Source organism: Rhinoraja longicauda, chromosome 34, assembly GCF_053455715.1.
Source record: "Rhinoraja longicauda isolate Sanriku21f chromosome 34, sRhiLon1.1, whole genome shotgun sequence".
NCBI classification, from domain to species: Eukaryota; Metazoa; Chordata; class Chondrichthyes; order Rajiformes; family Arhynchobatidae; genus Rhinoraja; species Rhinoraja longicauda.
Genome location: NC_135986.1, coordinates 19,276,848 through 19,329,383, shown reverse-complemented (window position 1 = coordinate 19,329,383; position 52,536 = coordinate 19,276,848). Strand labels below are relative to the sequence as shown.

At 49.1% G+C, this 52,536-nt stretch overlaps 1 protein-coding gene, 1 long non-coding RNA gene and 6 other non-coding genes across 10 annotated transcripts; 7 read left to right on the top strand and 1 right to left on the bottom strand.

Annotated features, from left to right (window-relative positions):
• Positions 1–20,034: 20,034 nt before the first annotated feature.
• On the top strand, positions 20,035–38,259 carry LOC144609554 (uncharacterized). 3 transcript variants are annotated; one of them, XR_013549341.1, is made up of 14 exons: positions 20,035–20,171; positions 21,016–21,042; positions 23,095–23,124; positions 24,268–24,312; positions 24,803–24,846; positions 26,722–26,765; positions 27,868–27,906; positions 29,080–29,136; positions 31,091–31,123; positions 31,647–31,819; positions 32,946–33,010; positions 34,995–35,059; positions 36,362–36,394; positions 38,153–38,259. It is a non-coding gene; the product is annotated as an uncharacterized LOC144609554 (long non-coding RNA). The 3 variants fall into 3 exon arrangements; XR_013549339.1 differs by lacking the exon at positions 31,647–31,819 and having other exon boundaries at positions 20,088–20,171; XR_013549340.1 differs by lacking the exons at positions 21,016–21,042; positions 31,647–31,819 and having other exon boundaries at positions 20,124–20,171.
• On the top strand, positions 27,724–27,795 carry LOC144609767 (small nucleolar RNA SNORD30). Its single transcript, XR_013549362.1, has one exon. It is a non-coding gene; the product is annotated as a small nucleolar RNA SNORD30 (small nucleolar RNA).
• LOC144609779 (small nucleolar RNA SNORD22) lies at positions 30,892–31,012 on the top strand. Its single transcript, XR_013549373.1, has one exon. It is a non-coding gene; the product is annotated as a small nucleolar RNA SNORD22 (small nucleolar RNA).
• Positions 31,710–31,775, top strand: LOC144609770 (small nucleolar RNA SNORD31). The gene has a single exon (XR_013549365.1). It is a non-coding gene; the product is annotated as a small nucleolar RNA SNORD31 (small nucleolar RNA).
• LOC144609769 (small nucleolar RNA SNORD31) lies at positions 33,751–33,816 on the top strand. The gene has a single exon (XR_013549364.1). It is a non-coding gene; the product is annotated as a small nucleolar RNA SNORD31 (small nucleolar RNA).
• Positions 36,164–36,285, top strand: LOC144609776 (small nucleolar RNA SNORD22). Its single transcript, XR_013549370.1, has one exon. It is a non-coding gene; the product is annotated as a small nucleolar RNA SNORD22 (small nucleolar RNA).
• LOC144609773 (small nucleolar RNA SNORD31) lies at positions 36,981–37,050 on the top strand. The gene has a single exon (XR_013549368.1). It is a non-coding gene; the product is annotated as a small nucleolar RNA SNORD31 (small nucleolar RNA).
• Positions 38,260–44,113: 5,854 nt separating the features above from the next.
• Positions 44,114–51,157, bottom strand: LOC144609257 (beta-1,4-glucuronyltransferase 1-like). The gene is given in 4 exon segments (XM_078427685.1): positions 44,114–46,986; positions 49,946–50,467; positions 50,509–50,939; positions 50,942–51,157. Coding segments are annotated over 4 exon segments (1,335 nt in total). The 5' UTR covers positions 51,132–51,157; the 3' UTR covers positions 44,114–46,794.
• Between the last annotated feature and the right edge of the window lie 1,379 nt (positions 51,158–52,536).

The following is a 52,536-nucleotide window of genomic DNA, read 5'->3' as shown; positions in this document are numbered from 1 at the left end:
CTTTTTTCTCCCCCTTCCCTTTCTCTACCCCCCCCCCCCCTTTCCCCCTCTATTCCTTTCTGTCTGCTGCAGTTGTACAGGGCATTGGTGAGACCGCACCTGGAGTATTGCGTACAGTTTTGGTCTCCTAATCTGAGGAAAGACATTCTTGCCATAGAGGGAGTACAGAGAAGGTTCACCAGATTGATTCCTGGGATGGCAGGACTTTCATATGAAGAAAGACTGGATAGACTCGGCTTGTACTCGCTGGAATTTAGAAGATTGAGGGGGGATCTTATAGAAACTTACAAAATTCTTAAGGGGTTGAACAGGCTAGATGCGGGAAGATTGTTCCCGATGTTGGGGAAGTCCAGAACAAGAGGTCACAGTTTAAGGATAAGGGGGAAGTCTTTTAGGACCGAGATGAGAAAGTTATTTTTCACACAGAGAGTGGTGAATCTGTGGAATTCTCTGCCACAGAAGGTAGTTGAGGCCAGTCCATTGGCTATATTTAAGAGGGAGTTAGATGTGGCCCTTGTGGCTAAAGGATCAGGAGGTATGGAGAGAAGGCAGGAACGGGATACTGAGTTGGATGATCAGCCATGATCATATTGAATGGCGGTGCAGGCTCGAAGGGCCGAATGGCCTACTCCTGCACCTATTTTCTATGTCTCTATCCCCTCCTCTCTCCCTCCATCCTTTCTCCCTCTTCCCCCTCTCTCTCCCACCTTCTCCCTTTCCTCTAACCCCTCCCTTTCCCTCTCTCTTGCTCTACCCCCCTCCATCCTCTTTTCCCTCCTAATTCCTGCAGTTCCCCATCAAGACTGTGTCAATAGAACAGTATTGCCGCACAAGAACAGGTACTTGAGCCTGCAATGTCTGTGCCCAAACAAGGAATTGCAGATGGGTGGTTTACACAAAATAACACATTCCAGATGCTGTTAATACACAATAGGGCACAAAGTGCTGGAGTAACTCAGCGGGTCAGGCAGCATCACCGGAGAACATGTATTGAAGGGTCCCAACCCTAAAACGTTACCTGTCCTATGTTCACCAGAGATACTGCTATGTTCTATGTACACCAGAAATCCTATGTTTACCACCTCACCTGTATCCATCTATCACTCTCCAGGCTTTGTCCTGCCTACTCTCTTCAGCTTTCTTTCATCCCCCCCCCCCGCCTTACTAACAGTCTGAAGAAGAGTCCCAACCCGAAACGTCACCTATCCATGCTCTCCAGAGATGCTGCCTGTCCCGCTGAGTTACTCCAGCACTCTGTGAAACGTCACCTATCCATGTTCTCCACAGATGCTGCCTGACCCGCTGAGTTACTCCAGCACTCTGTCAAACGTCACCTATCCATGTTCTCCACAGATGCTGCCTGACCTGCTGAATTACTCCAGCACTTTGTGCCCTATTGTGTATTAACCAGCATCTGGAATTCTTTGTTTCTAAGAACATAGCAAGCTCCTGTAAAAGCATAATCGAGACAAGATGATCTGTTTTAGTTGGAAAAACAGAATACAGCGTGGAACCAGGCCCTTCGGCCCACTGAGTCCGTGCCGAACAGCGACGCCCGCACTTTAAAAATACCCTACACAAACCAGGGACAATTTACATTTATACCAAGCGAATTAACCAGCAAACTGTACGTTTTTGGAATGTGGGAGGAAACCGAAGATCTCGGGGGGAAAAACCCACACAGGTCACAGGGAGAACGTACAAACTCCGTACAGACAGCACCCGTAGTTGGGATCGATCACAGGTCAACCGTGCTGTTGTCAGATAATGATAGACTATTCTGAAGAAAATTCTTCACTGCCCTGTTATTCCCCCATGAAATAGCACAGGGGTCTCCTTGAGAATGCAGATGTGGCCTCAGTTTCATGTCAGTGCAGAGAATTGGACTTCCAGTGAAACATCTTTACCCAGAGGGTGAACAAATGACTGGAACAGGAAGTGGTTGAGGCCCATAACGGAGATGAAGGAACACACGGGGACAGAATTAGAAGAACGTAGTTTGGGTGTTTGTGTAGAGACTCAGAAAGGTCAGCATTTCCTCAACAACTCTCACCAACGTTTACAGATGTGCCGTGGAAAGCATTTCATCTGGGTGCATTGCCGCACGGTTTGGGACCAGCTCAATCCGAGACTGCAAGAAATCGCAGAGAGTTGTGGACGCAGCCGAGACCGTCACACAAACCAACCTCCCTTCCATTGACTCCATCTACAGCCCACACTGCCTCGGCAAGGTGACCAGTATAATCAAGGACGAGGAAGCATGCAGGTGCAGCAGGCAGTGAAGAAATCCAATGGAATGTTGGCCTTCATAACAAGAGGAGTTGAGTATAGGAGCAAAGAGGTCCTTCTGCAGTTGTACAGGGCCCTAGTGAGACTGCACCTGGAGTACTGTGTGCAGTTTTGGTCTCCAAATTTGAGGAAGGATGTTCTTGCTATTGAGGGAGTGCAGCGTAGGTTAATTCCCGGAATGGCGGGACTATCATATGTTGAAAGACTGGAGCGACTAGGCTTGTATACACTGGAATTTAGAAGGATGAGAGGAGATCTTATCGAAACGTATAAGATTATTAAGGGTTGGACACGTTAGGGGCAAGAAACATGTTCCAATGTTGGGGGAGTCCAGAACAAGGGGCCACAGTTTAAGAATAAAGGGTAGGCCATTTAGAACTGAGATGAGGAAAAAACTTTTTCAGTCAGAGAGTTGTGAATCTGTGGAATTCTCTGCCTCAGAAGGCAGTGGAGGCAAATTCTCTGAATGCATTCAAGAGAGAGCTAGATAGAGCTCTTAAGGATAGCGGAGTCAGAGGGTACGGGGAGAAGGCTGGAACGGGGTACTGATTGCCATGATCACATTGAATGGTGGTGCTGGCTCGAAGGGCCGAATGGCCTCCTCCTGCACCTATTGTAAAAAGTTTTAAAAAAGGAGGAGTCTCACTTCGGTCACTCCCTCTTCTCCCTCTCCCATTAGTACACAACTGTGAAGACACGCACCTTCAGATTCAGGGACAGTTTCTCCTCAGCTGTTATCAGGCAACTGAACCATCCCATCACCAACTAATGAGCGGTCCTGACCTATCATTGAGGAGACCCTCGGATTATCTTTAATCGGACTTTATCTTGCACTAAATGTTATTCCCTTTCTCCTGTATCTGTACATTGGATGAATTGATTGTAATCACGTACAGTCTTTTGGTTGCGATAGACACAAAGTCTGGAGTAACTCAGTGAGTCAAGCAGAATCTACGGAAAAAAAGGATAAGTGACATTTCAAGTTGGGACCCTTCAGACTGAAGGGTCCTGACCCGAAACTTCACCTGTCCCTTTTCATTTTGTGTCTATCTTTGGTTTTTATTTATAATGAATGATCTCTTGCTCTCTTGCTATCCACTTTGCTGCTGTAACACTGTAAATTTCCCTGGTGTGGGACGAATAAAGGGATATATTATTATTATTTTAGATTTTTTTAGATTTAGAGATACAGCGCGGAAACAGGCCCTTCAGCCCACCGGGTCCACGCCGCCCAGCGATCCCCGCACACTAACACTATCCTACACCCTAGGGACAATTTTTACATTTGCCCAGCCAATTAACCTACATACCTGTACGTCTTTTGGAGTGTGGGAGGAAACTGAAGATCTCAGAGAAAACCCACGCAGGTCACGGGGAGAACGTACAAACTCCGTACAGACGGCGCCCGTAGTCAGGATCGAACCCGAGTCTCCGGCGCTGCATTCGCTGTAAGGCAGCAACTCGACCACCGCGCCACTGTCTGGACAGCACACATACATAAACGGCTTTTTCACTGTGCCTCCTTGCACCTGACGACAATAAACGAAACTAAATTGCGATATGGAGCAGCCGAGACCCTTCTTCAGACTGAGTCCAGAGAGTCTTTTACCCAGAGTAGGGGAATCGAGGACCTGAGGACATAGGTTCAAAGTGATGGGGAAAAGATTTAATAGGAACTTTTTTCACACAGAGGGTGGTGGGTGTATGGAACAAGCTGCCAGAGGAGGTAGTTGAGGCTGGGACTATTCCCATCGTATAAGAAACAGTTGGACAGGTACATGGATAGGACAGGTTTGGAGGGTTAGAGACCAAGTGCATGCAAGTGGGACTAGGGTAGCTGGGACATTGTTAACTGTATGTTTGTGTTGTTATTTGTGAGCGGAGCACCAAGGCACATTCCTTGTATATGCACATACTTGGCCAATAAACTTATTCATTCATTATTCATTCATTATTCATTCATTCATTCATTCACATTGTTGGCCGGGGTGGGCGAGTTGGGCCAATGGAGCTGTTTCCACGCTGTATCAATCTATGACTCCCCTTATCCTATCATTCCTCTGTGTCTCTCTCTCTCCCCTGACTCTCTGTCTGAAGAAGGGTCTCGACCCAAAACGTCACCCATTCCTTCAGACGCTGCCTGTCTCACTGAGTTACTCCAACATTTTGTGTCTTTCTTCGGTTTAAACCAGCATCTGCGGTTCCTTCCCACACATGGAGCAGTTGAATGGAAAATCTGCGCCGAACTCTCTGTAATTATAAGAAAATAACTGCAGATGCTGGCACAAATCGAAGGTATTTATTTCACAAAATGCTGGAGTAACTCAGCAGGTCAGGCAGCATCTCAGGAGAGAAGGAATGGGTGACGTTTCAAGTCTGAAGAAGGGTCTCAACCGAAACGTCACCTATTCCTTCTCTCCTGAGATGCTGCCTGACCTGCTGAGTTACTCCAGCATTTTGTGAAATAAATATCTTCTCTGTAATTATAAACTGGTTCCAGTTTGAAAATGGACGCCATTTGTGCTTCTGGGAAACGATCGCTCGAAGCAACTCCCAAGAGCAAATATTCCAAAGTTCAATCAAAATCAAATCATTTGGTCCGCTTCTCCACCTTATTCGGCAAGCGTTTATCTTGCCACACCTCAAAATGCCGAGCGGTGCTGTATCTGACATTGCATGTTTGTGTTTGCACAATTGCTCAACTTTACATTCTCGCTCGATTAGGGAAGGAAGCTCACAGAAAAGTTTTTTTGACTGGATGATTGAAATAGGATATGGTGGTTGTGTGCAACCGAGAGAAAGGCACATTTTTAGTCCCACTTCCAGCAAACATTATAACTTGTACTTACAAGGGCTTTTAATATGAGGGTTGGGATTAGATAGAAGTGGAAAGGAAATGCCGGCGATGTTTCTTGGTTTCCTCCTCGCCCAGAGCAGAAAATAAAATAACCGACGTGCCTCATTTGCAGGCACAAAGAATCTCGACAGATTAGTGGACGTAAAGAGCTGGAGTCTCTCAGCTGATCAGGCAGCATCTCTGGGTAACAGGACCTTTAGGGGAGAGACCCTTCTTCCGACTGACACGGGGGGGGGGGGGGGGGGGGGCAGAGAAGAAATCTGGAAGAGGGGAGAGGCAGGACCAAACGTGGCAGGTAACAGGCAGACACAAGCGAGGGGGTTTGTTCAGGCAAATGGATCGAACAAGAGCCAGAGATAAAAACAGGTGTGAGACGGGATTGGGTCCATTGTGAAGCCAGGGGGAAGAAAGTAGTGGTGGGGGGATATAGTGTGGAGGGAAAGGGGGGGGTGGGGGTGATAGTGGTGATTAGTTACAAAATTGATTGAAAGATACAGCATGGAAACACGCCCTTTGGCCTACTGAAGACAGACTCAAAATGCTGGAGTAACTCAGCGGGACAGGCAGCATCTCTGGAGAGAAGGAATGGGTGACGTTTATGGGTCGAGACCCTTCTTACAGACTCAACCGAAATGGGTTTCTGGTCTCGATCCGAAACGTCTCCCATTCCTTCTCTCCAGAGATGCTGCCTGTCCCGCTGAGTTACTCCAGCATTTCAAGTCAAGTCAAGTCATGTTTATTTGTTACATACATATACAAGATGTGCAGTGAAATGAAAGTGGCAACGCCTGCGGATTGTGCTAAACTACAAAACAGAATTGGAAAAAAAATTATAACAAAAAATAAATTAATACAGTAAATTAAATGAGTCCCTGGTGATATGAGAGTTAACAGTCCTGATGGCCTGTGGAAGAAACTCCGTCTCATCCTCTCTGTTTTCACAGTGTGACAGCGGAGGCGTTTGCCTGACCGTAGCATCTGGAACAGTCCGTTGCTGGGGTGGTAGGGGTCCCCTATATGTTGCTTGGTCTGGATCTGCACCTCCTGATGTATAGGCCCTGCAGGGGGGCGAGTGTAGTTCCCATGGTGCGTTCAGCCGAACGCACTACTCTCCGCAGAGCCTTCCTGTCCCGGGCAGAGCTGTTCCCAAACCAGATTGTGATGTTCCCGGACAAGATGCTTTCTACAGCCCCAGAGTAGAAGCACTGAAGCATTGTATCCATCTTCGATTTAAACCAGCATCTGCAGTTCTTTCCTACACACCTTTAGCCTACCGAGTCCACGCCTACCATTCAAACTAGTTCCATGTTATCCCACTTTCCCATTCACTCCCTAAGCACCAGGGACTATTTACAGAGGGCCCATTAACCGACAAACCTCACATATCTCTGGGACGTTGAGGAAACCGGAGCACCCGGAGGAAACCCACGCGGTCACAGAGAGAACGTGTCAACTCCACACGGACAGAGTGCACCCGAGGTCAGGATGGAACCGGGGTCTCTGGCACCGTGAGGAAGTGGGTCAACCAGCTGCACCACTGCAGACGCTGCAATCCTGAGCAAAACGCACAAAAGTGCGGAGTAACTCAGCGGGTCAGGCAGCATCTGTGGAAGGGAATGGACAGAGGGTGTCTGGTATCGGGACCCTTCTTCAATCAGTCTGAACACTTTGTGCTTTGCTTAATTTATTGCTTCGCGAGCCCCTCGAGGGCTAGACAGTGAACAAGGACAGAAGGGAGAACAACTCTGAAAATCGAGGAGATGGAGATAGAGTCAAAGATTGATACAGCGTGGAAACGGCCTAACTCGCCCATACCGGCCAACAATGTCCCAGCTCCCACTTGCCTGCACTTGGTCCATAACCCTCCAAACCTGTCCTATCCATGTACCTGTCCAACTGTTTCTTAAACGATGGGTTAGTCCCAGCCTCGACTACCTCCTCCGGCAGCTTGTTCCATACACCCACCACCCTCTGTTTGAAAACGTTACCCCTCAGATTCCCATTAAATCTTTTCCCCTTCACCTTCAACCTATGTCCTCTGGTCCTCCGAAATCCGAAATAAAAACAGAGAAATGCTAGAGAAACTCAGCAGGTCAGGCAGCGTGTGTGGAAGGAAAAGCTGAGCACATTTCAAATTCAAACCCTTCATCACAACAGCCCCCCTGCTCTGATATAATACTGTACTAGACCAAGTGGACCCGTTGGGCCCAAACCTCCCCTGTATTGGTGCAGCACCCTCTCCTCTCCCCCTCCCCTCCCTCCCCTCCCACCTACCTCCCCCTTCGCCCCCTCCCTCCCCCTTCCCCCTCCCCTATTTCCCTCCCCCCTCTCCATCCCCCTTATCCTCTCCCCTCCCTCCCTCCCCCCTCCCTCCCAAGGAGATAGATTTAAACTTTAAAATGTGAAGAACTTTTAAAATATAACACCGATTTCAATGAAACTTCTTCCATTAGCACCAAAGGGATGACAATAGACAATAGGTGCAGGAGGAGGCCATTTGGCTCTTCGAGCCAGCACCGCCATTCAATGTGATCATGGCTGATCATTCTCAATCAGTACCCCGTTCCTGCCTTCTCCCCATACCCCCTGACTCCGCTATCCTTAAGAGCTCTATCCAGCTCTCTCTTGAATGCATTCAGAGAATTGGCCTCCACTGCCTTCTGAGGCAGAGAATTCCACAGATTCACAACTCTCTGACTGAAAACGTTTTTCCTCATCTCCGTTCTAAATGGCCGACCCCTTATTCTTAAACTGTGGCCCTTTGTTCTGGACTCCCCCAACATTGGGAACATGTTTCCTGCCTCTAACGTGTCCAACCCCTTAATAATCTTATACGTTTCGATAAGATCTCCTCTCATCCTTCTAAATTCCAGTGTATACAAGCCTAGTCGGTGAGTAAGGTGGGCCTAAAATTGTCACGCTATCGTGTACCGTTTTGGCAGTAGTGCAGGAACAAACAAACGAGAGTCTTAGTGTACAGACGGCATTTGCCACTCAACCCAAGGATGCGTAGCACCCGTAGCACAGAAATGAAGGACTTCCAAAACCCGATTGATAAAATATCACATAACAGCGTGTTAATGAAATCAAAGAGAAAGAGGCATTGTGTGCAAACTGCACCACTGAAGAGGAAGTGTGGTGTCGGTGAGCAGTTGTTTTTTGCAATATAGGGAAGTGTACACAGGATATTCCCCAGAGCAAGTGGTGGTATCACGACACTCATTGTTCCAGTGGCGCAGTTGGTAAGGTCATACGTGATAGGAGCAGAATTAGGCCATTCAGCCCATCAGGTCTACTCCCGCCATTCTGATCATAGAGAAGGAAGGGCGATACCCTTCTTCAGACTGGTTAGGGATAAGGGAAACTTCTGCTTTGATCTGTCGTTTTCACACCTCACCCTTCTGTGTCTCCAATCTCCCTCTCCCCTGACTCTCATTCCGAAGAAGGGTCTCTCGACACAAAGCCTCACCCATTCGTTACAATCGAGCTGGATGTTTCCACCCAGAGAGTTGTGAATTTGTGGAATTCTCTGTCGCAGAAGGCAGCGGAGGCCAATTCACTGGGTGAATTTGAAAGAGAGTTGGATAGAGCTCGAGGGGCTAGTGGAATGAAGGGATATGGGGAGAAGGCAGGCATGGGTTACTGATTGTGGACAATCAGCCATGATCACAATGAATGGCGGTGCTGGCTCAAAGGGCCAAATGGCCTCCTCCTGCACCTATTTTGTATGTTTCTAGTTTCTATGTAGAGATGCAGGATAAAGGGAGTAATGTGAACAATGTGCCTGACTTCAGAATGATGTGCTTTTTCCCTTCTGTTACCACACAGACAGCCCCACCCATTCTCCACTCGAACATACGAAGTAAATGAATGCCATTTATTCACAACTTCCTTCTAATAACTGCCTTCTAATGTTGCCCAACCCAGTCTGCATTTTTTGTGGAGGAGTTATGTAGCTGTAACCTAACGGTTTGAAAACAGAGGCTCTACTCCTGGGCCAGAACTGGCCACAATATTCTGAATGGAACGCAACCCTGTGTTTCAGAACCGACTCGCCGCAAAATGATAGATTTGTTGTTGTCTCTGGTTCTCTTGGGCTCCGTTCATAGTTGAAGCAACACCTCCACCAACTGGCCACATTATTTTCTTCGCTGTCAAACCACATTCGCAGTCTGAAGAAGGGTCTCGGCCCGAAACGCCACCTATTCCTTTTCTCCAGAGATCCTTTTATATCAAAAAATACTTTATTCAAGTAATAAATATTTACAAAACATCTTCCTTTTAATAACCCCATCCGACATTTCTGGAGGTTACACATTCAATACAGGTATTCACTTCCAAATTTACAGACATTTACACAGTATCCCTTATTTGGAGGGGCGTCTCCACTAGACCCTGCCCCCCCCCCCCCCCCCCCCCCGTGTCCAGCAGCAGAAGGACAGCTCTCTCCGCTGGGAGGTCAACAAGGATCGGGCAGACCAAAGAGCGTCTTTCACCGAGTTGATGACCTCCAGAGATCCTGCCTTTTTTTTTTTTTATATCAAAAAATACTTTATTCAAGTAATAAATATCATTTACAAAACATCTTTTTTTAACAAGCCCAACCGACATTTCCGGAGGTTACACATTCAACGGGCGGCACGGTAGCGCAGCGGTAGAGTTGCTGCTTTACAGCGAATGCAGCGCCGTCGACTCAGGTTCGATCCTGACTACGGGTGCTGCACTGTAAGGAGTTTGTACGTTCTCCCCGTGACCTGCGTGGGTTTTCTCCGAGATCTTCGGTTTCCTCCCACACTCCAAAGACGTACAGGTATGTAGGTTAATTGGCTGGGTAAATGTAAAAATTGTCCCTAGTGGGTGTAGGATAGTGTTAATGCACGGGGATCACTGGGCGGCACGGACTTGGAGGGCCGAAAAGGCCTGTTTCCGGCTGTATATATATGATATGATATGATAATACAGGCATTTACTTCCAAATTTACATACATTTCCTTACATTTCCAGACATTAACCCTTATTTGGAGGGGCGTCTCTCTCCACCACACCCTGCCCCCCCATGTCCAGCAGCTGTAGGACCCTAGACTGTGCTCCTCCCCCACAGGGCCTTGGCGTTGGCTGCACCAAGCTTCAGTGCGTCCCTCAGCACGTACTCCTGCAGTCTGCAGCGGGCCAGTCGGCAACATTCCTTGATGGACATCTCGCTCCGCTGGGAGGCCAACAAGGCTCGGGCAGACCAAAGAGCGTCTTTCACCGAGTTGATGACCTTCCAGCAGCACCCGATGTCAGTCTCCGAATGCGTCCCTGGGAACAGTCCGTAGATCACAGAGTCCTCTGCGACGGAGCTGCTCGGAATAAATCGTGACAGGGACCCCCGCAGACCTCTCCAGACTCTCTTGGCAAATCCACACTCTGTGAAGAGGTGGGCCACCGTCTCCTCTCCATAGCAGCCGTCCCGAAGGCAGCGTGCGCCGGTAGTGAGGTTCCGGCGGTACAGGAAGGATCTGACTGAGAGGGCTCCCCTCACCGCCAGCCAAGCCAGGTCTTGGTGCTTGTTGGTGAGTTCTGGCGATGAGGCATTTTGCCAGACAAGCTGGGCAGTCTGCTCTGGGAACCACGCCACAGGATCCATGGAGTCATTCCCCTGCAGTGCCTGCAGGACGTTCCGTGCTGACCACTGCCCGATGGACTTGTGGTCAAAGGTGTTGGTCCGGAAGAACCTTTCCACAAACGACAGATGGTTCGGCAATGTCCAGCTGACTGGCACATTGCGTGGCATCTGCGCCAGGCCCATCCTTCGCAACACCGGGGACAGGTAGAACCTCAGCAGGTAGTGGCACTTGGTGCCCACGTGCCTTGGCTCTATGCTCCGCCTGATGCAGCCACACACGAAGGTGGCCATCAGGATGAGGGCGACGTTGGGCACGCTTTTACCCCCGTTGTCTGCCGACTTGTGCATTGTGGCTCATCGCACCCGGTCCATCGCCGACCCCCAGATGAAGTGGAAGACGGCCCGGGTGATACCCCTGGCATAGGAGGGAGGGACGGGCCACACTTGCGCCAAGTACAGCAGCCCCGAGAGCACCTCACACCTGATGACCAGATTTTTCCCACAGCTCCAGCTTCTTCCCCACCTTGGCTATCCGCTCCAGCCAATTCTTGTTACACGCCTCAGCCCTCCCGAACCGAACCAGATCCCCAGCACCTTCAAGAAGTCAGGCTTGATGGTGAAGGGGATGGAAGATCGGTCGGGCCAGTTGCCAAAGAGCATGGCCTTGCTCTTCCTGCGGTTTACCCTGGCCCCCGTGGCCAACTCAAACTGGTCGCAGACGCTGATCAGTCTGCGGACCGACCCTGGATCCGAGCAGAAGACGGCGACATCGTCCATGTACAGGGAGGCCTTGACCTGAGTGCCCCCACTGCCTGGCAATGTCACTCCTCTTATGCTCGCATCCTTCCTGATGGATTCGGCAAAGGGCTCAATGCAACAGACGAACAAGACAGGGGAGAGAGGGCAACCCTGCCTGACTCCAGACCTGACGGGGAAGCTGTCTGATTCCCACCCATTAATTTGGACTGCACTATAGATATCGGTGTAGAGCAGTTGTATCCACTTCCTGATTTCCTCCCCAAAGCCCAGTTTGGAGAGCACGTCCCTCATGTACGTGTGCGATATCCTGTCGAAGGCCTTCTCCTGGTCCAAGCTGACCAGGCAGGCATCCACCCGTCTGTCCTGCACGTAGGCAATGGTGTCTCTCAGCAGCACCAGCCTGTCTGAGATTTTCCTGCCAGGTACAGCACAGGTTTGGTCCGGGTGGATCACCTGTCCCAGAGCAGACTTGACCCGGTTGGCGATGGCCTTAGACAGGATCTTGTAGTCTACATTTAACAATGTGATGGGTCTCCAATTCCTTATGTCATTCATCTCCCCCTTCTGCTTGTAGATCAGGGTGATGCTGCCCTTCCTCATAGAGTCTGACATGCTGCCGGCTAGAAGTATGTCGTTGTACACTTCCAGCAGGTCCGGGCCCACCCAGTCCCACAGAGCCGAGTACAACTCTGCCGGTAAGCCATCGCCTCCGGGAGTTTTACTCGAGTCAAAGGAACGGATGGAGTCAGTCAGCTCCTCCAGGGTCAGTGGTTGGTCCAGACTCTCCCGCTTGCTGTCGTCCAAGACTTCCGTGATGGAGGACAGGAAGTTCTGGGAGGCGGTGCTGTCTGTGGTCTTTTTATCGTACAGATCCTTATAAAAGGATCTGCAGATCTTGAGCATGTCTGTCTGCGAGGATGTTACCGAGCCGTCCTCCTCCCTAAGGCTTTTGATCACAGAGCTCCCCCTGTGAACCTTATGGAAGAAGAAACGTGAGCACGTCTCATCCTGCTCAACATGGCGGACCCTGGACCGGAAGATGATCTTGGAGGATTCAGAGGTAAAGAGCCGAGCTTCAACTCTCTCAGTTCCTCCCTCACATCCACCCCTCTCCTCTGCAGAAGGAGCAGTTGCTGCAAATCTGTCTGGAGTTGACACAATTCCCTCTTTCCCTGTCTTGCTCTCTGAACACCTTTGGAGACGAAGAACTTCTTGATGTTCTCCTTTGTTGCCTCCCACCAGAGTGTCGGGGAGTCAAAGAGGGGCCTCACAGTTCTCCAACATGCGTAGTCCCTCTTTAGCTCCTCGACGTTCTCCGGGGTCAACAGCTCCACGTTTAACTTCCACGTCCCTCTGCCCGCCTTCCGGTCCTCCTGTAGGTGACAGGTGGCCTGAAGGAGGCAGTGGTCAGAGAAGAACACCGGCGCGAGGTCGGTGTGTCTGACCGTGACGGCCCTCGATGTGAAGAGGAAGTCTATCCGGGACTGGGCTGAACCGTTCGGTCCTGACCAGATGAACCGCGGCTGGGCTCCGCCTGCAGGGTCACTGAAGGCGTCGCGCAGCTTTGCATCTTTGACCGTCTCCACCAGGAGTTTGGAGGTGCCGTCCAGTCTGTGGTTGGCACTGCCGGATCGTCCAGCCGCATCGATGATGCAGTTGAAGTCACCGGCCAGAACGAGCGGTCTAGACGTGGCCAGCAGCGGTGGGAGCTGCTGGAGGACGGCCAACCGCTCGCTCCGCACGGGTGAGGCATACACATTAATCAGCTGGAGCGGAGAACCACGGTACATAACATCCCCCACCACCTCCCTTACCTCAGTGATGGTGAAGCCCCCTCCCCGCAGCAAGATCCCCAGACCGGACGCACGACAATCATTGCTCCCCCACCATACCGACAGTCCGTGGGTCCACCATCGCGACCACCTCCGATAGCAATGGAGGTGTGGCAGCCCGCACTCCTGTAAAAAAGTCACATCCGCCTTTACCTTGGCCAGGTACTGCAAGGCGGTTACACATCGCACAGTGCTCTTCACACTGCGCACGTGACTCGCTGAGTTACTCCGGCTTTTTGTGTCTATCTCCCATTCCCATTCTTGTGCCCTCATGCTAATGGTAAAGACGCCCCACAATTAGGACGGCACAGTAGCGCAACGGTAGAGCTGCTGCCTTAGTGTATTTTATTGTCACTTGTTCTGAGGTACCAGACATTTCACTGCACATTTATGTGTATGTGACAAATAAAATTGACTATTGACAAAGGGGTTGGAAATCAAGGTAAAACGTAGAATAGACCATTGTTAGCCTGGAGAAGGTAATAACAAAGTAAACAGATGATCTATTCCACATTTTCATTGATCCACACCCCCTTTGATGTCTCGTTCTCACACCTTACTCTCTCCTTATCTCTGTTTCTCCCCCTCCCGACTCTCAGTCTGAAGAAGGGTCTCGACCCAAAACGTCGCCCATTCCTTCTCTCCAGAGATGCTGCCTGTCCTGCTGAGTTACTCCAGCACTCTGTGAAACGTCACCGATCCATGTTCTCCAGGGATGCTGCCTGACCCGCTGAGTTACACCAACACTCTGTGAAACGTCACCTATCTATGTTCTCCAGGGATGCTGCCTGTCCTGCTGAGTTACTCCAGCATTTTGTGTCTAGCATCTCCGTTTCGTTAGGTTTAGGTTTATTATTGTCACGTGTACCGAGGTTCAGTGAAAAGCTTTGTTTTGTATGCTACCTCTATTCCTGTCCTTCTCTCCAGAGATGCTGCCTGTCCCGCTGAGTTACTTCAGCATTTTGTGTCTATCTTCGGTTTAAACCAGCATCTGCAGTTCCTAACTACGCATTCCGAAACAGAGATGCTGCCTGATCTGCTAAGCTACTTAAGCATTTTGTGATCTTTTTGGTAAAGTAGCATCTATAGTCCCTTGTGTCTTCATTTCTTTTAATGATGTGAAATGACTGAAAATGAAAAAAATTATTGTCCATTGCAAATTTCCGGATGTGTTGGTAAACCTCCTTATTGAATATTAGGTAAAGGGAAAGTGCAACGAGACCTGGGTGTCCTTGTACACCAGTCACTTAAATTAAACACACAGGTACAACAGGCAGTGAAGAATGCTAATGGCATGTTGGCCTTCATAACGAGAGGATTTGAGTATCGGAGTAAAGAGGTCCTTCTGCAGTTGTATAGGGCCCTAGTGAGACCGCACCTGGAGTATTGTGCGCAGTTATGGTCTCCTAATTTGAGGAAGGACATCCTTGCTATTGAGGCAGTGCAGTGTGGGTTCACGAGGTTAATCCCTGGGATGGCGGGACTGTCATATGAGGTAAGGCTGGAAAGACTGGAAGAAGGGTCTCGACCCGAAACGTCACCCATTCCTTCTCTCCCGAGATGCTGCCTGACCTGCTGAGTTACTCCAGCATTTTGTGAATAAATCGATTTGTACCAGCATCTGCAGTTATTTTCTTATATTATAAGACTGGGCTAGTATTCACTGGAATTTAGAAGGATGAGAGGGAATCTTATAGAGACGTATAAAAGTATGAAAGGAGTAGGCAAGTTAGATGCAGGAAAAATGTTCCCAAAGTTGGGGCAGTCCAGAACCAGGGGCCACAGTGTAAGAATAAAGAGGAGGCCATTTAAAACTGAGATGAGAAAAAACTTTTTCACCCAGAGTTGTGAATTTGTGGAATTCTCTGCCACAGAAGGCAGTCCGATTCACTGGATGAATTTAAAAGCGAGTTAGATAGAGCTCTAGGGGGCTAGTGGAATAAAGGGATATGGGGAGGAGGCAGGCACGGGTTACTGATTGTGGATTATCAGGCCATGATCACAATGAATGGCGGTGCTGGCTCGAAGGCCCAAATTGCCTCCTCCTGCACCTATTTTCTGTTTTTGTTTAATAAATACGGTGCCTATGATGAAAACGCTTCCACTGTGTTATTGAGCAGGGAGTTCCAGCATTTACAAACAATGAAAATGAAGAGTATATTTGCAAGGTAATTTGGGTATCAAGCTAGCAGACCGGTTTTGATCCCGACTTCTGCCGCTATATGTGGCTTTTGCACCGTCTCTCTATAAGTTTCCCCTGGGCGTTCTGGTTTCCACCCACTTCCCAAGCTGTCAGGTTAACTGGCCGCTGTAAATTGCCCCTTGGGTGAAGTTAATGGAAGAATCTGTAGTTGGTGGAAATGTGGGAAGAATAAAAAATGGTGTCAATGTAGAATGGGTGTAAATGGATGCAAAATGGTCAGCATGGGCTCGGTGGGCAGAAGGGCCTGTTTCCGTGGTATATGATCACTCTATCCAACTGCTGTGTGGTGCAGCGATAGAGTTGCTGCCTCACAGCGACAAAGACCTGGGTTTGATCCCGATTACAGATGCTTTTTGCACCTTCTCCCCGTGACCTGCGTGGGTTTTCTCCGGGATCTCCGTTTCCTCCCACACTCCGAAGACGTGCAGGTTTGTAGGTGAATTTCAGCCAGAGGGTGTTGAATCTATAGAATTCATTGCCACAGAAGGTTGTGGAGGCCGTCAATGGATATTTTAAAGCAGAGATTGACAGATTCTTGATTAGTATGGGTGTCAGGGGTAACCGGGAGAAGGCCGGAGAGGGAGTGATAGACCAGTGGCAGAGTAGACTTGATGGGCCGAATGATCTAATTCTGTTCCTATCACTTGTGAACTTATGAAAATGGTCAGAGTGATACAGCGTGGAAAAAAGCCCTTCGGCCCAACTTGCCCACACTGGCCACATTCCCCATCTACACTAGTCCCACCTGCCTGCATTTGGTCCATATGGCTCCAAACCCATCCTATCCATGTACCCGTCTTAACAGTTTCTTAAACATTGAGATAATCACAGCCCCTCAACTACCTCCTCCGGCAGCTCGTTCCATACACCCGCCACCCTTTGTGTGAAAAGATTAGCCCTCAGATTCCTTTTCCAGATTTACCCCTTCACCTTAAAGTCAGCATGGACTCAGTGGGCTGAAGGGCCTGTTTCCCTGCTCTATGATCATTCTATCCAACTGCTCTGTGCAAACAGGTGAAGGATAATGCCATGTCTACCAATGACCCTCATAGATGCGTCACAGAATGCATTTTATCGCTCAGAGAAAGCATTTTAAGGGGAACTAGACCAAGTGGACCCGTTGGGTCCAAACCTATTCCTCCCCTCCCCACTCCGTCCCCCTCAACCCTCCCACTCCATCCCCCTCAACCCTCCCACTCCATCCCATCCCCCTCAACCCCCCCACTCCATCCCATCCCCCTCAACCCCCCCCCCCCACTCCATCCCATCCCCCTCAACCCCCCCCCACTCCATCCCATCCCCCTCAACCCCCCCCCCACTCCATCCCATCCCCCTCAACCCCCCCCCCACTCCATCCCATCCCCCTCAACCCCCCCCCCACTCATTTCTGCCACTCAAAATAACAGAGTTGAATCATTTTTGTCTTCTCCAATCCCTGTTTTTTTCCCTGCCCCCAATGGCTCAGCATTCGCCCCAACGGACTATCAGGCGGAATGCGGGGGTTGGGCTTACCGCCCTTCCCCTCCCTTTTGGGCTTTCCGTTTTCACTGCCCATCCTCCCGATCGGAATTTCCCTCCGATCTTTTATCTTCCCGATCGGAATTTCCCTCCGATCTTTTATCCTCCCGATCGGAATTCCCCTCCGATCTTTTATCCTCCCGATCGGAATTCCCCTCCGATCTTAGCTGTAATCGCCCGAGTAGTACTTAATAGTCAGTTTTCTTACCCGGGTCCTGTGCACAAGAATCGCTCGATTTGACTGAGGTGCACAATCTACTGTCACCGCCCCTGTTGCCTTCCACGTCATACAGTAATATTCATTTATTTCATTAGGCAAGCGCAGTACAGAGAAGTTCATGCCCTCCCTCTCCCCTAGTTCTCCGATTATTTTGGCCTTCCTCCCAGTTCTCTGATTATCTTCTAACACTTGTCCTTGGACTGTCACCATTTGTTCTTGCGGTTTTTTTTCTCTAGCCGAGCACGGTCTGGCCAGTTATTTCTCAGGGTCCCTTTTTTTAGTCGAGCATGGTCGAGTCAGCTATTTCTCAGGATCCTTAGTCTAAATCAATTATCCCTTTTTACCCCTCTCTCACACCCCTCCCCCCAACTGCATCCCCCTCCCCCCAACTGCATTCCCCCCCAACTGCATCCCCCCCCCAACTGCATCACCCCCCCAACTGCATCCCCCCCAACTACATCCCCCCCCAACTGCAACCCCCCAACTGCATCCCCCCCCCAACTGCATCCCTCCCCCAACTGCATCCCCCCCAACTACACCCCCCCCAACTGCACCCACCCCCCCAACTGCATCCCCCCCAAATGCATCCCCCCCAACTACACCCCCCCAACGACATCCCCCCCCCAAATGCATCCCCCCCCAACTGCATCCCCCCCAACGACATCCCCCCCCCAACTGCACCCCCCCCCCAACTGCATCCCCCCCCCAACTGCACCCCCCCCCCAACTGCACCCCCCCCCAACTGCATCCCCCCCCCAACTGTATCACCCCCCCAACTGCATCCCCCCCCAACTACATCCCCCCCCAACTGCACCCCCCCAACTGCATCCCCCCCAACTGCATCCCCCCCCAACTGCATCCCCCCCAACTACACCCCCCCCAACTGCACCCACCCCCCCAACTGCACCCCCCCCCAACTGCACCCCCCCCAACTGCATCCCCCCCAAATGCATCCCCCCCCAACTGCACCCCCCCAACTGCATCCCCCCCCCCAACTGCATCCCCCAACTGCATCCCCCCCCCAACTGCATCCCCCCCCAACTGCACCCCCCCCCCCAACTGCATCCCCCAACTGCATCCCCCCCCCAACTGCATCCCCCCCCAACTGCACCCCCCCCCCCAACTGCATCCCCCAACTGCATCCCCCCCCCAAACTGCACCCCCCCTTTATCGTCCTCCTTCCCTAGGAGATAGATTTAAACTTTAAAATGTGAATAACTTTAAATATATAACACCGATTTCAATGAAACTTCTTCCATTAACACCAAAGGGGCGACGGTGAGTAAGGTGGGCCTAAAATCGTCGCGCTATCGTGTGCCGTTTTGGCTGTAGTTCAGGAACAAACGGAGAGTCTTTAGTACACAGGTGGCTCACCGCCTGGGTTTGGCCCCTTGCAAACGCGCGCCAAAAATGGCATCGGCCATTTTAAACTGGCCCACCTGACCAGACTTCTCAGCGGGAAGCAAGCGTGCAGTTTTATTTCTTGGCGGTCTGGGATCTTGTGCCTGCAAATCAAATGGAATAAAATATATATCTTTTGGAAAAAAAAATCGCGGTGACCCATCGCGCACCGCGGCGGGGTATAAGAGGCGCCGGCGGGCGGCAGGTCGGCCATTTTGTCTCACTCAGTCAAGGTGAGTAATGGCGGCTGGTGGTGGTGGAGGAGGAGGAAAGGGGGGGGGGCAAGAGGACAATCCGCTGCCATCCTCTCTCCCCAGCCACCCCTCTCCGACAACCAACACCTAGACATGTTGTGCCGCCTTCCAGCTTTCACCCGATGCGATTATTTTGTTCCCACGTTTCACTAATGCGGGCGTTTTCCCCCCCTCCCTTCTCTTATCCTCTCACTCTCTCCATGATGAACTCTCACAGACCTGTAATGATCTCCGTGATTAAGACGTATAAAGTTCTGAGACGAGAGAGTTAAAAGTTTGTCGTTTTATACTGGGGAGGGGGGGGGGTGGTGGTGGTGTGTGTGTGTTGGGGTGGTGGTGGTGTGTGTGTTGGGGTGGTGGTGGTGTGTGTGTTGGGGTGGTGGTGGTGTGTGTGTTGGGTGGTGGTGGTGTGTGTGTTGGGTGGTGGGGTGTGTGTTGGGTGGTGGTGTGTTGGTGTTTGGGGTGGTGTGTGTGTGTGTGTTGGGTGGTGTGTGTGTGTTGGGGTGGTGGTGTGTTGGTGTTGGGGGGTGGTGTGTGTTGGTGTTGGGGTGGTGGTGTGTTGGGGGGTGGTGGTGTGTGTTGGTGGGGTGGTGGTGGTGTGTGTGTTGGGGGGGTGGTTTGTGTGTTGGTGGGGTGGTGTGTGTTGGTGGACTGTTTTCTGTTCTGTTCTCACCCTCTTGCATCACCTTAAAATGCAAGTGATGTTTGAGTATGGTCAATGATTCGATCTCTGCAACTTGGACTAGAGTGTTCCAGTCCTCTGTCTACTTTGGGTTCTTGCTTCTTAGTCCTCCAAAATATTCCAAATGGAATTTAAGCTGGAGGTGTTGCACGTTTCTTAAAATTTCTTGCCCCCTCCAAATCTTTTCCATCCACACCCCTGTCCAAATGTTTCTTACATTTCATAAATGTGCAGCTGTAAGTTAATGTCAGGAGACACAACCGGGCATAAATTTGAAATCATGAGCACTTTTGCCTGATCCTGCAATGTTCCATGGTATTAAAAGTATTTATTCAACCAGGAACCACATGTGCTGGTTTGCAGCATGATTAATAGTAGATCAATCTGACTTTTCCCCCTAATTGCATGCGATTTTGTTACTGTCGGTTATTATTCCTGCCCGTATCGTGATTTGCCTGTTACTTAAAAGTTTTACTTGGGACGGTTTTCGTAACAATGAATTACTTTCTTTTCGATTACAGATGCAGCTAGTGCGCATGTTAAAGGAGGTAAGATCATTTCTTATATCTAGAAACAAGGAACATGTGCCGCCTTCCAGCTTTCATCGGATGCGATTATTTTGTTCCCACGTTTCACGATGCAGGCGTTTTTCCCCTCTTATCCTCTCTCTCTCTCTCTCTCTCTCTCTCTCTCTCTCTCTCTCTCTCCATGATGAACTCTCACAGACCTGTAATGATCTCCGTGATTAAGACATATAAAGTTCTGAGACGAGAGTTAAAAGTTTGTCGTTTGTACGGGGGGGGGGGGGGGGGGGGGGGTGGGTTGGGGGGTGACTTTTCTGTTCTGTTCTCACCCTCTTGTTTTGCATCACCTTAAAATACAAGTGATGTTTGAGTATGGTCAATGTCACAATGATTCGATCTCTGCAACTTGGACTAGAGTGTTCCAGTTCTCTGTCTACTTTGGGTTCTTGCTTCTTGGTCCTCCAAAATATTCCAAATGGAATTTAAGCTGGAGGTGTTGCACGTTTCTTAAAATTTCTTGCCCTTCCAGATCTTTTCCATCCACACACCTGTCCAAATGTTTCTTACATTTCATAAATGTGCAGCTGTAAGTTAATGTCAGGAGGCACAACTGGGCATAAATTTGAAATCGTGAGCACTTTTGCCTGATCCTGCAATGTTCTATGGTATTAAAGGTATTTATTCAACCAGGAACCACATGTGCTGGTTTACAGCATGATTAATAGATCAATCTGACTTTTCCCCCTAATTGCATGTGATTTTGTTACTGTAGGTTTTTATTCCTGCCCGTATCGTGATTTGCCTGTTGCTTAAAAGTTTTACTTGGGAGGGTTTTCGTAACAATTAATTACTTTCTTTTCAATTACAGATTCAGCTAGTGCGCATGTTAAAGGAGGTAAGATCATTTGTTATATCTCGAAACAAGGAACTGCAAAAGCTGGTTTACAAAAAAAAGAGACAAAGTGCTGGAGTAGCATCTATGGAAAACATGGATAGGTGACGTTTCAGGTTAAAACATAACCTATCCAAATTCTCCAGAAAGGCTGATTAGTACGGGTGTATGGGGTTGAAAGGGTAAGAGATCAGCCATGATTAAATGGTGGATGGGCAAACCTAATTCTGCTCTTATCACTAATGAACTCTTAGCACTTAGTGTCTTTACTAGTTTTATGGACTCCCCTGTATTTAAGCATTCCTTAGGACATAGAACCTTTTAACTCATCACCATTTGGTCAATCAATGGAGGCAAGACCCATAGATTTGCATTTCTTAAAATACACATCCAAGTGGTGTTTGTGTTTGGTCAATATTTCTGTCTGCAACTTGGGCTAAAGTCTTCCAGTTATCTATCTGCCTACTTTGCGATGCACATTTCTTAAGTTGTCTTTTTGTAACTTTTCAGGACATTTTGCTGCAAGTGGCAGCGTGTGATTTAAATTTAACAGACTTTTGGGGGGGGTGTCAGTGGTACTTATTGTCATGTGCTGAGGTACAGTGAAATTCCCCCTTTACATACAGTTCAGTAAAGATATTATACTTGAGCACAATCATTGCTCTGTGCATAGTTTGAAGAAGGGTCCCAACCCGAAATTTCGCCAATCCATTTTATCCAGAGAGTTACCCCAGCATTTTGTGTCTTTTCTTTGGTATAAACCGGCATCTGCAGTTCATTTTTAATTACATTCTAGTTAAGTGCGAGTGTATGTGAATAGTAGATTTTTCTGAGACAGTACACAAGAGTCACCATGTTTCTGGGGCAATCTTTAATGATTCAAGTCTATAAAGTTGGAAAAAATGTAGGATCTTCATGTCCATAAAGGGGGTGTTACCAGGTCGCCCTGGCCAAGTGGGGTTGTCTATGTCCTCCACCGCTCCGAGCCACTGCAGGCTGTGTCCGTCCGATCCCTACACTGTGAGGCATCCAGTTCTTTTGAGCTCAGGGCTCCCCCAAGGGGTGAGTGTACAGATCACTAAATAAGGGAGGAGCAAAATGGTGTTGGCATCAGTCATGATGGGTGCCACTTGTCCACTGCGAGCTTCCCTTCATTTTCTTCATAACCCTGCAATTTACTTTAACCGTTGCCTCATGCTCACTGAAACGTGAAAGCTGCAGTGGAAAGAAATGTTTTTCCTGCCTTCAGATCTTGTTGGGTTGGCATAATTGTTAAACATTGGCTGGTTCTTAAACAATAATTACAGTTTTATAGGACATTGGTTGGGCCACATTTAGAGTATGTGTTCAGTTTTGGTCACCATGTTATATGAAGGACGTCAAGCTAGAAAGGGTGCAGAGACGATCTACAAGGGTGTTGTGTGGGATCAAGGGTCTGAGCTGCAGGGAGAGGTTGAGCAGTCATGGACTTTATTCCCTGGAGCACAAGAGGATGGGGGTGATCTTATAGAGGTGTACAAGATCACAGGAGGAATAGATTGGGTAAATGCAGTCTTTTACCCAGAGTAATATTGAGGACCACGAGACATAAGTTTAATGTGAGGGGGGGAAAGATTTAATAGGAAACTGAGGGGTGACTTTTTTTTACACAAAGGGTGGTTGGTATATGGAACGACCTGCTGGAGGAGGTAGTTGAGGCAGGTACTATCATAATGTTTAAGACATTTGGACAGGTAAATCATTCGAGGAATATGGGCCAAGTGCAGGTGGGACTAGTGTAGATGGGGCATGTTGGTCGACACATCATTGTCCCACTGATCCTTAAACATTGGTTGTTCTGCTCTGGTGGCTACAGTATAAAACAGTGGGAAAGAGGGCAATATTTTCACATGACCAGTGCTGCAATGATGCTTTGCATGAATTCTCTCTTTCTACATCAACATTGTAGAAACTTTCTATCTGAGTTGCACTGCATTCAAACTATGTTTTTACAATTAAAAGCAAAGTAGGTCAAGCTATTTCTGCCAGTTGTGTTAAATATTCTTATTTTTACAGGTTCCTCTCCGCCATTCTTTGTTGCTGGAGGTGAGTGTCTTTGTCTGCATTGTACTTGACTAACAGTTGTCTAGCAATACTTTCCACGGGTTCACTTTTGCGAAACAAATTCCTCCTTGTCCCCACTCTAAAAGTGTGTCCATTTAATCTGAGACCGTGATCTCTGGATCTCGACTCCCACTACTGGAAACATCCTCTGCGCATTCATGTTATCTAGGCCTTTCATTATTCAGTGAGATCCAACCCTCATCCTTCGAAACTCCATTGAGTACAGGTTAGAGCCATTAAACGTCCCTCATATGTTAACCCAATCGTTCCTGGTTCACTCTCCTAAACCTCCTCTGGGTCCTCTGCAGCGCCTTTACGTCCTTGCTCGGAAACTGCCTGTTCGCAGCATCAGGGTGGTGCAGCGGTAGAATTACAGCGCCAGAGACCTGGGTTTGATTCCGACGACCAAGTTTTTTACGTTCTCCCTGTGACTGCATGGGTTTTCTCCAGGTGCACTAGTTTCCTCCCACATTCCAAAGACGTGCATGTTTGTATGTTAATTGGCTTCTGCAAATTGCCCCATGTGTGGAAAGGAGTGGATGAGCAAGTGGGATAACAGAACTTGTATGAACGGGTGAGTGATGGTTGGCGTGGACTGAAGGTTCTGTTTCCACGCTGTATCCCTAATCTAAAGGCTGGTTTCATCTAGTCTTAACAGTAACAGGCGTTAGACTTTAGGGATGATGTGTGGAAACGGGCCTATTGGCCACTCGAGTCCATGCTGACCAGCGATCACTCCCCTACACTAGCACTATCCTACACCCGAGGAACAATTTACAATTTTATTAGAAGCGAATAACCTACAAACCTGTACGGTCTTTGGAGTGCGGGAGGAAAACGGAGGGAACTCTCAAGGTCACAGGGAGATTGTACACACTCCGTACAGATAGCACCCGTAGTCAGGACCGGACCTGCTGTAAGGCAGCGACGTTCCACCACTGTGCCGCCCCGTCTAGTGATTTTCTTGTTGCTGTTCAAATGATGACAAATATAGACAAGCATAAGTCTGAGCAGTGTTGATGTATAATTTGTGCTGAGAACAGCAACAAGCTCGTGGGTTTTTCAATTCTGGTGAGGTATTTTGACTGAATAGTGATGGTGACCCTTCCATTTCTCTCCTTATAGGTTTTGTGCCCAGATCTGTCCCAAGCTGGAATACTCCCTCTTCAGGTAGGAATGCTAGGTAGGGCAAGGAGAAAGGAATCTATGCTTGGAGTCAGAGGGATCTTGGCGAGGTGCTAAATGAGCACATTTGCATCAGGGTTCACCAACTGGTGAGAAGGTCATGGAAGAAGGCGCTCCATATAATAAAATACTATGGGGACACTATTAAAGATTTGCCAGTGAGAGGGTAAACGGTGCATGTCTGCTATACTGGATCCACGTGGGATTGCTTTCACAAGTGAGATCTCGGAGACCGTTCAAGAACCTCTGATCACTTAAAATGGCCCCCATACATTAACGGCCATGTTAAATGTGGGCTGGGATACTGAACTTTGAAACGACATTTATCGCTCCAAATGACGATCTAAAAATGGCGTCTCGTTCGTCTGACTGCCAGTGCTGAACAAAGTAAAACAGTGTTCTGATGGTGCAGCTGGGGTCCTGTAAGGTCTGTTGCAGTATCTCACTCGATACTAAATTTGTCCTATCTTTGTAGGATGTCTGGAAAAAGACTTGGGAGTGATGCCTTTTGAAAAACTGGTGAGTGACCGCTCACTATGTTGTCCGTCTCTTCAAAATCTGTCTTTTTGTGATAACAATTTGTTTCTTATTTTTTGGGGGTCCTGATCACCCCAATGCATTTAAGTTATTTTGGGTTAAGTACATAGGAACAGGCACTTGGGTCCGTCCGCAATGTTTAGTTCAGAGATCCAACGTGGAAACATGCCCTTCTGCCCGTCACCCATTCCTTCTCTCCAGAGATGCTGCCTGACCCGCTGAGTTACTCCAGCATTATCACAATGAGAAGGCTGCTTCAAGGGTGACTCGGCCTGGTTGAAGTTCAATCCTCTCTCTGGGGAGAGTGACAGTACCATGTGGTCTTGCAGTTACAGGTCTGCAGCGGCATACAGCCAGGAAACAGGCCCTTCAGCCCAACCAGTCCATGATATCCCATTTAACCCGTTCCCATATAGAGTGATACCGTGTAAAAACAGGCCCAACTTGCCCACACCGGCCAACATGTTCCACCTACATTAGTCCCACCTGCCCGCGTTGGGTCCATATCCCTCCAAACCTGCCCTATCCGTGCATCTGTCCAACTGTTTATTAAACATTGCTCAACTTTACCTCATCTGGCAGCTTGTTCCACACACCCACCACCCTTTGTGTGTAAATGTCACCCATCGGATTCCTTTTAAATCGTTTCCCCCTTCATCTTAAACCTATGTCCTCTGGTCCTCGATTCACCTGCTCTGGGTAAGAGACTATGTGCATCTATCCGATCTGTTCCTCTCATGATTTTATACACCTCTATAAGATCACCCCTCATCCTCATGAGCTCCAAGGAATCGAGTCCCAGCCTGCCCCAACCTCTCCCTATGCCTCTAAATTATTCATATCCACATAGTGTCTTTTAAAAGCAGTCTCTTGAGTCTCTGTCCGACTCTGACACAAGGGTGGAAATGGGAGCCACTGGAAGAAACCCACTTGGTTGCAGTGCAAGCTCCAACACTGAGCATATCCGGTCAAGATTAAGCCCCCGATCTCTCGCATTAGCCGAGTCAATTACACCTGGAGGATAAAAAGGAACTGCAGACATTGGTTTACAGAGAAAGGCACAGTTGCTGGTGTGGGTTGGGCAGCATCTCTGGAAAACGTGGATAAATTTAGTTTAGAGATACAGCGCAGAAACAGGCCCTTTCGCCCCACTGGGTCCGCGCCGACCAGCGATCCCCGCACATTAACACTGTCCTATACCCACTAGGGACAATTTTAACATTTACCAAGCCAATTAACCTACAAACCTGTACGCCTTTGGAGTGTGGGAGGAAACCGAAGATCTCAGAAAACCCACGCAGGTCACGGGGAGAATGTACAAACTCCGTACAGACAGCGCCCGCGGTCGGGATCGAACCCGACGCTGCATTCGCTGTAAGGCAGCAACTCTACCGCTGCGCCACCAGGCCGCCCTGATGTTTTGGGTTGGGTCCCTTCTTCACACTGAATCTTAGGTTCTTTTATTTATACCCAATGCACGCAGTGGCAGTGTACTGGGCTCGAGCTGGGTAGTCTACCATTAGGATGCATTTCATTTCTCTCCCAGGGATTCACTTGGGCTTCAGTAGTTCTTTGGTGAGGTCACGTGACTCAACTCCCAAGGACATTTGCAGTCAGGAGTTGGGAGAGTGGTGAGGTGGTACGTTGAGGGAGTTTACTGCATCTGGGTTCATGGCTCAGTTCTCAAATGCAACGCTGCTCCTTTTTGAAGCACTGGAGTCTAGTGATGATCACCCTTAGCTCACTTTGACCCCTTGTGAAAAGACTGAACGCTCTGAATGACTCTGGGTTTAGCCTCGGTTTGTGGGACTCAATAATCCAGGCTGCTAATAATCTCTCTTTGTTTTCTTTTTGGAGGGGTGCTGACAAGCCTGGCACTGCAGTGGCTACCCATTGACCTGGTGAGTGGGACGTTGGTCGATTCCTCTCCTCAACTACCTTTGGAATAAGTTCCCAATGTTGGGGGGAGTCCAGAACCAGGGGACACAGTTTAAGAATAAGGGGTAGGCCATTTAGAACAGATGAGGAAAACATTTTCAGTCGGAGAGTTGTGAATCTGTGGAATTCTCTGCCTCAGAAGGCAGTGGAAGCCAATTCTCTGAATGCATTCGAGAGAGAGCTAGATAGAGCTCTTAAGATAGCGGAGTCAGGGGGTATGGGGAGAAGGCAGGAACGGGGTACTGATTGAGAATGATCAGCCATGATCACATTGAATGGCGGTGCTGGCTCGAGGGGCCGAATGGCCTACTCCTGCACCTATTGTCTTAAGTTCATACGTCTTAGGAATTGCGCCATTCTGCCCATCGAGTCTGCTCTGCCATTCAATCATAGCTGATCTACTTTTCCTCTCAACTCTGTTCTCTTTCCATCTCCCCGTAACCTTTGACATCCTTACTAATCAAGAACCCATCGATCTTTATTTAAAAAAATACCCAATGACTTAGCCACCACCACCATCTGGGCCAATGAATTCCACAAATTCACCACCCTCTGACTAAAGAAATTACTCCTACGATATTTCGACTTTGCGATGGTGCACACGGCAGCGAGACACAGCTTGCTTCCAGCCACGTGATCACATGTATTCAATGCATTTTGACTTACGATATTTTCGGTTTCCAATGGGTTTCTCTGAATGTAACCCCATTGTAAGTTGAGGAGCACATACATGTACCTGCCTTTGCTATGGGAATGGTTGAATGATACTTTACTGTCACATGTGGCACGTCACAGTGAGATTCTTTGTTTTGCATACCCACGCCATGCAGAGTTGGCACACAATGGGCGCAGACTAGCAAGCGTGGGGGCATGGGGAAAGGCGGTGAATAGTTCTTAAACTAAAGGTTTCGCTTGCTGCTGTTACATGATGATTTCCAATATGGAATCTCGTTCGGCTGAATAACTTGATGTTAAACAAATAATCTGATGCAGCATATGCTGGGGATGTGTTTCTTCCTGGCATGGCGTGAGCATGTGCTGATTGCAGCTTTCTCTCATTCACAGCAGGTGTAATGGGTGCAGTCGTCTTCTACATTAAAGCAGGTAAATGTCTCGATGTATTGCAGTAAAAGCTGGTCATGTATCTGGGCTGGGGGGACATTTTTTGTTTGCAGCTGTGCCTCGAGCCTTTCTAAGATAGACACAAAATGCTGGAGTGACTCTGGGGCAGGCAGCATCTCTGGAGAGGAATGGGTGATTGTTTGGGTCGAGAACCTTCTTCAGATTAGTATTCTGATGTAAGAAACGTCACTCATTCCTCTCCAGTGATGCTGCCCGTCCGGCTGTTAATCCAGCATTTTGTGTCTTATTTTAGGAAGCCTTGTTATGAAGTAATATTAACATAAAACATATTATAGTGTATAAAATCATTAGAGGAATAGATCAGGTCGATGCATTGTATCACTCCTAAGTCTATTCTCAAGCCCACTTCCCCCTCTCTTCCCTTGGTTCTCCATTATATCTGTTGAAAGTCCCCCTTCCCCCAAATGCTACTGTAGCATTCCCAATGGCCACTAGTCTTTAGATCTCACTTTGACAATAGACAATAGGTGCAAAGCAAGTTTCATATGAACTCTTGTAACCTTCTGTTGTCCAAATATTGTGTTTGAGGCAATAGAAGGTTACTGACTCGAAGGAAAAGATGTAGATATAGAAACAAAAGAATGTTAGCTGCTGGTTAATACTCAAAAGGACACAGAGTGCTGGAGCAACTCAACAGGTCAGGCAGCATCTCTGGAGAACATGGTTCGTGTTGGGGCCCTTCAAATGTGGGACCACAAGTGAACAGTCTTATTACTGTCTCTGTTTTAATTTATGTAAAGACATGTATTTTATATCCTGGGCCTTTCACAGGGCTTGTGTGGCTAGAGGGAAGCTTTCTGGTGTCAGTATTCGAATGTTAGTGCCACAGGGATCTTTGTGGGACAGCATCTTTTAATTGCCCTTGTGGGATTACACCATCTTAATGAACTGTTTCAACAGATGGTGTGTGTTGTTGAGCAGTGAACAATGAAACAGCCCCACCACGGGTGTTGCTTTGCTCTGCGCTGAGTAACCACTTGTGTGAACCTGGGTAAGCCATTTCTAATGGCCTTTACCCTCCAGGGCGCTCACAAACAGCACACAGTCACAGCTTGTTCTACTAGCCGCGCGCGGGCGGTTGTGTTACATTTCCCCAGTGCCATGAACAGATGTAAACTGAGTTCATTCCTGCAGGTGGTGAAAGCTGACTTGGAGAGTAGCTACACAGAAAATGGGCCGATTGCAAATCAGGTAAGCCCTCAATTCAAGATGAATCTACTTTACAAAATATTAACTGTTGGGAGAGTCTAGATTGGAGCTGGTGGGACGGGGTGAAGGTGATTTTTCATGGTCTTGGGTTTTTTTCTAATTATATTTTACATTATTAGAATATTGTGTTCAATTCTGGGCACCATGTTATCGGAAAGATATTGTCAAGCTTGTAAGGGTTCAGAAAAGATCTACGAGAATGTTGCCAAGACTAGAGGGTGTGAGCTACAGGGAAGGGTTGAGTAGGCTAGGTCACTATTCCATGGAGCGTAGGAGGATGAGGGGAGATCTTGTAGAGGTATACAAAATCATGAGAGGAATAGATCGGGTAGATGCACAGAATCTTTTACCCAGAGTAGGGGAATCGAGGACATGGGTTCAAGGTGAAGGGGAAAAGATTTAATAGGAATCCGATGGGTAACTTTCACACAGGTTGGTGGGTGTATGGAACAAGCTGCCAGAGGAGGTAGTTGAGACTGGGACTATCCCATCATTTAAGAAACAGTCTGTTACTGTCTTAGCAGAATTAATGTGTAACTTGTCCATGTCCCAAGTGTGTGCTTGTGATACAAGCAAGTTTAAAAAAATATTGTGTCTATACCCCGCTGGACTTGTGCGTATCACACTAGCCTCTACTCAACTCGAAAGCAGAGGGAGGCAGATTTTATGGACCCCGCTGGACTTGTGCGTATAACACTAGCCTCTACTCAACTCGAAAGCAGAGGGAGGCAGATTTTATGGACGGGAAGAACTGTGGATGCTGGTTTAAATCGAAAGTAAACACAAAATGCTGGAGTAACTCAGGGTCAGGCAGCATCTCTGGAGAGAAGGGATGGGTGACGTTTCGGGTCGAGACCCTTCTTCAGTCTGAAGAAGGGTCCAGAGATGCTGCCTGACCCGCTGAATGATTTCAGCATTTTGTGTCGACCAGACTTTATGGAATCCAACTCTCTGGATCAGCTGTACCAATCTGTTTGTTGTTTGCAATAGGATGATGAGGTTCTACATCGGATAAGTAATGTGGGAGGGAGAAGATTTAATAGGAACCCGAGGGGCAACCTTTTTCACTCAGGGTGGTGGGTATATGGAACACGCTTCCAGCGGAAGTAGTTGAGGCAGGTACTCATCGAAGGTATTTATTCACAAAATGCTGGAGTAACTCAGCAGGTCAGGCAGCATCTCAGGAGAGAAGGAATGGGTGACGTTTCGGGTCGAGACCCTTCTTCAGACTGATGTCGGGAGCGGGACAAAGGAAGGATATAGGTGGAGACAGGAAGATAGAGGGAGATCTGGGAAGGAGGAGGGGAAGAGAGGGACAGAGGAACTATCTAAAGTTGGACGGTTTGGTTTATAGTCACATATTCCTATGGAATATGTTCTAGAGGATGCGTGGTTGGGGCATTAGGATAAGGATGCTGGAATGTGAGAGGCTTTGTTCTCGGTCTCCAATTCTTATGGCTAATAAAGAACTTTATATGAAGTTAAACAACATCGTTATTACTACTTCATACACTGGTGGCTTTCCTGGGGCAGTGTGAAGTTTAGAGGAATTTATGGGCCAAATGTGGGCAGGTGGGACTAGCTTAGATGGGGCATCTTGGTAGGCATGAACGAGTTGGGCCATGGGGCCTGTTTCTGTGCTGTACAAACGTTGATAAATAGTTGCTGTGGTGCCTGCTGCTGGTTTGGTTTGGTTTATAGTCGTGTGTACCGATACAGTGAAAAGGTTTTGTCCAGTCCTGATGATGAAACACTGCATCTTATGTGCTGCAAGGAGCCAGTACCTGTAAAGGTGAACCCTCTGGTGACCTCAGCATGGCAGGAAGATAGAGTGTTCGTGGAGAACTGTCTGATGGGGCTGATGCGGACGGAAAGCGTCTCAGCTCTTCCAAGCTGGTGGTTTAATGTAGTAATGTGTTTTCAAAATTCATTACAGGAATCTGTTCACTGGGATGAAAAGTTGAACGAGGTACGTTGCTTCTATACTGAACTATATATCGACCTTTTAACCAAAGGTGGCTGTGTTAGTGAATGTTTAAGGTGATCTTTCGTGGTACAGTACCTTGAAATAAAGCTGGAAATGCAACTAAGGCAGCATCTGCGGCAAGAGAACTACGTAACATTTTGGGTCAAAATGTAGAAACGTGATCTATCCATGTTCTCCAGAGATGGTGCCTGACCTGCTGAGCTACTCCAGCACTTTTGTATCATTCAATGGTTCAGGTCAAAATCCCTTAGAACCATTGAAGACGGCAGTGTCTGTTTTGCTTTCCATGGATGCTGCCTGACCCGCTGAGTTCCTCCACACTTGTCCATTAATGTTTCAGGTCAAACCCTGTTCAGAACTAATGGAGGTGGCACCCCCTGTTTTGCTTTCCGTAGATGCTGCCTGATCTTGCTGTGTGTTTAAAGCCTTTTGTAGTTTATTACGGGCATCCAGCATCTGCAGTTCTTGATTTCTATTTATTGTGCCTTTGGGTGCAACTTTACAGGTGCTCCAGTGGTGCTGCCCACTAGTGTGGTGCTGGTGTTTTGAGAGGTGAACAAGGTGACCGTTTGCATTTGATGACGTACATACCGCCCCAGTCTGACTATTGATGAATCGGTATTTCTGATGCACTCTCCTTCACTTCCACACTGGAACAAAGTGTAGTTGAGCTTAGAGGTAAAGAACTGTAGATGCTGGTTAATGCACAAAAGCGGACAAAATGCTGGAGTAACGCAATGGGTCAGGCAGTATAGAAACATAGAAAATAGGTGCAGGGGGAGGCCATTTAGCCCTTCGAGCCAACACCGCCATTCACTGTGATCATGGCTGATCATCTACAATCAGTGACCCGTGCCTGCCTTCTCCCCATATCCCTTGATTCCACTAGTTGCTCTATAAAACTCTCTTTTAAATTCATCCAGTGAATTGGCCTCCACTGCCTTCTGTGGCAGAGAATTTCACAAATTCACAACTCTGGGTGAAAACGTTACTTCTCACCTCTGGAGAACATGTTGAAGTAACTGCTCTACCGTCTGCACCACTATGCCGACCAGAAGTCTAGTTCAGTGTTACCAATATCTCTTTTGCTGGGATAGGTGACGTTTCACAGAGTGCTGGAGTAACTCAGCGGGTCGGGCAGCATCTGTGGAGAACATGGTTAGGTGAAGTTTTGTGTTGAGGCCCTCCTTCAGGCCATTTGCAATAATGGTTCATTCTGAAGAAGGGTCCCGACCCGAGATGTTGCCTGCCCATGTTCTTTGGAGATGCTGCCTGACTCTGAGTTACTCTAGCGCTTTGTGTCTTTTTTGTGGGCAGCTGAACTCATTTGTTGTAATGAATACAAAATACCACGTTAATAGGATCTTGTGGTCACAGTACAGCTCTTCACTTTGTTTAGTTCAGAGATTTAGCGTGGAAACGGGCCCTTCAGCCCACCGAGTCCGTGTCAATCAGCAATCTTCTTCGAAGGGTCTCGACCCAAAACGTCACCCATTCCTTCTCCCGAGATGCTACCTGACCTGCTGAGTTACTCCAGCATTTTGTGTCTACTCTCAATTGTGTTAATTGGCCCTCTATAAATTGCCCGCATGAGAAAGTGTGATAACAAAAGAACTAGTGTGAACAGGTGATCGATCAATGGTCGGCGTGAATCCATGTTCCTCGCTGTATCCCGAAATAATTAAGGGGTATTTATATAAACCCAGTGAAAAGTGTGTGAGATTAAAGACCAGCCTCTGATCTACATGCAGTGTGAGGAAGGCGTAGGATCTGATCTCTCTAAAGTGCATGTTCTTTCTTGCAGCTTACAGTGAGATGTTGCGCTTGTCCTGAGCATCTGAAGAACGCACACTCCGGCTCTTGTGAAAGGTGAGCACTTTGTTCAAGTCAAGTTTATTTGTCACATACACGATGTGCAGTGAAATGAAAGTGCCAATGCCTGTGGATTGTGCACAAAAAAGAATTACAGTTACAGCATATAAATAAAGTTAATAAGTTACTTTATTGTAGACAAAAATTTAGTCTCTGGAGTTATACAAGTTGACAGTCCTGATGGCCTGTCCCAAGCATCAATCATGGGGAACTGGCCCTAATCTGTTTAGTTTTGAGATACAGCGCGGAAACAAAGCTGGAAATGCAACTAAGGCAGCATCTGCGGCAAGAGAACCACGTATTATTTTGGGTCAAAATGTAGAAACGTGATCTATCCGTGTTCTCCAGAGATGGTGCCTGACCTGCTGAGCTACTCCAGCACTTTTGTGTCATTCAATGGTTCAGGTCAAAATCCCTTAGAACCATTGAAGACGACAGTGTCTGTTTTGCTTTCCATGGATGCTGCCTGACCCGCTGAGTTCCTCCACACTTGTCCATTAATGTTTCAGGTCAAACCCTGTTCAGAACTAATGGAGGTGGCACCCCCTGTTTTGCTTTCCGTAGATGCTGCCTGATCTTGCTGTGTGTTTAAAACCTTTTGTAGTTTATTACGGGCATCCAGCATCTGCAGTTCTTGATTTCTATTTATTGTGCCTTTGGGTGCAACTTTACAGGTGCTCCAGTGGTGCTGCCCACTAGTGTGGTGCTGGTGTTTTGAGAGGTGAACAAGGTGACCGTTTGCATTTGATGACGTACATACCGCCCCAGTCTGACTATTGATGAATCGGTATTTCTGATGCACTCTGTCCTTCACTTCCACACTGGAACAAAGTGTAGTTGAGCTTAGAGGTAAAGAACTGTAGATGCTGGTTAATGCACAAAAGCGGACAAAATGCTGGAGTAACGCAATGGGTCAGGCAGCATAGAAACTTAGAAAATAGGTGCAGGAGGAGGCCATTTGGCCCTTCGAGCCAACACCGCCATTCATTGTGATCATGGCTGATCAGCTACAATCAGTGACCCGTGCCTGCCTTCTCCCCATATCCCTTGATTCCACTAGCCCCTAGAGCTCTATAAAACTCTCTTTTAAATTCATCCAGTGAATTGGCCTCCACTGCCTTCTGTGGCAGAGAATTTCACAAATTCACAACTCTGGGTGAAAACGTTACTTCTCACCTCTGGAGAACATGTTGAAGTAACTGCTCTACCGTCTGCACCACTATGCCGACCAGAAGTCTAGTTCAGTGTTACCAATATCTCTTTTGCTGGGATAGGTGACGTTTCACAGAGTGCTGGAGTAACTCAGCGGGTCGGGCAGCATCTGTGGAGAACATGGTTAGGTGAAGTTTTGTGTTGAGGCCCTCCTTCAGGCCATTTGCAACAATGGTTCATTCTGAAGAAGGGTCCCGACCCGAGATGTTGCCTGCCCATGTTCTTTGGAGATGCTGCCTGACTCTGAGTTACTCTAGCGCTTTGTGTCTTTTTTGTGGGCAGCTGAACTCATTTGTTGTAATGAATACAAAATACCACGTTAATAGGATCTTGTGGTCACAGTACAGCTCTTCACTTTGTTTAGTTCAGAGATTTAGCGTGGAAACGGGCCCTTCAGCCCACCGAGTCCGTGTCAATCAGCAATCTTCTTCGAAGGGTCTCGACCCAAAACGTCACCCATTCCTTCTCTCCAGAGATGCTGCCTGACCTGCTGAGTTACTCCAGCATTTTGTGTCTACTCTCAATTGTGTTAATTGGCCCTCTATAAATTGCCCGCGTGAGAAAGTGTGATAACAAAAGAACTAGTGTGAACAGGTGACCGACCAATGGTCGGCGTGGACCCATGTTCCTCGCTGTATCTCGAAATAATTAAGGGGTATTTATATAAACCCAGTGAAAAGTGTGAGATTAAAGACCAGCCTCTGATCTACATGCAGTGTGAGGAAGGTGTAGGATCTGATCTCTCTAAAGTGCATGTTCTTTCTTGCAGCTTACAGTGAGATGTTCGGCTTGTCCTGAGCATCTGAAGAACGCACACTCCAGCTCTTGTGAAAGGTGAGCACTTAGTTTATTTGTCACATACGCATACACGATGTGCAGTGAAATGAAAGTGGCAATGCCTGCGGATTGTGCACAAAAAAGAATTACAGTTACAGCATATAAATAAAGTTAATAAGTTACTTTAGTGTAGACAAAAATTTAGTGTCTGGAGTTATAAAAGTTGACAGTCCTGATGGCCTGTCCCAAGCATCAATCATGAGGAACTGGCCCTAATCTGTTTAGTCTTGAGATACAGCGCGGAAACAGGCTCTTCAGCTCACCGGGTCCGCGCCGCCCAGCGATCCCCGCACACCAACACCATCCTGCACACACTAGGGACAATTTTTACGTTTACCAAGCCAATTAACCTACAAACCTACGTCTTTGGCGTGTGGAAAGAAACCGAATATCTCGGAGAAAACCCAGCAGATCACGCAAAGAACTTACAAACTCCGTACAGACGGCACCTGTAATCGGGATCGAACCCGGGTCTCCGGCGTTGCATTCGCTGTAAGGCAGCAACTCTACCGCTGCACCAATGTAGCTTGGAATACAAAACGACTAGCCTGGGCAATGGTGATCATCCCCCCACCTTGGGTCAGACTAGCCAGCCTGATTGCAATGGGTGAGGTTCTCAGTGTTGTCATTGTGTTATTTAAAAAATAATCATCTTTAACATAATTTATTCAATTATAAAAAATAATATTTACAAACCAAAACAGTGATAACGCACACACCCAATATAATACAAACTCATCAAATTATCTAAGTGCTAAATTTTCAAATAACTAATTTGATAAATAATAATTTTCTAATCATCCTTGTTAAGGATGACTGCAGGTGCTGTCTGTACGGAGTTTGCACGTTCTGTTCTCTCTAACCGCGTGGGTTTTCTCCGAGATCTTCAGTTTCCTCCCACACTCTAAAGATGCATAGGTGTGTAGGTTAATTGGCTTGGCAGATAGTGTTAACAAAATGCTGGAGTAACTCAGCGGGTCAGGCAGCATCTCTGGAGAGAGGGAAGATGCTGTCTGACCCGCTGAGTTACTCCGGCATTTTGCGTCTACCTTCGATTTAAACCAGCATGTGCAGCTCTTTCCTACACAGTTCCAAGTCCAGTCCTGATGATGCAATGCTGCATCTTAACGTGCTGCACGGAGCCAGAACCTGCAAAGGTGAACCCACTGGTGACCACAGCTTGGCAAGAAGAGAGTTTGTTCGTGGAGAACTGTCTGATGGGGCTGATGCGGGCAGCATCACGGCTCTTCCAAGCTGGCCTTTTTTGCATAATAACGTTTTTTATTAATTTCTTTACAGGAATTTGTTCGCTGGAATGAGAAACTGGATGAGGTAAGCTGGTTCTATTTAATACCCTTTTACATATCTTCTAAATAAAGTTTGCGGCATTAGCAAAGGTAGAGGGATACCTTTACCCAATTTTCAGGGCGGTCACGGTGGCGCAGCGGTAGAGTTGCTGCCTTACAGCGAATGCAGCGCCAGAGACACGGGCTCAATCCCGACTACTTCACCATCCTTATTGAGGATGACTACGGGTGCTGTCTTTACGGCATTTGTACGTTCTCCCCGTGACCTGCGTCAGTTTGAGATCTTCGGTCTCCTCTCACACGGTTTGTAGGTTAATAGGCTTGGTATAAATGTAAAATTGCCCCATGTGCGTGTAGGGTATTGTTAATGTGCAGAGATCACTGGTCGGCCGAAGGGCCTGTTTCCACGCAGTTTGTCTAAACAAATCAGTGGAGACGACAGTCTCTGTTTTGCGTTCCACAGAGGCCTCCTGGCCTTGCAGTGTGTGTGCAGCGCTTTATATTTTATTGCAGGAGTCCTGTCATCTGCAGTTGTTGATTTCCATTTATTGTGCCCCTCTCCCAGGGCGCTACCTCCAGCAGCCCAGAGCCGTTATTTTGAGAGGTGACTGTTTGCATTTGATGACGTACATACCGCCCCAGTCTGACTATCAACTGATGTTCCGGTATTTCTGATGCACGCAGTCCTTCACCAGAAACTAGTCGAGCAGAAGCAGTGTTGGTATTGGGGGGGCTCTCATCTACCTGCATTGAGGGCAAGCTGGAGAGAGAGAAGAGATGATTTGAGGATGTTACCAGGACTTGAGGGGCCTGAGCTAAAGGGAGAGGTCGGGCAGGCTAGGACTTTTTTCCTTGGAGCACATGAGGCTGAAGGGTGATCTTGTAGAGGTGTATAAAATTGTGTTTGAATTATTTTATGTCATCACACAACTGTTTGCCAATAGTGAGCACATTTGAGTGCCACGTGATTGGCCTCTGCAAGATCCTTTACAGTGCGTGTGTCGTGCAGCACGTCATGGCTCAGGAGATGTTCCATAGTCTGGAGGCCCCGACCGCATTCGCAGTCTGCCACATCTTCAGTGTATCCCCACTTCAGCGTGTTCGATATGCTCCTCCCCATGAGAAGACTGGAGCGACTAGGCTTGTATACGCTGGAATTTAGAAGGATGAGAGGAGATCTTATCGAAACATAAGATTATTAAGGGGTTGGACACGTTAGAGGCAGGAAACATGTTCCCAATGTTGGGGGAGTCCAGAACAAGCGGCCACAGTTTAAGAATAAGGGGTCGGCCACTTGGAACTGAGATGAGGAAAAACCTTTTCCGTCAGAGAATTGTGAATCTGGAATTCTCTGCCTCAGAAGGCAGTGGAGGCCAATCCTCTGGATGAATTCAAGAGAGAGCTAGATAGAGCTCTTAATGACAGCGGAGTCAGGGGGTATGGGAAGAAGGCAGGAACGGGGTACTGATTGAGAATGATCAGCCATGATCACATTGAATGGCGGTGCTGGCTCAAAGGGCTGAATGGCTTCCTCCTGCACCTATTGTCTAAGAATAGATCAGTCTTGGCACAGTAAATGCACAGTCTTTTACCCAGATACCCATAGTAGGGAATCAAGAATCATAGGGCTTGGGTGCGAGGGAAAAGATTTAAATTGAACCTGTCTGCCTCTCATAAATCTATGTACTTTTATCAAGTCTCCCCTCCACCTCTGATGTTCCAGAGAAAACATACCTTGGACTACTTGTGTGCACTAACTAATCAGTGTTTTTCTCCCTTGCAGCTGAGATGAAAATCGATGCCATAACCACAGGCTAAAGTCTACTTTGAAATGAAAGAGTGCTGTTATCTGTTCCTCTGATAAAATGTATTCATCGATTTGAGGTGGAAAATAAATTAACTTTTTTCAAAACATTGTGATTGTGGATCTCCTTAAAAGTCTGACACAGCGTGTGCTACTTCTACAGTTGTACCGGGCCCTGGTGAGACCGCACCTGGAGTACTGTGCAGTTTTGGTCTCCAAATTTGAGGAAGGATATTCTTGCTATTGAGGGCGTGCAGCGTAGGTTCACTAGGTTAATTCCCGGAATGGCGGGACTGTCGTATGTTGAAAGGCTGGAGCAATTAGGCTTGTATACACTGGAATATAGAAGGATGAGGGGGGATCTTATCGAAACGTGTAAGATTATTAAGGGGTTGGACACGTTAGAGGCAGGAAACGTGTTCCCAATGTTGGGGGAGTCCAGAACCAGGGGCCACACAGTTTAAGAATAAGAGGTGGGCCATTTAGAACGGAGATGAGTAAAAAAAAATTCAATCAGAGAGTTGTGAATCTGTGGAATTCTCTGCCTCAGAAGGCAGTGGAGGCCAATTCTCTGAATGCATTCATGAGAGAGCTAGATAGAGCTCTTAAAGGATAGCGGAGTCAGGGGGTATGGGGAGAAGACAGGAACGGGGTACTGATTGAGAATGATCGGCCATGATCACATTGAATGGCGGTGCTGGCTCAAAGGGCCGAATGGCCTCCTGCACCTATTGTCTATCCTAAGTTCCGTCTTTATCTCTCATTCCCTTGACTCTCAGTCTGAAGAAGAGTCTCGGCCCAGAACGTCATCAATTCCTTCTCTCCAGAGATGCTGCCTGTCCTGCTGAGTTACTCCCAACCTTTTGTCTGTCTTTAGTCTGAAGAAGGGTCCTGACTTGAAACGTCACCCGTTCATGTTCTCCAGAGATACCACTGCTAAGTTACTCCAGTGAGAATAGGCCCTTTGACCACAAGGTTTGTGTCAAACATGATGTCAAAACAATCACTTAATCACCTACACGTAGCCCATATTACTAAGTATGCCTATAAAATTTTAAATACTACATGTGCATATGTCTTAAATTGCCACCCTGGCAGTGTGTTCCAGCATATTTCCTTTAAGATCATAAGTTTTAGGAGTAGAATTAGACCATTTGGCCCTTCAAGTCAACTCTGCCATTCAATCATGGCTGATCTATTTCACTCTCCTAACCATTCTCCTGCCTTCACCCTATAACATCTGGCACCTGTACCAATCAAGAATCTATGTACCTTAAAAATATCCACGGTGGCGCAGCGGTAGAGTTACTGCCTTACAGCGAATGCAGCGCCGGAGACTCGGGTTCGATCCTGACTACGGGCGCCGTCTGTACTGAGTTTGTACGTTCTCCCCGCGACCTGCGTGGGTTTTCTCCGAGATCGGTTCCCTCCCACACTCCAAAGACGTACAGGTTTGTAGGTTAATTGGCTGGGTAAAATGTAAAAATTGTCCCTAGTGGGCGTAGGATAGTGTTAATGTGCGGGGATCGCTTATCATTACAGATACATGATAAGGGAATAACATTTAGTGCAAGGTAAAGCCAGCAAAGTCCGATCAAGGATAGTCCGAGGGTCGCCAGAGATAGATAGTAGTTCAGCACTGCTCTCTGCTTGTGGTAGGACGGTTCAGTTGCCTGATAACAGCCGGGAAGAAACTGTCCCTGAATCTGGAGGTGTGTGTTTTCACACTTCTGTACCTCTTGCCCGATGGGAGAGGGGAGAAGAGGGAGTGGCCGGGGGTGAGACTGGTCCTTGTTTATGCTGCTGGCCTTGCCGAGGCAGCGTGAGGACTCGTAGCGTGACTGAGTCAGGGGAGAGGGAACTAGGGTGTGAGAAAGTACAGAAGAAATCAGTGCCAGCACTAATGACCAAGCAAAGTTGTACAGGGCCCTAGTGAGACCGCACCTGGAGTACTGTGTGCGGTTTTGGTCTCCAAATTTGAGGAAGGATATTCTTGCTATTGAGGGCGTGCAGCGTAGGTTCACTAGGTTAATTCCAGGAATGGCGGGACTGTCGTATGTTGAAAGACTGGAGCGACTAGGCTTGTATACACTGGAATTTAGGAGGATGAGAGGGGATCTTATTGAAAAGTATAAGATTATTAAGGGGTTGGACACGTTAGAGGCAGGAAACATGTTCCCAATGTTGGGGGAGTCCAGAACAAGGGGCCACAGTTTAAGAATAAGGGGTAGGCCATTTAGAACGGAGATGAGGAAAAACTTTTTCAGTCAGAGTTGTGAATCTGTGGAATTCTCAGCCTCAGAAGGCAGTGGAGGCCAATTCTCTGAATGCATTCAAGAGAGAGCTGGATAGAGCTCTTAAGGGTAGCGGAGTCAGGGGGTATGGGGAGAAGGCAGGAACGGGGTACTGATTGAGAATCATCAGCCATGATCACATTGAATGGCGGTGCTGGCTCGAAGGGCCAAATGGCGGCCTCCTGCACCTATTGTCTATTGAGCCCACAATGATCCAGTGTTTGCTGTGGAAGAGGAGATAACGAGGTGGCATCATGTTTGGCACAAACATTGTGGGCCGAAGGGCCTGTTTGTGTGCTGTTACTGTTCCATGTTCTAAATTGTTTCCCAATTTGCGTGGGGCAGGAGTTACACCGAAACAAAACTCTTGAGAACGGAGGAGAAAGTTGACTTAATCAATAAATTAATTTATTTCATTTAAATATGACAATCGTACAAAATATGAACATGTACACGACAGGGTTTCTGCTCCACATTGGCAGGATTAGTGTGAGTTATGACAACAGGAGCAGGAGGAGGCCATTCGGCCCTTCAAGCCAGCACCCGCCATTCAATGTGATCATGGCTGATCATTCTCAATCAGTACCCCGTTCCTGCCTTCTCCCCATACCCCCTGACTCCGCTATCCTTAAGAGCTCTATCCAGCTCTCTCTTGAATGCATTCAGAGAATTGGCCTCCACTGCCTTCTGAGGCAAATAATTCAACAGATTCACAACTCTGACTGAAAAAGTTTTTCCTCGTCTCCGTTCTAAATGTCCTACCCCTTATTCTTAAACTGTGTGGCCCCTGGTTCTGGACTCCCCCAACATTGGGAACATGTTTCCTGCCTCTAACGTGTCCAACCCCTTAATAATCTTATACGTTTCAATAAGATCCCCTCTCATCCTTCTAAATTCCAGTGTATACAAGCCTAGTCGCTCAAGTCTTTCAACATACGACAGTCCCGCCATTCCGGGAATTAACCTAGTAAATCTACGCCCTCAATATCAAGAATATCCTTCCACAAATGTGGAGACCAAAACTGCACACAGTACTCCAGGTGCGGTCTCACTAGGGCCCGGTACAACCAGTTTTATTGTTGCACAGAACGAAGGCAAAATAACACTTACAGCTCTCACGGCACACAGTGCTCATCAAAAAGATTCCCCTGCACAAGTCCCACAGAACGAACACTGAGCCTGAAATACAGCAGACACCAAGGGCTGATGTGCAGACTGAAGATTCTGGCATGAGGCATTTTGCCGGCTGGACAGGTGTGAGCTCGGTGGCGCAGCGGTAAAGTTGCTGCCTCACAGCGCCAGAGACCCAGGTTCGATCCTGACTACGGGTTCTTCCCGTGACCTGCTTGAGGTTTTTTCCCTGGGTGCTCTGGTTTCCTCCCACGCTCCAAAGACGTACAAGTTTGTAGACTAAATGGCTTCAGTAAAAACTGTAAATTGTCCCTGGTGTGTGTAGGATAGTGTCAGCGTGTAATGTAGGTTAATTGACTGGGTAAGTGTAACAATTGTCCCTAGTGGGTGTAGGATAGTGTTAATGTGCGGGGATCGCTGGGCGGCACGGACCCGGTGGGCCGAAGGGCCTGTTTCCACGCTGTATTCCTAAACTAAACTATGAACTGTCGCCTATCCACAATCTCCAGGGATGTGTAGGAAGGATCCACAGACACTGGTTTAAACCGAAAGTAGACACACAAAGAGCTGTAGTAACTCAGCGGGTCAGGCAGCATCTCTAGAGAGAAGGAATGGGTGACGTTTCTGGTCGAGACCCTTCTTCAGACTGGTTAGAGATGCTGCCTTACCTGCTGAGTTACTCCAGCACTTATTTTGTAAACCAGCATCTGCAGTTCCTTGGGTCTACGAACCACTTTGGTTGCTCTTGGAACTTTGCTTTGCACTAATATTGTTTTTTAAATTTATTAATTTTGTGTATTGCAACCTCTGAGGACTGTGTTTACAGTCTGAAGAAGGGTCCCGACCCGAAATGTCACCTATCCATGCTCTCCAGAGATGCTGCCTGACCCCGCTGAGTTACTCCAGCACTCTGTCAAACGTCACCTATCCATGTTCTCCACAGATGCTGCCTGACCCGCTGAGTTACTCCAGCACTCTGTCAAACGTCACCTATCCGTGTTCTCCACAGATGCTGCCTGACCCGCTGAGTTACTCCAGCACTCTGTCAAACGTCACCTATCCGTGTTCTCCACAGATGCTGCCTGACCCGCTGAGTTACTCCAGCACTCTGTGAAACGTCACCTATCCATGTTCTCCACAGATGCTGCCTGACCTATTTTTCTATTTTCAGACCTGTTGTGCTGCTGCAAGTAAGAATTTCACAGTTCCGTTTTTGGTGCAGATGACAATTAAACGCTCTTAAATACACGCGGGCGTACAGGGAGGTGCAGCGGGTAGAGCTGCTTCCTCACAGCGCCAGAGACCCGGGTTCGATCCTGACATAGAAATATAGACAATAGGTGCAGGAGGAGGCCATTCGGCCCTTCGAGCCAGCACCGCCATTCATTGTGATCACGGCTGATCGTCCACAATCAGTAACCCGTGCCTGCCTTCTCCCCATATACCTCAATTCCACTAGCCCCTAGAGCTCTATCTAACTCTCTCTTAAATCCATCCTTAGTTGGCCTCCACTGCCCTCTGTGGCAGAGAATCCCACAAATTCACAACTCTGGGTGGAAAAAGTAACTTCTCACCTCAGTTTTAAATGGCCTCCCCTTTATTCTTAGACTGTGTGTGTGGCCCCTGGTTCTGGACTCCCCCAAACATTGGGAACATTTTTCCTGCATCTAGCTTGTCCAGTCCTTTTATAATTTTATATGTTTCTATAAGATCCCCTCTATAAGATCCATCTTATATGTTTCTATAAGATCCCCTCTCATCCTTCTAAACTCCAGTTTTCGAGCCAGCACCGCCATTCGATGTGATCATGGCTGATCATTCTCAATCAGTACCCCGTTCCTGCCTTCTCCCCATACCCCCTGACTCTGCTATCCTTACGAGCTCTATCTAGCTCTCTCTTGAATGCATTCAGAGAATTGTCCTCCACTGCCTTCTGAGGCAGAGAATTCCACAGATTCACAACTCTCTGGGTGAAAAAGTTCCCTCTCACCTCAGTTTTAAATGGCCTCCCCTTTATTCTTCGACTGTGTGTGGCCCCTGGCTCTGGACTCCCCCAACAATTGTCCCCTTGTGTGCAGGGAGTGCATGAGGAAGTGGGATAACACGGAACTAATGGTGAACGCGCGATCGATGGTCGTCGCGGACCACGTGCCAGTTTCCACGCTACATGTACTCAAGATATAGCTCTTAGGGCTAGCGGAATCAAGGGATATGGGGAGAACGCAGGAACGGGGTACTGATTGTGGATGATCAGCCACGAACATATTGAACGGCGGTACTGGCTCGAGGGGCCGAATGGCCTACTCCTCCTGCACCTATTTTCTCTGTTTCTACATCTCTAAAACAAAGAACGTCTGAAGAAGGGTCTCGACCTGAAACGTCACCCATTCCTTCTCTCCCGAGATGCTGCCTGACCCACTGAGTTACTCCAGCATTCTGTGTCTACCAAGCGACTATTTCTTTGCTAGCATTTATTCACAAAATGCTGGAGTAACTCAGCAGGTCAGGCAGCATCTCGGGAGAGAAGGAATGGGTGACGTTTCGGGTCGAGACCCTTCCTCAGACTGATGTCAGGGGGGCGGGACAAAGGAAGGATATAGGTGGAGACAGGAAGATAGAGGGAGATCTGGGAAGGAGGAGGGGAAGAGAGGGACAGAGGAACTATCTAAAGTTGGAGAAGTCGATGTTCATACCACTGGGCTGCAAGTTGCCCAGGCGAAATATGAGGTGCTGTTCCTCCAATTTGCGCTGGGCCTCACTATGGCACTGGAGGAGGCCCATGACAGAAAGGTCAGACTGGGAATGGGAGGGGGAGTTGAAGTGCTCAGCCACCGGGAGATCAGTTTGGTCAACGCGGACCGAGCGCAGGTGTTCAGCGAAGCGATCGCCGAGCCTGCGCTTGGTTTCGCCGATGTAAATAAGTTGACATCTAGAGCAGCGGATGCAATAGATGAGGTTGGAGGAGGTGCAGGTGAACCTTTGTCTCACCTGGGTGCTAGCCACAGACTCAGATCTACAATGGCATATTACAATCGCTCCACACTCTTAAATCTCTATCCCGACAGCAACATTTCTCACGTTAACTATGATATCCTTGATCGGACTTTGCTGGCTTAACCTTGCACTAAACGCTATTCCCTTATCATGTATCTGTATACTGTAAATGGCTCGATTGTAATCATGTAATGTCTTCCTGCTGACTGGGTAGCGCGCAACAAAAGCTTTTCACTGTACCTCGGTACACGTGACAATGAACTAAACTGATAACGATAAGTTCTGCTTTGGCGAATCCCCCTGGGCCTTGTTGGCTTTTTGAAGAAGGGTCCTGATCTGAAACGTCACCTATCCGTGTTCTCCACAGATGCTGCCTGACCCGCTGAGTTACTCCAGCGCTCTGTGAAACGTCACCTATCCGCGTTCTCCACAGATGCTGCCTGACCCGCTGAGTTACTCCAGCACTCTGTGAAACGTCACCTATCCATGTTCTCCACAGATGCTGCCCGACCCGCTGAGTTACTCCAGCACTCTGAAACGTCACCTATCCGTGTTCTCCACAGATGCTGCCTGACCCGCTGAGTTACTCCAGCGCTCTGTGAAACGTCACCTATCCGCGTTCTCCACAGATGCTGCCCGACCCGCTGAGTTACTCCAGCACTCTGTGAAACGTCACCTATCCGCGTTCTCCACAGATGCTGCCCGACCCGCTGAGTTACTCCAGCACTCTGTGAAACGTCACCTATCCGTGTTCTCCACAGATGCTGCCCGACCCGCTGAGTTACTCCAGCACTCTGTGAAACGTCACCTATCTATGTTCTCCACAGCTACCTTCTCTAAAGCTAAAATCAGATTCCCTCCAGATTCGGGGACAGTTTCTTCCTGGCTGTTATCAGGCAACTGAACCGTCCTCTCACCAACTAGAGAGCGGTCCTGACCTCCCATCTGCCTCATTGGAGACAATAGACAATAGGTGCAGGAGTAGGCCATTCAGCCCTTCGAGCCAGCACCGCCATTCAATGCGATCATGGCTGATCACTCTCAATCAGTACCCCGTTCCTGCCTTCTCCCCATACCCCCTCACTCCGCTATCCTTAAGAGATCTATCCAGCTCTCTCTTGAAAGCATCCAACGAACTGGCCTCCACTGCCTTCTGAGGCAGAGAATTCCACACCTTCACCACTCTCGGACTATATTCAATCGGACTTTACCTCGCACTAAACGTAATAACCATTACCCTGTATCTGTTCACTGTGGACGGCTCGATTGTAATCATGCGTTGTCTTTCCGCTGACTGGTTAGCGCGCAACACAAAAGCTTTTCACTGTACCTCGGTACACCTGACAATAATAAATTAAACTAAAGGTAGCCACTTGCTTTTCCTTTGTATAATTCTAACCGTGCTCTCCAATCCTCTTCTCTCCCTAAGACACAGTTGCTTTGAGTTGTGATCAAGGACTGCACGTTTGGACAGGTACGTGGATAGGAAAGGTTTAAAGGGATATTGTCCAAATGTGTGAAAGTCCTGGATCGAGTGGGTGTGGAGAGGATATTTCCTTTAGTGGGAGAGTCTAGGTTGTAGGGAGTGGATGAGAAAGTGGGGTAACATCGAGCTAGTGTGTGAACGGGCGATCAATGGTCGACGTGGACTCGGTGGATCGAAAGGGGTTATGGGGAGAAGGCAGGAGAATGGGGTTATGACGGAGAGATAGGTCAGCCATGGTTGAACGGCGGAGTAGACCTGATGGGCCGAATGGCCTCGTTCTGCTCCTAGAAGCTATGAACCAACTTGCAGAAGCCAATTAACTTACAAACTCCGCGCGTCCTTGGAGCGCGGGAGGAAACCGGAGCGCCCGGAGGAAACAGGTCACGGGGAGAACGTGCAAACTCCACACTCCCACAGACAGCGCCCGCGGTCGGGGATCGAACCCGGGTCTCCGGCGCCGCGAGGCAGCGGCTCGACCCGTGCCGCTGTAAGAAGGGTGATCGTGGCAGAGCAGACACGATGGGCCGAATGGCCTAATTCCGCTGCTGCCTCCAATCGTTGTCCGACGTGCCAGCGGGCTGGCTCACCTTGTCGTGCGGGCGAGGGCATGCAGTCTCACTCTGCCTACGGAGGCTCGGCGTGGTGGGGCGCTGCCGAGAGAGGGCCGCGCCCGTCTGCGGTTGGGATTTCCAGCGCCCCCTCCAGCTGGGGTAGACTCAGCATCGGCGGGGAGACTCGGGGTATTTCAGTTTCAGCTCCTGCTTGAACTGGCGGAAGAGGACTCGGTTTCTTCGGTTCTCCTCGTCCTTCTGAGGGTGGAACTCCTCCGGGACCTTGAAGCCCTTGTGGACGAGGAAGCCATCGTCCAGCACGGCGAAGGAGAAGCCAGCTACGTGCAGCTCACAGGCCTGGCGACAGAGGCAAGGCTTAGAGACACAGAAACAGAGAACACAGGCGCACGAGTCGGCCATTCGGCCCTTCGATGCCAGCACCGCCATAAAAGTAACATTAGCAAATTTGCGGATGACACAAAGCTGGGTGGTAGTGTGGACTGTGAGGTGGAAGATGCTATGATGATGCAGGGTGACTTGGACAGGTTGTGTGAGATGGCAGATGCAGTTTAATGTGGATAAGTGTGAGGTTACTTTGGTGGTAAGAACAGGAAGGCAGAGTATTATCTGAATGGTGTCAAGTTAGAAAAGGGGACGTACAACGAGATCTGGGTGTCCTAGTGCATCAGTCACTGAAAGGAAGCATGCAGGTACAGCAGGCAGTGAAGAAAGCCAATGGAATGTTGGCCTTCATAACAAGAGGAGTTGAGTATAGGAGCAAAGAGGTCCTTCTGCAGTTGTACAGGGCCCTAGTGAGACTGCACCTGGAGTACTGTGTGCAGTTTTGGTCTCCAAATTTGAGGAAGGGCATTCTTGCTATTGAGGGCGTGCAGCGTAGGTTTACTAGGTTAATTCCCGGAATGGCGGGACTGTCGTATGTTGAAAGACTGGAGCGACTAGGCTTGTATACACTGGAATTTAGAAGGACGAGAGGGGATCTTATCGAAACGTATAAGATTATTAAGGGGTTGGACACGTTAGAGGCAGGAAACATGTTCCCAATGTTGGGGGAGTCCAGAACCAGGGGCCACAGTTTAAGAATAAGGGGTAGGCCATTTAGAACGGAGAAGAGGAAAAACCTTTTCACTCAGAGAGTTGTACATCTGTGGAATTCTCTGAAGAAGGGTCTCGACCCGAAACGTCACCCATTCCTTCTCTCCCGAGATGCTGCCCGACCTGCTGAGTTACTCCAGCATTTTGTGAATAATGTGGAATTCTCTGCCTCAGAAGGATGGATGATCAGCCAAGATCGTGTTGAATGGAGGTGCAGGCTGGAGGGGCTGAATAGAAACATAGAAAATAGGTGCAGGAGGAGGCCATTCGGCCCTTACGAGCCAGCACCGCCATTCACTGTGATCATGGTTGATCATCCACAATCAGTAACCCGTGCCTGCCTTCTCCCCATATCCTTTGATTCCACTAGCCCCTAGAGCTCTATCTAACTCTCTCTTAAATCCATCCAGTGATTTAGCCTCCACTGCCCTCTGTGGCAGAGAATTCCACAAATTCACAACTCTCTGGGTAAAAAAGTTCCTTCTCACCTCAGTTTTAAACGGCCTCCCCTTTATTCTTAGACTGTGGCCCCTGGTTCTGGACTCCCCCAACATTGGGAACATTTTTCCTGCATCTAGCTTGTCCAGTCCTTATATAATTTTATACGTCTCTATAAGATCCCCTCTCATCCTTCTAAACTCCAGTGAATACAAGTCTAGTCTTTTCAATCTTTCCTCATACGACAGTCCCGCCATCCCAGGGATCAATCTCGTGAACCTACGCTGCACTGCCTCAATTACAAGGATGTCCTTCCTCAAATTAGGAGACCAAAACTGTACACACTACTCCAGATGTGGTCTCACCAGGGCCCTGTCCAACTGCAGAAGAACCTCTTTACTCCTATACTGAAATCCTCTCGTTATGAAGGCCAACATGCCATTAGCTTTCTTCACTGCTTGCTGTACCTGCACGCCAACTTTCAGTGACTGGTGTACAAGGACACCCAGGTCTCGCTGCACCTCCCCCTTACCTAACCTAACACCATTGAGATAATAATCTGCCTCCTTGTTTTTGCCGCCAAAGTGGATAACCTCACATTTATATACATTATACTGCCATGCATCTGCCCACTCACTCAACCTGTCCCAACGACTCAACTTTAAGAATAAGGGGTCGGCCATTTAGGACTGAGATGAGGAAAAACATTTCCACCCAGAGTTGTGAATCTGTGGAATTCTCTGCCACGGAAGGCAGTGGAGGCCAATTCACTGGATGTTTTCAAGAGAGAAAGTTAGATTTAGCTCTCAGGGGTAAAGGAATCAAGGGGTGTGGGGCGAAAGCAGGAACGGGGTACTGATTGTGGATGATTCGTGTTGAATGGCGGTGCTGGCTGGAGGGGCTGAATGGCCTCCTCCTGCACCTATTATCTATTATCTATTGCCTAAAGCAGGCACAGGTTACTGATTGTGGATGATCAGCCAGGATCGCAATGAATGGCGGTGCAGGCTTAGAAACATAGAAAATAGGTGCAGGAGTAGGCCATTCGGCCCTTCGAGCCTGCACCGCCATTCAATATGATCATGGCTGATCATCCAACTCAGTATCCCATAACTGCCTTCCCTCCATACCCCCTGATCCCTTTAGCCACAAGGGCCACATCTAACTCCCTCTTAAATATAGCCAATGAACTGGCCTCAACTACCTTCTGTGGTAGAGAATTCCACAGATTCACCACTCTCTGTGTGAAAAAAAACGTTCTCATCTCGGTCCTAAAAGACTTCCCCCTTATCCTTAAACTGTGTGACCCCTTGTTCTGGACTTCCCCAACATCGGGAACAATCTTCCCGCATCCAGCCTGTCCAACCCCTTAAGAATTTTGTACGTTTCTATAAGATCCCCCCTCAATCTTCTAAATTCCAGCGAGTACAAGCCGAGTCTATCCAGTCTTTCTTCATATGAAAGTCCTGCCATCCCAGGGATCAATCTGGTGAACCTTCTCTGTACTCCCTCTATGGCAAGAATGTCTTTCCTCAGATTAGGAGACCAAAACTGTACGCAATACTCCAGGTGCGGTCTCACCAAGGCCCTGTACAACTGCAGCAGAACCTCCCTGCTCCTATACTCAAATCCCCTCGCTATGAATGCCAACATACAAGTCGCTTGAGGGGCTGAATGGCCTCCTCCTGCACCTATTGTTGTATGTTGCGTTGTATGTATGTATATGTTTTCTCTGTGCGTTGGGCGCAAGGTTCGCCGGGCTCACCTGGCTGATGCGGTTGAAGCCGTACTGCTCGAACCGTTCATCGTAGGGTGGCACGGAGCTGGGGCCTACGTAGAAGGGCTCCCAGGGGTCGGTCCAGCCCAGGGTGTAGGCGACCCTCAGCTCGGGCCCGGCGCCCAGCCCCATCCAGCGGCTGTAGTTGGTGGGTGCCTGGCAGCGCGGGCACAGCTCGCCGTAGAAGGGCCGCGCATCGCCCGCCCGGTACAGCCGCAGCAGCTCGGCCTTGCCGGTCGGCGCCGGCCGTCCCCTCCGCACCTCGAAGGCCGGCAGGACGTAGACGGTGGGGCCCGACTCGGGCAGCATCCGCAGCAGCCTGCGGTGGAGGCCGCCGCTGGGCAGCATGTCCACGTCCACCGTCAGCGCCGCCTGGCCGGCCGGCAGGGCCCGGCGGGCCGCGTTCCGCAGCAGGTTGCCCGGGTAGGACGCGTTGGCCAGGCCGTAGTTGGCGTAGCGGCCCCTCAGGCGGTAGACGGGCTGCAGGGCCCGCCGGCATTGGGGCCGCGGCTCCGGCTCGGAGTCCGCGGCCCCCTGCCCGCCCCCGGCGCCCGGCCGCCGTTGGCCGGCGGGACGGGCAAGGGGGGCGAGACGCCGACCGGGGTGACCAGGGTGACCGTGACCCGCTCCCGTAGGCCCGGGCAGTGCAGCACCAGGAGCTGCAGGGCCTGCAGGGCCTCGGGCAGGTCGTGGCGGGTGGCGAAGAGGGCCAGCGAGATTGGGCCTTGCCAGCGGCGAGCCAGGCCCGGCAGGTGGTGGAGGTTGTTGGCCGAGGCGTGGGTGGCCAGGCCCAGGCTGAGGCCTACTGGGCCTACAAGGCCTACTGGGCCTACAAGGCCTAGTGGGCCTACAGGGCCTACTGGGTCTACTGGGCCTACTGGGTCTACAGGGCCTACTGGGCCTAGGCCAGGCCCGAAGCCTGGGCCTCGCCTGGAGGCCTGGCCCGTCACGTCCGGGTACAGCCGGTAGCGCCCGCTGGCCTCGGTCCTCCGCCCGACCGCAGCCCCCGCTCCAGCGCCAGGCGGGCGGCCTCCGCCTCCACGCGAGCCCCAGGCTCCGGGCCCGGCCTAGGCCCGGGCAGCAGCCCGAGGTACAGCAGCTGCAGCCCGGCCACCAGCAGCAGCCCGCACACCGCGGCCCGGAACGGCGAGCAGCGCCGGAACGGCGGCCGCATCCTGCAGCGCGCTGCAACCTGCTGCATTGCTGCTGCTGCAATGGTGCTGCTGCTGCTGCTGCTGCCTCCCCCCCCCCTCCAGCAATGCAGCGCCGCCCCCCTCCTGCAACCCCCCCTCCGTGCATTGCAACCCCCCCCGCTAATGCAACTCTCCTCTAATGCAACTCCCCCTCCATTGTAACCCCCCCTCATCATTGCACCCCCCTCATCATTGCCCCCCTCATCATTGCACCCCCCCCTCTTCATTGCACCCCCCCCTCATCATTGCACCCCCCCCTCATCATTGCACCCCCCCTCATCATTGCACCCCCCTTCATCATTGCACCCCCCCTTCATCATTGCACCCCCCTCATCATTGCATCCCCCCTTCATCATTGCACCCCCCCTCATCATTGCACCCCCCCCTCATCATTGCACCCCCCCTTTCATTGCAAACCCCCGCTAATGCAACTCTCCTCTAATGCAAACCCCCCTCTTTATTGCACCCCCACTCATCATTGCACCCCCCCTCATCATTGCACCCCCCCCCCTCATCATTGCACCCCTCCTCATCATTGCACCCCCCCTCATCATTGCACCTCCCTCATCATTGCACCCCCCCTCATCATTGCACCCCCCCTCATCATTGCAGCCCCCCCTTCAATGCAGCCCCCCACTTCATTGCAACCCCCCCCCCATATCATTGCAACTCCCCTCTAATGCAAGTCTCCTTCATTGCAGCCCCCCCTCTCTTCATTGCAAAACCCCCCTCTATTGCAACCCCCCCCCCCCCCCCCCCCCCGCTAATGCAACTCAGTGGTACAGACATTGTGGGCCGAATGGCCTGCCCCTGTGCTGTTTGCAAAACGTTCGATGCTTTGAAAAGGTGTGTAGGAAAAAAACTGCAGATGCTGGTTAAATGTAGGAATGAACTGCAGATGCAGGTTTCCACTGGAGAAAGTCACAACATGCTGGAGTAACTCAGTGGTACAGACACTGTGGGCCGAATGGCTTGCCCCTGTTTGCAAACCGTTCAATGCAGCACTCAAAATGCTGGAGTAACTCAGTGGTACAGACACTGTGGGCCGAATGGCCTGCTCCTGTTTGCAAACCGTTCAAACATGTAGGAAGGAACTGCAGGTGCTGGTTTCCACTGGAGAAAGACACAACATGCTGGAGTAACTCAATGGTATAGTATGGACCGAATGGCCTGTTCCTGTGCAGTTTCCAGACCGTTTGATGCTTTGAAAAGGTGTGTAGGAAAAAAAACCTGCATATGCTGGTTAAATGTAGGAAGGAACTGCAAATGCAGGTTTCCACTGGAGAAAGTCACAACATGCTGGTGCAACTCAGTGGTACAGACACTGTGGGCCGAATGGCCTGCCCCTGTGCTGTTTGCAAAACGTCCATTGCAACACACAAAATG